The sequence below is a fragment of the Panulirus ornatus genome, chromosome 24 (assembly GCF_036320965.1).
Source record: "Panulirus ornatus isolate Po-2019 chromosome 24, ASM3632096v1, whole genome shotgun sequence".
NCBI lineage: Eukaryota > Metazoa > Arthropoda > Malacostraca > Decapoda > Palinuridae > Panulirus > Panulirus ornatus.
Window position 1 is genome coordinate 6,382,815 of NC_092247.1, and position 72,089 is coordinate 6,454,903.

At 48.6% G+C, this 72,089-nt stretch overlaps 1 protein-coding gene across 2 annotated transcripts; it reads right to left on the reverse strand.

Moving 5' to 3' along the window:
- Window positions 1-24,176: 24,176 nt before the first annotated feature.
- Window positions 24,177-59,828, reverse strand: LOC139757047 (uncharacterized). Of its 2 annotated transcripts, none has more exons than XM_071677071.1 (6): window positions 58,895-59,828; window positions 28,698-29,704; window positions 28,340-28,492; window positions 27,931-28,060; window positions 27,263-27,448; window positions 24,177-27,082 (listed from the first exon to the last, which is right to left on the reverse strand). In XM_071677071.1, the coding sequence occupies exons 1-6, from the start codon at window positions 59,454-59,456 to the stop codon at window positions 26,787-26,789; spliced, it is 2,334 nt and encodes a 777-aa protein (XP_071533172.1). In that variant the 5' UTR covers window positions 59,457-59,828; the 3' UTR covers window positions 24,177-26,786. The 2 variants fall into 2 exon arrangements, with proteins under 2 accessions (XP_071533172.1, XP_071533171.1); XM_071677070.1 differs by having other exon boundaries at window positions 27,931-28,099.
- Between the last annotated feature and the right edge of the window lie 12,261 nt (window positions 59,829-72,089).

The following is a 72,089-nucleotide window of genomic DNA, read 5'->3' on the forward strand; positions in this document are numbered from 1 at the left end:
GAAGGCTACGGTCACGGCAAGACGGAAGGCCTTCAAATGATTAGAGGGTAAAAAATGCTATACGAAATGTGAGACAGAAGATTGTACGCATTGTGAAACAAAAGACTTCATGGACAGGAAGACAGGAAGATTAGACGTACGGTAGGATAGTGGACTACCGAGGGATGAGAAGGAAGGCTATATGAACAGTAGAACAGAAGTCTTCTAAACGACGAGAAAGAAAGATAAGCGAAAGATGGAGAAGGGACGGCTGCATTAATGGTGAGACGTAAATCTACATGAATGAGAAAGGTGTCAGCACGAAGATTTTTTTTTTTTCTGACCCAGAAAGTAACCGTGGGATTGTTACCTCCACAGCCTCAGCTGGACGGGTACCTCCACAGCCTCAGCTGGACGGGTACCTCCACAGCCTCAGCTGGACGTGTACCTCTACATCCCCAGCTGTATTGGTACCTCCACAGCCTCAGCTGGACGGGTACCTCCACACCCTCAGCTGGACTTTAGACCCCCACTCCTCCATATGGCGTGTTAGGCAAGGAAAGCTTCTAGGGCAAGTCCATTACGAAGACGAGGCGAGACTTCAAAACACTAGCGTTACTGCAGAAGAGTTGCGTCTCTTGACCAATATACAATTACAACCATCCATGAACATAGATAGATAAGTAGATAAGGTATTATCTCTACCTGCATCGAATGTCTCGCCACCAACACTCACAGCAAAATTTACAGCTATAAAAATTTTTTCCTCCCTAAACCGCTCGCGTCCCTCTGATCGATTCGCCTGTTCGAAGACCCACCAGCAACGCTCGAAACGCTCAGTCATCTGTGCTTACTGGTGTTGTGGCTGGGTCTGACGCCAGTGAAGTGGACAGAAACATGTTGGGGAATGGCAGACAACAGCACCTCGAAGATGGTTTAGAGGAACTGACAGTCATAGCTCGCCCGGGCTGGCTCTCGACTTGAGAGGCGACATTTGTAAAAAAAGAAAAAAAAAGGAATGTATTTACGGATGCCACATCCCAGACTCTGACTTCCATAGTAAGGATCCGGTCTGTTTACGGAAGAGAATGAGTATGATGGGGAGAGGCTGGTGGAGTGATGTAATTACTGGAAGGGTGGCGTTCCTCCCACTTGGAGTGTACGGTATCTTCCTTCCACCTCAGAGTCAGACGCGACCATCCACAATGATTTTAGGAATCTTTCCAGCACGACGGTACGACCCGCGAGCACCGTCATGCTCTAGGGTCGTACCTTCGTGCTCAAGGGTCGTATCATCATGCTCTAGGGTCGTACCGTCGTGCTCAAGGGTCGTATCATCGTGCTCAAGGGTCGAATCGTTGTGTACACAGGTCGTACCGTCGTGCTCAAGGGTCGTATCATCTTGCTCAAGGGTCGAACTGTTGTGTACACAGGTCGTACCGTCGTGCTCAACGGTCGCATCCATCGTGTCGTGTGCACAGGTTGTACCGTCGTGCTCAAAGGTCGTACCGTCGTGCTCAGGGGTCGCATCCATCATGTGCACAGGTCGTACCGTCGTGCTTGAGAAACTAAAAAAAAAACAACGAGAAAACACGTCCGGTTGTCTGAGCAAGGTCAGTGACCACCCACCAACCTCCGGCTGAAGATGAATAATTCACATCAGTCCTTCATTAATTGCAGATTATTCGTTTCCTTCACATATAAGGAGAAACAATGTCCCTGAATAGAATGCACCTCGCAGAGTATAATCTTTTTATTGAGCCAGTTGCAGTCATTCATAAGAACTACATGTAATTCTTTCGTAACACAAATGTCGTAATTCAAGAATATGATTTGCACATATCCACTCTGTTTACCCCCTCCCATAATCCCCTTTTCGTTCTGTCGAAAAAGCATTTCTCTCTCTCTCTCTGGACATAAGCAAGACGCATGGACCAGATGGACTTCATCTCTGTGTTTTTCAAGGAGTGTGTCACCTAAGTTGATATTGTGTATACTCGTTTATTTCTCTTCTGTTTAGAGAGTCACAATTATTCCTCCTTCATGTAAGTATTCAGTGGTACGTAGTCTTTGAATCCCGTCTTCAGCTCCCATTTTCCTATACGTCTTGAATCTCACAGTCTTCTGACCGATCATCAGCACGGCTTTCACCAGGCGATATCTGCCGATGATATCCCCACGTATCCTGCTAATGTTCGGCCATCATCTCTGATGGGCTTGAGAGCATCCTGTCTTGCAGTCCATGATGGGAAGGATGGTTCGAAAACGGTTTGGCAGCAGAGTCCCATCTCCAACCTCATCTCTTTTTAGCATTTCTTCTTTCCTTTGTTTTCCATAGATCTGATTTCTTCTCGGACCGATACGTCGCTCCGTAAGTCACGAGGGTTATCAGCCTCAGATCAACCTCTGCCACATTCCATATCAGTTGTGGGGTTCCTCAGGGTTCTCTCCTGTCTCCTACACTCTTCCTGCCTCTTTTTTTTTCAACATTCTTCTTTCTTCGACGGAGAAGGTGATGCACTCGTACGCTTATGATTACAGCTCAGCATTTCTTCATCTGTTTTAAGTCCTTTCCAACTTCTCTTGCTCACTCTGCATCTTGTCTCGTCATAACTTCCTCTTTAGACTCAGACCTGGACGGCATTTTCAAGTTGGACAGACGGAGCTTGGTTAGGTTGACTTCCTTCAAAATCTAGTTTCTTCTAATCTATCTTTCTAAAACCTCTCACAACTACAACATTATCTTGAAAACCCAGCATGACACAAATGACCGAGTCTGTCTCTAGGAAACTGGGAATTCTGTTCACATGCCGTAAATACTTTCTTTCTGAACATTTGCTGCAATCGATTATACAGTGAACAGATCCGTCCTTGTACGGAATACTGCTCTCACCTCTGGGGAAGTTCAAGCACCGCATACTTCCTAGATTTGTGCGAGTCAAAGGCAGTCCTATTTATCGCCTCATTCCTGGCTTACTTTCCCTCTTCAGTAGATATCATACTTTGGTTTCTGCTGCCGGGAGCTGGCTGCTTGTCTGCCTCCGCCCCTAGCTAGACTACGTAGTACTCGGCCAGCGGCTGCGTCACATGGTTGCTGTGTGACCGCTGGTATCCCAAGGATGGGTTGTTTTGACACACACACAGAGACACAGGGAAGCTTCGGAACCCTACCCGTTCATGTCTTTCGCTACGTCTGCGACCCAAACCCTAATTGAAAGGAAGATTTCGCACTTCCTCCGAAACTCTTTAAAGTATTTTCTTCTTTTATTCTTATATCTCTGTACCTTTAACCCTCTTTCATGTAGCAATCAAGGCCTTGATGGTGAACTATCGAACGTGACTTGAGCCTCCAACATGAAAAAAAAGAAGACTTATGGTTCAAGTGCCCTATAGTTTCGTACCCTTTTGCCGTTCCCTGTTGTCTGCCGCACCACCTTGATTTTCTGAGGTCCTCTCCAAATATGCATGAGCCAAGGCGGAAGACCAAATGTAGTCCCACACCAGCTGGCTGCCCTTCTACGAGACATACAATGATACACCGTCAGGCCGCTCGCCTGCCTCTTCCATCAGACCTGGGTAGCCGGGTTTCTCCTTCGACCAGACTACTTGGTAGGATCAAGAATTATGGAAATGTCGTGACTATCACTGTACTGGCGTACCGCACGACAGAAACCTTTGCAACGCAGAGCTTGTCGGCCATAGTGACGGGCGAGTTCTCTGACGTATTTACACTGGTATTCAGAGTAAACAGGGGCGGCAAGGCTCAGGGTTATGCCACCTGCGAAGTGCACGCGGGTCAGGCGAATGCTGAGGGACGTGTGTGTGTGTGTGTGTGTGTGTGTGTGTGTGTGTGTGTGTGTGTGTGTGTGTGTGTGTGTACATGGTAGGAAGTCCCCACGCTTGAGGGCCTCTTACACCGTGTTTCTAAGCTGGCGTCCCTTATGAAGGCTATCCTGGTCGAGTATGGCTGAGGTCTGATCCAGCATGGCAGAAACCCGGTCCAGCTTGGCTTAAGTCACCCTCGCATGTATCATCTCTGGGTCCATTAAAGAATAGGTTTGCGTTCGACGGTCTGGTCCCCCACCTCCTCTGGCATCGTATCTGGAGGTCAGTGGAAGGAGATGCCCTCCTCTCCCTCGTAGTACGACAGGGTCCGAGTCTCGCCTTCAGTGTGGGAGTCACGTAAGCAAAGGCTTAAGGTCTCCTATAACAGATACACCCCAGTCTTTCATCACAGGGAGTGTATCTCTGGTGAAGGACAGTGAGGTCATCAGGAAGTGGGTTAATCTGCCTAAGGTTAAACATTCCTGTATTACACATCAGACAGAAATGCTTACAAAACTAGAATAACTGGGATTACCCTGACCTACTCCTGTTAACCCAGTTAGTTTTTTTTATAGGACACCAGCAGAAATGAATTGTAATCCTGTGATGATAGTGATGTATATCTTGCCTCGAGCCTTTACACGAAATTGTATATCATATTGAGTACTATGTAAAGAGATGAATGTATATATATATATATATATATATATATATATATATATATATATATATATATATATATATATATATATATATATCCAAAGGTCATTATAACAGGAATGGACTGACCCCAGTGACCAGACTGTCTTGTCTGTGGTTTCCTAATGGCCAGTAAGCTGTTACTTCTTTATCTTCCTCTCTTTCTTTTTTCCTTCATCATCTTCTGTCGAGTCCCGAGTGAGGAATGCATCAGGATGGGCGTGGCTGAGCCATGGATTAGAGGATGATATACATAAGGAGTAGGACGGGATATGATGTTCCTCCTTCACCGCAACGATAACTTTCGTCGGGTACCCCGCGCGGCTTAAGACAAGAGCGCATCGCTCATGGAGGAGGAGTGATCGTCCAAACGATAATCATCATTTAAGTCCGTCTCGTCAGTGTTATTTGAGGGACGTACCTGTCGTTTAGTGGGGGAGGAATCGGTTGAGGGTCGTGCAGTGAGTAAGCGTGTCGTTATATGAAGCGGTCGGGGTGAAATTACGTAGCTCCTGCGCCACGCATCGGGAATGAGGACACCTCCAGAATGTGTTTGGTGAGTGGTGGTGATGGCCTGGCGCGCGGACAGGGCGGCTGATTATGTGCTCCAGAGCGTGAACAGTTAATGATCGTGAGCGCTTCAGTCACCCACCCACCTCCCCACCACCACACCATCTGTGTAGAAGGGTTTCAAACGCTTGAGTCTAACAAGGAGAGGAAGGACCTCAGCCTGGAGATGTCGAAGTCTTGTGGACGGAGTATTAGGAGTCGAAGGTTAGTAAAGGTCGTAAGAGTCACGAGGGGCAGTAGGTGAAACGGACGAAAACAGAGGCAGCAGTGGAAGCTCGGAGTCTCAGGGTCCATTAGGTGTGCACCAGGCGGGCTGGTGCGGTGGTATAAACACAGTCTCCTCCCCTGAAGCGGAATCACCACGACAGGATAGACCTACGGATGGGTGTTGATGAACACGTCATTATACCGTTGCATCTCCCGAGAACAGTACGGCATTAGAGGAGGTGCTCTGAAATGGCTTTTCACTTAAGGAAGAGTTTGTATTAAGGCCGTGAATAAAGGTGAAATGGGTGGAAGAAGCCAGGTGCGACTCGATGGTCAAGGGTTAGCAATGCTACTGCCCCGAGTCCACCCTCGCTCTCACTGGCGGCAGAACGAAAAATATCGTGACCTCTCTCTCTCTCTCTCTCTCTCTCTCTCTCTCTCTCTCTCTCTCTCTCTCTCTCTCTCTCTCTTCTCTTCTCTTCTCTTCTCTTCTCTTCTCTTCTCTTCTCTTCTCTTCTCTCTCTCTCTCTCTCTCTCTCTCTCTCTCTCTCTCTCTCTCTCTCTCTCTCTCTCTCTCTCTCTCTCTCTCATGTAGTTAACCATCTTTAAAGGATTAAAGGAGTCCATTTTTGTCCCTGTTGTGGGAGTGTAGCGCAGCCTCGAAGCTGCAGGAGCGCCTGAGTAAAGGTGGGGGTCCGTGGGATATGTAGCCCAAGGACCCCTTCGTGACCTCTTCGTGAGAGGGATCCTGGGGTTGTGTTAGCGATGATGAGAATAGTTCTAATGATCATGTAAAGAACATGTTCTTGACCAGAGATGAAGGGGGGGGGGGGGGGGTAATGGCAGGCGTCGACCCTGCCTTGTGAGAGGAAAGGTCAGGGGTTCATCCTGAGCATCACGTCCATCTTCCCCCGGAGAGCCAGTGCTCCGATCGCGTCGGCGGAGGGGAGGTGAGCTGGGCGGGGAGGAAACCGGGTAGGCCAGACCAGCCGACATTAATATGGCATAAATTCGAACGCTGATGGAACTGTGGATCGGTTTTTGCAGCGGGGGCAAGAGAGGCAGGCGGTCGAGCGGTGAGCATGACGGTACCGACCCTTTGAGTATTTGTGGCTCGGTCTCTGACCTAATCCTCAAGGGTCAGGACGAAGACCCCAGGTCATGCATGCTCAGGTGGTTCAAGACTTGACTTGGACGGTATAACGAAAGACGTCATTCTCGCGGGATTTCAACCCGGCCAGAGCCCGTACTGGCGAGAGGTGGGAAGAGTACAAGGCCATACTACCTTCACTTTCAGAAGCCTGCCTGTCACACTGGCCCTGCCTGAAGCAGTAGCTATAAACCTGCAGCAGGCACACGAGCACACGAGAACAGGCCACTCTGGCCGGCTACGCTGATGGGGTTGTGAGGGGCTGAGGGAAGAGTGGGTGGGTGAGCTGTGCAGAGCGTCCCGTCTGGAGCTACAACCACCACCTCTCACATCTCTCTCTCTCTCTCTCTCTCTCTCTCTCTCTCTCTCTCTCTCTCTCTCTCTCTCTCTCTCTCTCTCTCTCTCTCTCTATCTATCTATCTATCTATCTATCTATCTCTCTGCCACTTCCAAAGGCTTTACCTCACTTGTCTTCTAAATCCCTTTGTGTATCATTTCGTCCTCTGCCACGACGATAAGTGTCAGTGCTTGTTTATGTGGACAGCATCCGCTGTCCTGAGATGATTTGTATGAGCTCCCTGTTCACTGGAGCTTGTAACCATGTCTGACTCTGTTTCCCAGAATGCATGACAGTGACGAACAAGAGGCATGTAACAGTCCAAGACTTAAGGAGCGTCTCAGACACAGTGCGACGCTTACACGAGATGGCAAAAACTTTGCTACTTCGTGCAGGGATGAAGATGTGTGACGTACTGAAAACTAGATGTGATACAAATATCAATGAGGAGGGTGTGGTATACAGAATGCATTCTGAAATCAAAAGTATATAGATAGAAGAGACTCGACTTGTCCTTCAGCGGATCCTTGGTGAACAATTCTATTACATACGTGTATACGTTCCTTTCCTCACGGCAAATTCTCAGTAGACCAATACGGTGAGATATGATTCGGGCAGCAAATCTTATTACTGGGATTCAGTTTTAGGGAAGGATTAGAGCCTCGGGCCTAGACGTATACGATTCCTTGTCATTCTATTCCAAGGCAGGATGTTAGCGAGACACCAGTCCTCAAGTGGGTTTAATCTATACCCAGACGTGCTAGAGTGGGGGGTGGTTACGTCAGGTGGGTCTTCCCCAGCACCTCACATGATACCCCAGGGATCCTCACTATGGGGTGCGACGCTACAAGGCTAATGAATTCACCAGGAGCTATTGGTTATCCCACAGTGGGGACATCCTGATGGCAAGCCGATGCTTCCGCTCATGACTTGGTTCGTGCCGCTATCCTTGACGGGTGTGCTGGGCGTGGAGGACGTGATGTGACTGGAAGCTGTGTCATTAGTGTACAGTTAATGTCATGATTTGCTTATCGTCCTGTGAGGAAGGCGACACCGCATGAATGACGGACGGACCTCCTGGCTCCCGCTGGTGTGGTTCTGGGTCGTCCACTGATAGGTCGTTTACTGTTGGGGGGGGGGGTCTTCCACCGTTGGGTCATCCACCGTTGGGTCATCCACTGTGGGGTCTTCCACCGTTGGGTCATCCACTGTTGGGTCATCCACCGTTGGGTCATCCACTGTCGGGTCATCCACCGTTGGGTCATCCACTGTCGGGTCATCCACTGGTGGGTCAACCACCGTTCATGTTGTTTTGGTTCGGTTCTCCTGGGTCCCGTTTTCTTAACATTTCTCTCATTTCTATCAGACTCGCTGTGTCTGTCAGTATTTCCCGTATTGATTTATGTTCGAGAGGCCTTATGAATTTCTTACTACTTGGTTAATCAGCCCTTGACGTCCTTGACAAACAAACCTTTCTAATAATGCTTGAGCAAGTGATCACAGTTACATTTGGTGCTGATGGTACATTATAGAGACATCCTTATTGAAAACAAATGCTTTGTACTAGAATCTTGGGCATCTTTCTTTGTATATATGTTGGCATTTCTTGTTTGTTGTCGTAAGCAAGAGACACAGTGTACTAGTTCATCCTATACTGTCTGCTCACAACAGATGTCTCACAACATTTCATCAGACCACAAGTGTCTCAGAGACACTTCATCAATCATCAGTGAGAAAAGATAATGTTAGCTTATTATTTCGTCTCCAGTTATACACATGTCTTGAACTCCAGTCATACAGCTCTTCAGGACTTCACTTTTTTTTTTTTTCTTTTGCTTTCCACTCTGTGTACCTCACCTGGTCACCCCTGCTACCATCCTGCTGCTGTGACTCGAACCAGCAGAGCTCCGGCGGGAGTCGGTTTTTGTCGTGATCTCCTCCTGCAAGGCTGCTGGTGGAGGAGGCGCATGACGCACAACACCTTTCTGACGTCTTTTTGTTGTTGTTGTTGTTGTTGTTGTGCGTATTCTGCATCAAGAACTGGAAATCATCGTAAGAAATACTTCGGATTCCTTTTTTTTTGTTTTATTTGTGTGAAATAGTTCTTGAGGACGGCTGTTTAAGGTATGATGATGATGGGGAGGAGGAGGAGGAGGAGGAGAAGAGAGAGAGAGAGAGAGAGAGAGAGAGAGAGAGAGAGAGAGAGAGAGAGAGAGAGAGAGAGAGAGAGAGAGAGAGAGAGGATCCGGGGACATTTGGACCCTGGTGGTTGTGGACCCGGGGAACTTTGGACCCAGCGAACTCTGGATTCCAGTATCTCCGAACCGAAGAATCTACGGTTGCGGAAGGCCTTACACCCAAGGGGGCTTTAGAATTACCGAGATCTCGCTCCAGTGAGCTCCAGGCCGAAGCGTAGGGCTTCCAAACCCAGGGAGGCCTAAAGGAACCTGATGCGGTCTCAATGGCCCGAGTTCCGATGCTCCGTTGGTTCGGTGTCTGGTAGAACGAATGATACAGTTAGGGAAAAACCTGCCAACACCTTACTTCTCTTTTTTCCATACGAGACCTATACATATTCCTCAGCACCCAAAGGCTTCTGGGTCGACCTTATCCTTTGCCCACCTTCGTCCTCTCGCACGTAGCTACCCTTAGGGGTCAACTGCGTCGGACATTTCTCTTCCATGTTTTGATTACTCGAGTACTCCATACCGCAGAGCGTTGTCAGCAGTCATCTTACACACGGGAGGATATCCTCGTCACTCGCCATGTTAAACTTGAGCACGAAGGTACAAACCCCTGTACACGAAGGTACGACTTTGGTGCACGAAGGTACGACTCTTGGGTATGATGGCCTGGCTTTGAGAGCTGATCCTTTAAGGGGTCGTCATACCGCCGTGCTCGCGGGTTTGATTAAGAAGATTCATCACGCGTCTGTCTACTAACTAAACCTTGGCGGTGATATTGCTGTCCTGATGTGTGTTTTCTTGAAGGTTCTGGATAGCGGCCATACCAGAAGAGGAAACCAAAGACTGAAATGAAATTCACAAAGTGACAAAGACCAATTATAAGAACTGTGAACTTTATACTGTATACAACGCAACGAAATTTGATGGCATTTCGATGGTTTAAGGATGTAATCAGACTCTGAATATAGATGAAACCATTGTACTTCAGCTGGTAGGGGTATGTAACGTACGTATTCTCAGGAGAAATATGAGAAGTTCCGGATACCATTTGCGAAAGATTTGGAAAATGAGCTTGTTTCCCTTTTTTTTTCTTCTTCATGCATACGTTTCTTACTCCTTTCCGAGTTACGACGCGTCGTCGCATCTTAACTATCGATGTTAACTTTTCTCCATTCGGTACACTGTCGTTGTAGTAACGTGGATGCGTCAAGGTTACCTCAGCTGACATTATGGAACAGGATGCGAGCCGAGTTCCTGGAGAGGGAGAAACGGACATTGGAATGGAGTTTCTTCGTGACGCTGGAGTTATGGTGCGCACTGTAATTTCCCAGTAAGGGTTTGGGCAACTCTTCCACCTGTTCAACTCGCTCTTCACTTCCCCGTTCGTGTCAGAACCGGAGGAAGTCTCCCCAGCGAGAGTTACGGGCCGACTGTCTGTCTGCCTTGAACCTCAACCTTTTCCTCCGTCGCAATGAAAGTCGTCAGAGAAAACGGGGTGAAAACGCGACCCAGAGAAGGCGGGATGTTGAGGGGGAACACCGTTGTAAATTTTCCAAGGAGACCTTTTTTTTTCAGGTACTTAATGACATGAGTTTTTTCTTTTCTTTTTTGCTCTGGTTCGAATCTTTCGAGAGATGCACTGAGTGTGCAGTTACCGTCAACTGCAAGTGTTGCATTAAGGAACATTAACTAACGCATATCCCTTTTTGTGTTATCGAAAGACAAAATATAGGAGAAAAATGTGGGAGTACACCATCGAAAATTTCAAAGTCGCCATAAAGTTAGTAGAAGTAAACGTAAAGTTTACTCATTTTTTTTTTAAATTCTTCACAAATAATGGGTACCGTGAATGTAGTCACTTTGAGGGATGAGTTAGCGAGGACATTAGAGACATGGCAAAGCTGCTTCCCCTCTCGTGCAATGTTTACGTCGACTCGTAAGTGACGCTGCGTCGGGAGGACCAAACAAAAACAAACAGGTTGTCGTAAACCCGTCCAACTGTGTACTTTCTGAGCCAGACAGTTGCGAGTTATGCATGATCCAGCGATACAAAGCTTACCACACTACTTACAGTTCACCAGTATGCCTACTTATGTGTGTGTGTGAATAAAAAAAGATGTGTTGCTATAGCAGTTGAATATGGAGATTTGGAGCAAGGTCGTGGCCGGTCTTGGCGTGCCCTTGGCTGGGTTTCTTTCGTCTGACATTATTATATTTTTTTTCTTCTCCCACAGCCCAGTCGTGACCTGCCATATACGATGTATTGTCTGATCTGCCAAGGCTCAGCTGACTCGATGAATTCAGATTTCAGCCTACCATCCCACGGAGTGAGACTTCAGGTGAGTGATTATTGTGAAGTTGGTATTTAGTCCACTTCCTCTCCCATACCCGGTGTGTTTAGCTAACCGACTCGATCAAGAAACTGTGCACAAACTCGGAACTTAGAATGGAAGGTACTATGATAATATCAGTCAGATGCCACGTGAGTAGGAGACTTTGGCGCTAACATTATTTACCTTCCACGTCTATCATGAACTAAGTTGATGTGCGTTAATCGTTAATACGGTAATATCATCGCAGAAAAGTAGCTTACAAACTCAATTCATCAGCGAATGGGGTCCACGACAGGTGTGCAGGACTCTGTCCCGGGGTTGCGTTGGAAAGCCCATCGTATTCCAGTAAGAGGGCGCGTTGCATCCCTCCCGTACCCAGGGTGAGGGACAGCTGCCGGACACACATGGCACAGGCCCTACACAGGAAGGAGGGCAGAATGTATGAAAGTTTTCTCGATTCGGTGGGCAGCGGTGCTTGGCTGTTCTTTAGTTGGTAGAGCGATATATATATATATATATATATATATATATATATATATATATATATATATATATATATATATATATATATTTGGGAGGCGTGGGGGGTACTCCGATAACGAACGAGAGATTATAAGCATATTCCTTGGTGTCCATTCTCGTCCTCTTCTTCTTCAGGAGAGATAAGCGGCAACATTAGCGGCAATATTAGCGGTAAGATGTTGAGAAATAACAGGTCTGGGTTGCCCTTGAGTTCTGGGCCGCCGCACGCGCTGCACAGAAACGATTGACTTGTTCTCACTCCCGCCGAGAGAGCCAGGGAACCCGTTCAAACCCCTTCATGATAGGGATTGTGGGCTTGCGATTGTTTCTTGCGAGCGACGAATCGCTAGTTATCGCAAGTCATCATCATCGCACGTCGATGACGTCCCTGCCCTTTTTGTATACACTGCCCGTCGGTATTACCGCTTTGAGTGAGGCCTTTGGACCGACCGACTCACTCAGGTACTCCTGCAAGGGTTCTGGGGAGTTTCCTCCTCCAGCTGACGGTGTCTAGCCAAGTTTAGACTCGCTGTTGTGTCTGGTACAACCGGGAAGTTATTTCCCGTCAATTTTTGGCTAAATCCTGGCTACCGAACATAGCCAAACTCCCTCGAAGCTTCGCTACTCTTAATCTCTCGCGCTCGTAACCTGGGCATTAAGGGCCGAGTTTTATGTGGTTACCATGTTGTGTAGGGGTTAGGGAGAGAGAATTCTTACCTCTATACCGTACGTGTCATAGAAGGCGACTGAAAGGGGGCGGGAGCCGGAGGCTGCAACTCCCCACATTGTGTTTCAGTGCCTCAAGGAACAGAAGAAGGAGATCATCTTCCTCGAAAGGCTCAGGTTTGGGTGTCTTAAGTGTGTGTGTGTGTGTGGGTGTCACCGAAATGTAAAGAGAGCATCGCTACACTGTACTGTAGTGTACTGTATGTATCCTGGGTAGGGAGGAACAGCTTCTAACCAGCTGGTTGACCATCGGGTTGTAAGTTTTTTTCTGGGTCGTTGTGAAGAAAGAAACACTTAGCATCTTTAGCGTCTACTGTTTTGTGATTATTGTAATATCAAAACTGACTTTAAGAAGTTGATCATACTTTGCTGTACTTATTTTTCATTACCATAGCTAGGTCAGGGTTATATGTAGTGCCTATAGCTGGGGTCCTGGTATATACATATATATGTATATAAAGCACTAGTATCTAGAGCCTCTACTGACGTAAACATTATTGAACCACTGGCCGTGTCAACAATCGTTGTCCTGAGGTGAGGTATATGTTCTATGAACGAACACGCTCAGACGAAATCCTTCAGTGGGTCACTAAATATTCAAACCTTAAGGTGGATGTCGGTCAACCTCAGCCACATCATCTGGACGCGTGATGCAGGACGGCTTTCAAATTTCTCCCTTCATTTACCAGAGTTCCATTTCTCAGAATTCCTATCGAAGTTTTTACGTCGCTATTGTCCGTTAAGCACAATAAGCCAAACGCGCTACAGTTTCCAATGCCACTCGGCCAAACTTACACCTAATCGAGATTGCGGTAACCATAGCTCGACTGGATTCTAATACGTGATTCTTTTTAGCGTGTAGACAACGCTTTATGTCCCTACGAATTCCGCTGGTGAAGGAAGTTGACCAGGGTGTTGGATCTTAACGGTTAGATACACGCACAAAATATAGGCTACGGAAGGGATCCACATATCAGAGATAATTGTAAGATATTGGTCAAAATAATACATGCTATAGTAGGATTATAGGGTCTGTACGTAGGAACCACAAGAAGCTAAAAGGACTGAGGGCTGTGAATTATATGGTAGCAAAAGAATACTGGACATGAAAGGGGAAGGTAGGGTATTGGATTGCAAGGCTTATATCGTACTATACATATAAATATCATGTATAGTCCAGAATAAAGACATTCGATTATTGTAGGGTATATGGTAATAGAAGCATTGGATATTAATTGAGTTGTACATTGTGAAATGATAACTGACATTAAGGAGAATGACTTAGGGAAGAATGTAGACTTTGGAAGAATATACAGCGTGTGTGAATGTTGTAGTTATCATCATTATCATTTGTTGTTATGGTAGAAGTTATGTAACCAGCGAACTATACGTACGTCAAAGCTAAGACACCCTTGATGCAATAAACAGAAAGATGCTGCTGTTTTGTTTCGCTTGGAGAAAGAAAACTACCAAGAGTTGAATAGGCTACAATATGATACGGGGGAAGACCTCTCTTGGAATATGAGGCTAGAATACCAAGATGCAAAAGGTGAACATGTTTTTTTTTGTGTGTGTGCACCAAGTTGGCTGCACGATGATGCTATTTTCAGGCATCATCTGACACTTTCATGTCTGAAAATAGATTTCCTAACATTAAGGTTACCAGAGAGTTGATAGTTGTAGCAACAAGACGTGATGATAGATACTCATGAGGACGCCCTCATCCCATCTCGGTTGGTGGGTAACCCTGGCTCCAAAACAAATGCTTCGTCAAAAGATGCCGGGAGGGTTTTAGGGACGAAGACGAAATTAAGAAGCCACTCCCTAAGACGACCTGATAATGCAGCTCAGGGGAATCATGGTGATTAAAGTTATGATCGCCCTTGGGGAAGGTGACATAGTTGCAGAGTGTGGCTGCCATCAGAGGCGCCGTCACACCAGATGTAAATAAATAAAAAAGATAAGATTCTGGGTGTGTTGATAGCACTTCGACGGCTGAGGAAAATTCGGCGAGGGAAACATGCAATTTACACCTCCGCTCAACCATTGGCTAATCCAGGAATGTATAGGTGCCATCTGGTACCGATCCCTTTGCCAGCATACATCAAGATGGAGAATTCCCCAGTATGTTGAATAGATTTGATCCCAGAGGGTGTGTGTGTGTGTGTGTGTGTGTGTGTGTGTGTGTGTGTGTGTGTGTGTTTACACATGTTTCGTTGGCTGCTGAAGGGTGTCATTTGTGATCTAGGAGTCTTAGAACAGACGAAGGCGTTCCTAGATATACTAGAAAATAAAAACTGCTTAGGCGGAGTCACAGTTAAGTCAAAATGCGATACGCATTTTAAGAAGTGTGTGCAAGACTGACTGACACACGTCTCAGACGAAGGGACACTGCAGGAGACGCTGTCTTACAACCCCCAGTAGCTATCATAAGATAAGCATGTTACCATGTAGGTAAATCTACATTTGTGTCGGGGTCACCCCGGGAGAAGGTTACAGCATGACTGGACCTTTGCCATAACACACACACACACACACACACACACACACACACACACACACCTTCGTTGGTCTGTACTAGAAAGTCAGTGCAGGGAAGAGGCCGCCTGGGGCACGTACGCATTTCGTGCTTATAGCCCGCACCTTTCTGTCGCTGACGTAGTCAAAAAGAATAATATTCCTTTTCACTGGTGCGTCCACACGTTCACAAACCACCGGGAAGAATGAGGGCAAAGGAATATACACGATGTTCATCATGGATCATCTGGACGCCCCCTCAGTTCCTCAGTGGCACACCTCACCACACCAGCTTGATGCGATCCTTCTCTTAACAAACATCTCCCGCCACATGTGCCGCCCGGGCTGGGCTGGGGCAACACGCCAGCCACGGCTTCATCGGTACTTTGGAACGTTTCAGGTCGAGGTCACACTGAAGAAAGTTCGTAATAATGATAATGAAAAAGAGATTTGCACAATAGCTCATAGGTGAAGTTGTGGCATGACTTGCAGACGACTAGTAGTCTTGTGGTGGTGTTGACGGAGCTAACAAGGTCAGCTGGACTAAAGTAGAGGTCAGGGCTTAAGGCCAGGTTCACCGTGCGGAAGTCTAGGTTCAGGGTGAAGTTCACGACGAGAAAAGTCCAGGTTCGTCATGGGATTTGCATAACTCCCTTATGTGATTTATCGGTTATGGTTGTATGAGCCGGACATAGCAAGACTCATAACGCAAAGCCTTCATCTTCCGTATTATTAAGGTTAAGAAACAAGTACAAGGACGGCGTCTGACGTCCTTATATCCGTATTGAGTTGGGGCGAAATTGTAGAAAAAAGAAAAAAAAAGATAGTTGTGTCTTTTTACCCTGGCTAATGGTGCACACTGCTCCCCCGCAAGGTTAAAATCACTGTTTAAAGATTTGAGACCACACAAACAAACCCATTGCATAAGTGCTTCCCTACGTGTGTGTGTGTGTGTGTGTGTGTGTGTGTGTCTGTGACGTAAGGTGCGGAAGCCTCGCCTCTTTTGTTTCGAGGCGATGATGTGCATAAAGCTTCGAAAGTCTCCTGTGAGGGAATATTTGTAGAGGTCAGTGGTCAAGGACGCGTACGTATAAACCCCCTCCCCCCCTCGTGTGTGTTACGTGGCCCCACACACATGTGTGACATTGTGCTGTAAGATTGAAGAAGCGCGTCATCCGCGGGTGCTTCATTGTCAGAGAACACGAGAGTTTCCAAGGCCGCTAGAAACGTGAGCGGCCAAGTCCACTGTTGAACCTGGGGTTGTATGGCTACGTCCGTCCGTCTCCGTCCGTCCGTGGTGTGTTTGTGTGTGTGTGTGTGTGTGTGTGTGTGTGTGTGTGGTGCTCCCGCCTGGGGTTCGGGGGGGTCAGCATTTTACTCATTCGCTCTGGTCTTCCGGTAACCTACGCTTTCTCTACGACTCCTGTTAAGAACTGAGTGGCTTCGTCAAGTGCAACCTTTTTTTTTTTTATCATGTTCGGAGCCTATTGATGTGGCGGTGAATATGGAGCCCAGTCGTTTTTTAATTGTATGAATGATTAAAAGAAGATTAATTAAGGATTCAACAAGGTATCAGTTCAAAGACAAGAGTCAGCTGTAAAAAGACAGAAAAGTTTGCTCATAACTGGCAAAACATGGCTGAGGTCCACACGCATTGGTATACGATCCTGAAATGGAATGAAAATCTTGACGTGATATAGTCACATCCCACTGAGCAGGCCTATGGGAAATCACCAGTGTAGGGCTGTACACCAGTGTCGAAATGGCTTTACACCGAGACGGGAATTACCCCCCACCACCAGTACAGGAATAGTTCCACACATTCAGTCTTTGTAGAGTTAAAGAACAAGGGGTTCAAGGTATTCCCGGGTCCTCTATATAAACATTTATGCCATGATTGATACACAGGAGAGAGTTGGACGCACCCTGGACGTTGATGATCCGTTGATGTGAACCAGATATGACAGGATCCGTCGATGATCGGTGTAGAGGAAGTGATCAGTACAGTGATTCAAGATCGTGTCTTTTGATAAGGCAGCGTCGAAGGCTGTTTCCAAAACGCCGACCAGGAATCCTTGAGGTTGTTGAGACGCGGTGTTTGAGGGTGGATGGGGGTGGGTGGATCAACCGTTGGTATGTGGCGGATCTCGTGATTAAGAGGATCTTTGATGTGTGGTACGAACAGTGTCCTTGTCAGCTCCGGCAAACATGACTGTGCCACCGACTCCATCGTTAGGTTCGGGTAGCCTCGCTCGGCTTTTTATCGTCGCGAACATAATGGAGAATAAAAATACTTGCATATTTGATTCACGGTGAACAAATTGCTCTCTCTCTCTGAATATGGTCTGTTTGAGGGAGGAAGAAACCCTCGGTGATATTCTAATTGTTTATCCGTGGGCCATAGCAACAGCATGTTACAGTGAAGTCTCGTGGGCACCGCCCCCCAGATGGTAATGCAATAAATCTGGTGCACATAGACTATCAGGTGATATATTGAGTGTCTCGCCCTCATCATCAGATTACGAATGCAAGACACTATCCCAGACATTTCTGCTGGAAAGGCTGGGAATGTGAGTCACCCTTGAGTGGCTTGTTCGTCTGTGTGAAGGCAAGAATTTGGTGTTAGAAGTGCGTGCTAGTGTGTGTGTGTGTGTCCAGGTAGACGATGGCAGGTATGGGATCTGGTTCTTTAAGGCATAATGAAATAAACGTGTGAGAAATCCACAGAAAGCTGGTCTGGTATAGATCCAGGGTGGAGTGGATGGCATCTACGTGTTGACACAGGGTGGAGTGGAAGGCATCTACGTGTTGACACAAGGTGGAGTGGAAGGCATCTACGTGTTGACACAGGGTGGAGTGGATGGCATCTACGTGTAGACACAGGGTGGAGTGGATGGCATCTACGTGTTGACACAGGGTGGAGTGGATGGCATCTACGTGTTGACACAGGGTGGAGTGGATGGCATCTACGTGGTGATACGAGACGATGGAGACTTGGGGGAGGATCACAGAGAGTCGTGTCGTCATCAGAGAGCCCGACCTTGCTTTAGTGATGAGAATTCACGTCATTGGGAAAGCACTAGTGCGTCTTGGAGCCCTGAGGACCCTCCGTAAACCATGTCCTTGACTCTGTCTGTCTGTGTTACATAGAGACGATACGCTTCTTATATTCAAGGTGGTTGTCAGGGCACTGTATCGGTTCCCTGCTAATAATAGCGAAACCAAGTATACATGCAAGGATGTTATTGATGACATCAGATGCTTATGAGACGTATGGTAATACGTCAAAAGAACGTAATTTCTGTTGATGCTTTGCCGATGGCGTCAAGGATCATATACGCCGTGAACCCACGGTGGGTCTTGTTTCTTTTTTTGGTCACTAAAACTGTAGCAGCTTTTGCGAGTGACATTAAGCACACGTACATATTTGGGCTACAGTGCATTTCGTTAACTGTGGTTATCACGCGTCGTCTATGTTACAGGTATGATTCATGCGTATCTCTGAAAATTAGAGTAAATCTCGGCTTCGAGGGGGGGTGAAGATAGGTGAGGTGTTCGTAGGTTTGGTTGATGTATGGTTGTCTGGGGGTGTCTTGTACTTCGTCGATCTACGCCATCTTATCTATGATCGCTTCCCCTCGTCACTATCGACCTGTTATTATCGACTTGATATAATGTATCGCAGGACAGAAAAGGGAAAGAAATATATCCCAGTCCCGTTCCCCGGCCGTGATATCTTCTCCGCTATAGATCCTACCATTATCTCAAAAACAGCTCTGTCAGATCCCACGGTTAATAAGGTCGCGTCAATAGAGTATGATTTACACAGTGTTTTGTTCGAGTCTCTTTACTTCACAAGTATCAAGCATAAGAACTTTATTGCTTGAATTCCGGTTTATGATTGACAGATATTCTCGGAATCGTCACTTGCTGCAATAATATTTGCATAATTAGATTGTCTCCCCTTTTTTCATGACTGTTTTGTTTCTGTAACGGAATAATGTACGATGCATAACGTAAAAAACTTAATTGCGAAAGGAGGAGTTGGCGCTTTAGTTTGAGGAGCGGCTCGGTAGATACAAGAGAGCAGAATATTAGATTCGACAAGGTAGGTTAGGTTAGGTTAGATTCGACAACGTACGTTAGGTTAGGTTACGTTAGGTTACGGTACGTTAGGTTAGATTCGACAACGTAGGTTAGGTTAGGTAGGTTAGGCTAAGTTAGGCTAAGTTAGGTTAGGTTAGGTTAGGTTCGACCAAGTAGGTTGTATAAGACGACACGTTCTTTATATTGTATATATTTACCCATCTGGATATGAGTAGATGTGTTGTAGACGTGTTAAGTTGTAGCCTCCATCATTATATGTGTTGTCCCGAAGTTCATTTTTTTCCTTACGCATGCCAGTAGTTGTTGCCAGTAGTTGTGAGAAGTTTTACTGATGCATCCCCTTTGGCCCCACGAGATCCTAACACCACTGTGCACTTGAGTATATATCATTTCCCAGGTGTAATGTGCCACAGTGGCAGTTGATGGAAAAAGCTATAGAGTAAATAAAGCTTGGGGCTCGGTAAGATCTGCCGGTCCTGTCATAATACTGTATCTTGTTGGTATTTCTCTTGTCGATGCGAGTATGGTGACACTTATATAACAGTCGTGGCCACCAGGGAGCATCAGTAGATCTCATGAATATGTAGTAGCATTCTTTTGTTCGTGTTTTAGATGTTTTGTCGAACGAAGGATCCCTTTGATAGATGCTGTGTTGTTACTTATTACTTACAGGAAGTAACTGTTTATAGTCGTATGTAAGAATGGTTGTTAAAGTCAGCATAAATATGCTGACCAGATTATTACTTGTCACCAGGGGCCGTATGCAGAAAACTTCTTGGAATGCTTAAGTATGCTTAACCCCAAAAATTTTTACTTAAGTTTAAGAATTTTGCTAAGTATGTTTCTGAAAGCTGCCCTACGCTTCAGTATTTGCTTAGCAGACGACAGATATTTTTGACCCAAACTGCATTTCATACTTCTTAAATCTTATGCTTAAATTTTGCTAAGCATCGTGCTTAGTCCTTTTCTGTGTGACACTCAAGTCACTTGGTCAGCTGAGCATAATAATAAGCAGAAATCTAAGAATTTTTCTGCGTATGGCCCCAGAAGTCTATACAGGTAAGTGATCATGCTTCAAGCGACCTTCAAGGAAGATCAATAAGGAGCAGGCGGGGCAGGATGCTCAAGGTTTGTATTTCCAGAAAGTCAAAGTACCTGTACGAAATGGTGTGTTTTCCCTGACATTAGTATAGCAGGACTATACCATTGAACAGGTCTTTGGAAACCTGTATGGCAGTTGTCACTGAGGTTTTTTGGTGACATCTGCGGCGAGACTGACTTTTGTCGTCAGTAAAGGGAACCCAGAGAGAGGAGGATTCATTCCAGGAATTCCAAAGCGCCAGTAGTAGTTTCATTCTTTATAGGGATATTAAGGACTTGTATTGAGTGTGGATTCTCAGATTACGACGGAAAAGAAGAAGTGAAACCATTTAGAAACGTTTTCAGAGTTACTCCGGGATGTGAGCACTCATACGACGTACAGATTGACCAACTCGGAACTCGGAATACTGACATGAAATTGGAGCTGTAGTGGTGTTCAGCGGGGAAACCTGGGGTCTTGTTGCCAGACGACCTCTCCGACACGGTACTTTTGGGGACCCGCAGTAACCTTCCAGTGGATGAAGAGTTAGCGTTGTTGCTAGAGGTTAATGGATGGGTGAGGTGTGACCGACGAGCATATAAGACATTTGTGAGGTTCCAAGCGTCTCGCTAAGGTATCTGGGAACCAGTTAGGCAAACCAGAGACACTTTTGAAGCAGGGTAGACTAAAGTCAAGCAGCGAGATAAGGAGAGATAGTAGTGATAGAAGAAAAAGCAGCTCACATGAACCTCATGTGTCGCTGTCTTATTAATAGAAGATTAATGGAAATATGGTAAACAGTGAGACACTAACAAGGGATTTGTTATAAGAGTTAACTCGTAACTTTTTCTATAGTCCCAGAACGAAAGCAAATATGGTTACGGGTGAGGTCGACTCCTCTGGACTTAGTTTAATTCTCTAATTAATTCTAAGAATCCCATTTTTAGATCACCAGAATAGATACAGGGTTCTTGATAACTGGAACGATCTTTTCTTCGCTAGGAAAGGCAAGGAAATCCAGCATTAAAGTAGTTCCAGGGAATTATATGATAACGTTTTCTGTTATTACACGTGGGAGACTATGGCACCTATGTTTTGATGCTATTTCGATGGAGTTTTTATATTTATTTTTTTCTTAAAACGTTCCGTGGGCTGAAGTGATCACCAGTAGGGAACTCGGGTCCGTTGGCAATGTGTGGAAAACGTCTTTGGTGAACGTGTCTGATCTACATTAAGTGGACGTCCCTAGAGCTACGTAGATTAACACGATATGATGAACGTTCTTGGGGGTGACCACGTAGACGACCAGGGGTGTTATGGTGGGTGTTCTTGGTCTTCTTTACCTGTAGGGGGTTGTCGCAGTGGACGTTCCTTGGATGCCTCACTTTTACAGGGGGTCGCAGCGAACGTTTGGCAAGCTCCCTTTTCACATATAAGGCTTGTTCGCTGTGAACGTTCCTAAACAACTACTTCACTTGTGAGGAATGTCGTAGCGGGCGTCCTTGGACACTCTCTATATCATAAGCAGTAAGGCAGGCCACCCGAATCATGGGTTATGGGAGCTGACGGGAACTACCATGAAAGGTTCTGGTAATGGTTACACCATAGCGAATGTCGCGCAGGACGAGTTTCGCGTCTGAGTTGGGCCTGGGGAACGTCATACGTGCGTTGAAGTCAAAAAAGCAGTGTTGTGTGATGCTGAGGACTTGATTAAAGTCTTTGGAAACACCAGTCCTGTTCCAAGGTCTTCTTGTGACACAGGGAACGTCCTTTCTCGGTTGCCAATTGAGTGAAAGAGGACTTTGATAATATATTTCAGTCGGTTAGTTAACTTCTGCACACAAGTGGAGGTTGAATTCGTCAACTTGTGGCATCGTTTCTGCCCGCAGCTTGGTTTTGTTAACGAAGGACACCCGAGCGATTAGGGAGCTGCATGTTTTGGCGGGCTCCACCATGAGTCAACACGGGCAGGGTCGCTCAAAAGGACGCACGCCCAGTTCCCCTCCCTCAGTACTTCGGGCAGCATTCTTAATCGTTGTTATGTTCGCAGTGGACAAGACAAATTATGCTGCTCAGTCGATCCGTCCGGTAATTGCGGTGAGCGGGAACGTGGTTCAAGACTATGATGTCTTGCCAAAGATTTAAAATGAATGATTTTCGTCTATTTTTTTTTTCTTTTTTCTTTTTTTTTTTTTACGTTGGAAGCTCCAGTCACGGACGAAAGAACACAACGAAGCCGGAGCTTAATTGAAATATAGAGAGGTTAATGAAAAAGGAAAAAAAGAAGAGACAAGGGAAAGCAATCACGAATTTTGGAGAAAGTGGAAAATACATGCCAGGTCATAGTTTTTGGGAAAGACATGAGAGGTAAGAGAATTCCTCTCCAAGACACAGCTCCTGTTTCTGACAACAGGCTATCAGAGGGGGACCTGTTGCAGACCCGGTGGTCTGTTGATGTTTGCAGTCATCTGTATGGTACGTTTAGATGTACTCCTTTATTCAGAGATAACGTCTGCGTCTCGAGGTGCTTCTTGAATTAGTGGGGATGTTTCAACTTCATTTGAAGGTCTACTGTAGTGTTGAGGAATTCTCTAGCTACACCCCGCGGACCAGTGTCTGTGTGAGAGACGCATTGTTATTTCTCTTTGGTGAGGATTGTTTACTCTTTGATGTGGGGTTAGGTATCACATAAGGAATGTGTTTATGACGTTTGAGGGTTTACTCGAGCCAAGATGATAAGAGCTTTCGTTGGAGGTGGTCATCGGAATGGCACAGGATATGCCGTATTCTGGGTATAAGGTTAAGGACGAGAAATGTCAGGGTTACGTTCAAGGGCTGCGTGAGTCGTGAGTGATGTCACAGGTGTGTTTGCGGGCTAACTTGTTACGTGCTTGTTGTCAGATTTCCATACAAAGGACTCCTTGAATTACCTACCGTGTTAAGCTTCCGGGGGAGACCAGGTATGACGGACTTTTCATTGTTGCCTTTGTGAGGGCAGCTTGCATCGCAAAGAATGTCTTCGTTTCGTTCGGAGTCATAAGGGAGTGAGATCGCTACATTCAAGTGGATAATTCGTGTACAGGGAATGTCTTTCGTTACGTTACATGAGGCATAAGAGTTAACGTAACTGAGAGAGTTCTCAAGTCAGAGGGATGTGACAGTTACGATGGATGGGGGTGATAGAGTGACAAGGGGAAGAAAGTCTTAAGTTACTCTCGAATGTGTACGCAGAGGTTACAGTTACGTTGTCTGCGCTGCCCATGGTGATGAACCAACACTAGACTGTGAGGATCGTAGGGGGGATGGTGCTCTTCCCGATGCCCTCCCTGGGGAGCGAGGGTCGTGCGTGGGTCCAGTCTGTGGTGGTTGAGTGACGCCGCTTCAACACATCCATGACGCCCTGCCCAAGCATGTGGGGGATGTGTGAACTATACAGTAGCTCTGTGGCCTCAGGGACCCTGTTTGTTGTTGTTATTATCAGCTTTACCGTTATGCAGATTGTAATTATGTTGTAAGTTTGGGTCTCTTCGTAAAACGTACCAGGTTTTCCGCTGAATCGTCCGGCGTCTGTGAAATACAAGAGGTGTCACCAGTATTCCTCACTTCCTCCATGACGCGCGTTCCTCCTTCACACTGGCGGCTTCTGCAAGGGGCCAAGTGACATGGTGCCCCAGTTGTAGGTTCTTGACTGCTTCAGGAGATTATGTTCAGGATATATATATATATATATATATATATATATATATATATATATATATATATATATATATATATATATATATATATATATATTTAACGAAGGCAGTGGATTTTCCTTTTGTTTATACGTATTGTAAAAGGGTAGTTCATTATATATATATATATATATATATATATATATATATATATATATATATATATATAGTGTTGTTAGCTAGGCTTATTCAAACGAGAAAAGGTTTTTCCAAAAAAAGTCTTTATTTTATCTTAATTATTAACTATATACATAACATAAAGAGAAAATACACGTGAAAAAAAGACACAAAGGGACAAAATATCTAAAAAATATATTATATGTGACTGAAAACTCATCAACAAGAGACAAGGCAGCGGGAGGTCAAAGGCTGCCAGCCATAAATAAGGTCAAAGTAATAATTTCTAATAACATTAACTGCAACCCGTAAAGAGAGGCGGAGATGATATGAAAAGCTCACCTTGAGGAATGACTGAGAGTTACTAAGTGCCATAATATATATATATATATATATATATATATATGTAAATGAAAAAAAAAATATTGACCCCTAACACACAACACTTGCGTTCGTTAGCGCCAACCCTTCGCCACAGGTGGAATGTTTGTTGACATTCTCCTTCTTATGAAACAACTACGTCACTTAATTAATAACTACAATTGCACTCTCTGTTGATTAGATCTATGCAGCAGCAGCAGCGACTGCTACTGCCCCACATCCGAATCACAACAAGTTCAGAATGTCGCATTAAATAAACCCACCTCCCCTCTCCCCCGGTGTGTTGTTGTCGCTGCAACGTATGATGGTGATGGTTCGTAGCATGAGGCACTCGGGGCCTCTCGCTCACCTCAGCGGTCACCGAGGAAGGCACCAGTCTGTTTGCTGCGCCACTCCTCCGTCGGCGTGGCTCCCGCACAACGATTGCACTCGTATGCACCATAGGTTCCCTGAAACTTACTCCCTCGTACTGCGATGGCGTACTTCTGCGGCGTCTGCGACACCACATCCACGGCATATATTTGTGTCCCGCTACATCAGAAGTCGCAGATTTATCTCTCATGGTCGCCATGTCCACCTTACGGACAACACCATCCAGCAGACTCCGGCAACATCTGGGTCATGTGCGAAGTAACAAGAACAACCTAGGACTGCTTGGGTGGTGTGGGGTGGGTGTAGGGTCGTGGTGACGTCTTGGATTCACTGTACAACAGACTGGTGACTGGTGGCAGAGCCGTGTGGATACTGGGCAGGCAAGCCTCGTCCAAAGCAGAGGTACGGAGGAGAGGTTTGTGAGGAAAAAAGAGAGAGAGGGAGAGAGAGAGAGAGAGAAGGAGAGAGAGGGAAGCTCGCAGAGGGTTTTACAAAAATACCAGACTAAGATAACGACCTTATGTACATCCTATATACACCTTTTCAGACACCTTGTACTTCACCGGCAGATACCACAAGAGCGGTGGCCACCTCCACCACCTACTGTCACCCGAACTGCTTGGCGGACGTGCTGGGGCATCACCAGATGATCGGGAATTTTTTTTTTTTTGTCGTAATTTGTTTCCCAGTGAAACCCTTCGTCCACCAACAACCAGGGGACCAGGTCCGGGTCCTTGGCCTTTCATCTAGATTTTCAAAACTCAGGTCCAGGACTCGGATATGCCCTAAAACCCTAGATATGCTCTAGGTTCTAGGGCCACAGGCTCTAGGTCTTGGACCCGTCCCAGGCCCTAGATAATAAATCCAGATCTTTGATATCATATCTATGTCATTCGATCTGTTTAGGTCCAAGATAGCAGTTCTAGGTCCTAGATATCAGGTTCAAACATTTAAATATCAGTCCTAGGTTCTAAAGCTTAGCTGTAGGCCGTGGGGTTTCAGCAGCTCTGAGGTAAATATCATTGGTTGGTGGTTAATGTAAATATATAATATATGTATATATATGTATATATCACTTACGGCTTTGGAGCACCATTCATATCTAATGCCCACAGGTTACACTGGAGATCACAACACTCGAACATAGTGGCTTGTTTTTTGTTTTTATGATATACGTAAATAATGACAATAAAAGATGTGTGATATATATATGATAGACAATATAAAGAGACAGCAGAGAAGAAGCAAGTGCGTCACGTAATCATTTTGGTTCAGCAATATCTTATTAAACCTATATTGCAACGAATCCTCAAATATTCCATGCACTTCTAGCGCCATATATATGTATATAATAATAATAACTACGTGTCATATAATCATTTCTATCGCCAGTATATTCTGCTTCATACAGCCTGCACGTGTCCTACCACTGGTGATAGATGGCTTCATACACACTCACACACACACACGAATGTTGTATTTAGAAAAAGAAAAAAACCCCATAAAGTTGTCTGTTATGGTCGCATATGTATATATATATATTTCAGTATACTTATAATATAATGCCTTTAATGTTCATTTAGCAAGAGAGGAAGAGAATAATAGGTATTTCCCACGCATGAGGTCGCGAGGTAATATCTTTAGATTGTCTTGATCCTGTAGAGCAGCGAGGGTGGATCAATGGAGCCACACCTCGCCAGTGTATAACGGTACGCACAGCGGCCTTCAGCAGCGCCAGGTCTAGCCTGTCACCCCATTACCAGCGATAGGTACATGTAGACGACACTGTGGACTGGTTAGCAAGGCAGTGATGCGTGTCGTGCTCGGCCTCAAGTGCTACCCACAGCGCCCACACACCACAAAACGGAAAAGTCATGACGACTTGATCATTAGCTTGACACCCAGCAAGGACACCCTCGCCCTCTTGTTAGCGCGTCCCCTCTCTACGTTTGGCTCATGAGGAGAACGTTTGTGAAGTTGGAGTTGTTGAACTTGAAATGCCTCTTGTCGTAGAACTTGAGCAGCGCGGGGCTGTACGGATGGTTATCTTTGAGGTGCAGGTAGTGGACCTCTGGTTCGCCCGTGGTATGGCCACACTCCTCGCACACGTATACCTTAGAGCGGCGTTCTTTGTACGCGTAACTGTGTTGGACGCCGTGCACCTTCAGGCAGTGGGATTCGAGGGAGCACCGCTGGGTGAAGGATTTCTCGCAGAGGCTGCACTTGTATGGACGTACTCCTGCAAACGACAAACCACTGGATTAGCCTCGTGTATATGTATCTCATCACATCTGAAGAGCAGTAGTAAGATAGTATTAATTAATGATGCTATTGAATGCCATGGAAGTTAAAAATTGATTCGCATACGACATCTCGCAGCGTGGGATTACCAGAAGTAACCGTGCAGCGCATTGCTAACCTGTATGTGTACGTGTGTGACGTTTGAGGTCGAAAGTATCGTTAAAGCCTTTCCCACAGAAGGTGCACAGGTAGCGCTTGACGTCCGAGTGACACTTCATGTGGCGGTTAAGGAGTCTCTGGAGAGTGAATGACTTCGAGCAGATGCGACACATGAATTTGCTGCTGTCATCTTCCATGACTGCCACTGGGAAAAGAAAAAGAACAAAACATTAATGATCCTGTATGCACTGCTGGTGGTGCTTACATCTAAGACAGCTGTAAGAAATGTGTTCCCTAACGCAGCACAGTAATTACTCGAAGACACACACAGTGTGAGCTTAAAACATGTCCTGTCTGTTTATACATTTTTTTTTTGTTTTGTTTTCATTGATAGTTACCACAGGACCCCTGTTCAGAAAGGGGTCTTGATGTTTCACAGGACGTGTGTTTTTTGCAGTGGCTTCTGCAGTTCCGAGTCTGCGCTACGTTCAGCAGCAGAGGACTCCTTTGAAGCGAGAAGTTCTCTTACGATACTGTACCGTTTCATCACTGACGCTGATACAGTCTCGCCAAAGGTGACTTTTCACTTGGGTGCACCCTCGAGCAGTCGGAGTCCGGTAACACCAGTGCCATAACCTGTACAGTTATGTGTGGATAACAAAAGCTCAGGATTACGAAGTTAAATACCTGGAGGCTGTTGCAGCTTCTCGGTGACCTCGGAGCGCGACTGGTCAGGGCTGGGGGCCAGGGGGTTCTTAATGCCGTGGCCGCCGTTGACGAACTCTAGGGGCGTGTCCTCAGGGAGACCCAGACGTTGCTGTAAGATGGACACGCGCACTTGTAGCGGCACCTCGCGCTGGAGAACAGGAATCCTCACTTATTTCTATACTCAACCAAATATATGAACATGAGAGGCAGGAAGCAGTATTCAAAAAGAATCAAAAGCAGGTCACCGAATTCATTTCCTGTCATCAATATATATATATATATATATATATATATATATATATATATATATATATATATATATATTGTAAGCAGAAAATGAGTTGGACTGAGGGTGTGGTGTTCAGGTGACTTGTGAGGGGAAGGGTACCTGGAGGTCGTGCAGCGGCGGGGAGGAGGCGTCCACCATGGAGTTCCCCCCGGGTGAGGGCCGGCTCGGGTAGCTGGTCTGCATGTACTGAGGCGACATGGGCGATCGCTCACACCACCCGCTTTGTAGATCCGTCGACGATACCAGGGGAACCTGCCGAACACATAGCCTTCGTCAGGAGCTGCACTTAATAGGATTGTGACATGTAAGGAATACGGCATGAATCTTGTTAATGGTAAAGAGAGAGAGAGAGAGAGAGAGAGAGAGAGAGAGAGAGAGAGAGAGAGAGAGAGAGAGAGAGAGAGAGAGAATATGTTCATCTATTAATTTGCTTGGAGGATATCTAGATCAAACCAACCTGTGTCTGCGTGGTGTGGGGCTCGAAGGTCTGTGCCTCTGGCGGGGACCTGAGGATGGTGGTGCCGCTGGTGAGAGGCGAGGTAGCGCAGCTTAAAGGCGGCGAAACAGGTAACGGTGAGGGCGATGGTGGTGCTATTGTATACTGTGACTGTGTCTGGTGCGTCTGCATCTGCTGCTGTTGGAAGTTTGTTTGGTGTGTCTGCTGTTGATGCTGCTGTGGCGGGATGTGTTGAAGATGTTTTTCCCTGAAGTGTGCTGGCGCTGGGAAGTCCTGAGAGGTGTCGCTCACACTTGGGGGGATGCTGCGACAGTGTTCGGGGAGAGAATACACGTGCGGCTCGATGGGCATCGGGATGGGTGGCGGCACTGACGTGTTTTCCACACTGGACAGTCCGCCAGAGGGAACCTGGCCCCCACCTCCGCCTCCGTCGGCGCCACCGACCCCGCCTTTGTCACCACCCAGGCTCAGGGAACCGAAGAAGGAAAGAGTTGTGGGCGACGAGTCCACGTACCCGCCGTTTGAGCCACCACTCTGCTGGCTCGGGGGCGGACCGCCACCGTTGCCCTGGCCGCCGCCATCCTCGGCGCGGGTGACTTGCGTCAGGCGCATGGAGGCGAGCACCGGCGGGAGGGATTGCGGCGACACGCTGCGTGGGGAACGCGTGCGGCGGGTCGTCAGGTCGTATGGCACGATGGAGTCGTCGTGGTAGCGAGATGACCGGTGGTCGTACTCCATCGGCGATGGCGCACGGTTGTGTCGCCTCACGTCGCAGAACGGCGGCAGGCGTGGGGAGGCCGCGCGACGGGGCACGTGGCAGTTCAGCGGCGTGTCTTGTGGCGGGAAAAGCATGTCGGAAAGCGGCAGGGCTGGGGAGCGGGAGCGGACGATAGCTGGCCTGGGCAGCATTCGGCTGATAGGCGGGAGGCTACGTCGTGGACGATCCGTATCCAGGTGACCTGGGCTGTGTCCGCCGCCATCCTCGCGCCAGTATCCACAGTCGTCGTCTGCAACACACACACACACACACAAACATAAGTAGGAGGTATACATTGTGTGAACAAGCGTTCTCTAATGACAGACGGGTTGTAGCAGAAACCAATAATTGTCTAGCCATTGTAGGTTCAAGACTGTATTTATATACTCAGGAAATTGTCGAAAGATGTGACTGCGGAAGACAGTGTGCAACTAGATGTCAGCAAAAATGTACTACAACCAGTTTCATCAGACGGGAGGGAAAGGAAGGGACATTTTGGGTTTCTGGGTCAAAGTAAGGTCACGGGTTGCTCGTCTGCCTGGGTCATTTGAGGTCAACTGAGGTTCGGAAGTCAGCAGGGGGAACGGGTGGAGAGTGTTGCCATATTCGTTATAAATGCTACGTAATGACGGCGGGTGTGCGACATTCATTAGAATAATGTGGACATCTGAGACCTGTGGTCGCTGACATAGACGTATGCTGTAGGAGAACAACGAGGATCGGGTGACTGTAGAGATTTACTTACAGTGGTCAGGACAAGGAGGAGTGATGCCATAGATTTTCACATGATATTCCGTTGACCACCTCCCCCCGCTTCTGACCTGACCTAATGGTTGTTCCTCACCCCGTGAGCCATCATGGGGACCAGTCCTCACTATCTCCAGCCTTCTCATCTTTAACTCGCTCACTTTCACTCGTATATTTCGGCGACCGCCGCAGAGTGACACACCTTCTTTTGTCATCCTCAAGAATTTTGCTTCCTGTAGCAATAGCACATTCTCTCCCAGGACAGAAATAGACGGACGGTTTACCCCTGTGGGGTTTGGGGACATGGATTAAGAGGCCGGGGCCCCAAGGGGCCCCCCATCTGCCGCCACCAGACAACAATCAGTCGGGTTCCTCCAGAGTGATCAGTGAGAGCTCGTGAGGCGAAGCCCCTGGGACATCACCGTCCCCCGGGACACAGACTGCGGTGCAGGGGATCACAGCTGCCCGTCGCCGGTGTGTTTGAAGATTAACCTGGCGGCTTTACCGTCGGTGTCCCTCATTTATCCGAGTTTTGCACACAGACCAGTGTGGCGCGTAGCGTAAAGAAAACCCGCGAGTGGTGAGTGAGGATGAATCAAATGCCGTTCTTTGTAATGCCTCTGTTTCGATAAAGTCCGCTTGAAGACAGGAAAGTAGTATATAGAAGAGACACGGTAAGAGGGAAGACTGCCTCATATCGCCTACGTTAATGTTATGAGAGAGAGAGAGAGAGAGAGAGAGAGAGAGAGAGAGAGAGAGAGAGAGAGAGAGAGAGAGAGAGAGAGAGAGAGAGAGAGAGTGTCAGCGAATTGTGAGAACACTGAAATGGGATTCATGATCATGTCGCGAGGATGGATCCGATGTGAAACATCAACAGTAGTGCTAAGTTTTGGAGGGAGAAGTCGTGGTCACAGCATCCCAGGACTACTACACACACACACACACACACACACACACACACACACACACACACACATACACACCGCTCATCATCCCATTTGTCTGAAACAAGTAGATGTGGAAGACCATCATTATATCATAAGGATCTTATCTTAGTAGTATTACTTCCGGTTGGCCCAGTGCTAAGAAATTTATCCCGAACTTTTATGTGTAATGTTATGCTATTTAATGTACAGAGGCTTATCAGTTGGGTAGGCCACAGGGACGTGGGGACCTCGGGAGAGAGGAGGGTGTGTGTGGAGAGCAGGTGTGAGAGCTGGCTGAGGTGGATGATATACGGGTATCAGGTGTTGCTAGAATACAGTGTTCTTGCCGGGGATAGTACAAGTCTGGCTTTACCAACGAGCGTGGCCCTGATATTATTGCACAGGGTAAGGAGAGGCAGGTCACTCCACATGCAGGATGCTCGTGTGGCGGATTGTGTACATGTAGTAAGAAGTAGATGTAGTGGATGCTTTCGCTAAGGTCATGTACGTTTACTCTCAGGCGATGCAGGTGCTGGTCGTGCGCATGTGGACTACTCAGGTAATTCATGTGTACGTGTTGCATATAATGGTAATTGATGTGCACATGTTGGGTGTTTGGGTGACGGATGTGCTCAAGGTGTGTGTGTGTGTGTGTGTGTGTGTGTGTGTGTGTGTGTGTGTACACATCCGGCGTCATGACTTCCGTGTCCAGGGGAGGAAGTGTCACAAGGGGACGGAACAATGATTTAGCGGGTTTTTCATGAAATTTTATTGACCTTTTCCCTGTATAAAGTAGTGAAGGAAATGGATCTCCAGTACAGCGAGCGAAACTTTGTGACTTTGGGAGCCGCGGGTTATGTGTAACGGAACACTGGAACCGCAGTGGAAGGGTTGGGATGGGGGGCGGGAGGGAGAGAGTGAGAGAGAGAGAGAGAGAGAGAGAGAGTCGGAGGAAAGTGGAGGTGAGGTGAGGAGAGAGAGAGAGAGAGAGAGAGAGAGAGAGAGAGAGAGAGAGAGAGAGAGAGAGAGAGAGAGAGATGAAGGAAGAAGAGAAAAAGAGGCTATGATGAGAGAAAGATGTGAGGGGCAAGGGACGAAGGCGTGCACGTCGCTGGCCAGACTTGCTCCGCGTCCCACACTGCTCTCAAATTCCTGCAAGCAACATTGCCCTCCACGTGTAACTTCATATGAGTGCTTCATTTTCCTAACAGTTCAGTTTTACCGTTGCCTGGTCTTAGACACCGCACCAAGAAAGGTTTGACCGACGCCGGTCATCACAACAACCAAGATTAATGGGAAAAAGTACGAGGTGGAGGATGGACCTGCAGGGCGAACGAACATCGGGTTCCTCGGCCGAAGCACTACCCACACGACGGCTGTGTCTACCGACCAGCTGCCCGTGCCAGGTCCCGCGCGAGGCCGGCCTGCTGTACCTCCCCGGCTCAGGGCCACAACCTATTGAAGGTCTCGTGGTTTTACATAATAAAAGACGATCCGGATAAAGGATATGGCTGAATGGGCGCATGCTACATATTTATGGCCTTCGGAACAATAGTGGCGTCATGACGTTGTTAATGTAGATCTGACTTGCTGCTGGTGTTGTTTGAGAGCTGGACCCCAGCAACACTGTTGCTGCCTCGCTACAGCAACACAATTACCACGTCCACAGTCTTGATATGTGGCTGGCCTGTTCGCAGCTCCCTCTCGTAGTCGCTTCAGTTATATCTGCAAGGGACAACTGCCAGCATCTTTGTCATGTGCTGTTGCCATTGATGCTATCACCGCTGTATGGACTAGGTTGTAGACAGCCGCCCAGGGAAGGACCACCTTCCTGACTTAAGAATGTTAAAGTGATGCGCGGAACCAACTTACACCTTCCTTGTCAGGATCGCTGGTCTTTCTGTTCATTAGAGCTAAGCTGCCGGCTTCTACGTCATTGCCTCAGACAACACATCTAACTCTCTTCTGTATGTTTACCTCTTTCGTTTTTCGTGACTGGGCCTCGACCAGAACTACTGTCTTTGACTAAAACCTTTTGTTATAAGACTGTAAACAAGCACGGGTGGGAGCAGCAGTGAGCAGACCCTGCAGCAGAACAGGCAACGTCAGGAGGCATTTCTTGCAGCAGCATCCACGGCATCATCCCGCCTAGGTTATGGTGTTTGGCCTTGAACTCGGTTGTGGCTGCAGTGGTGGAGGTGCTGGAGACGGATGGGGCGTCCGTCCGCCACACCTGAAAAAGCCTTTTAGTCTCTGGTACCAGAACCTAAGTCACCGCTCAGACGCCGGGTGAGGGTGCAGCCTCTCTCTCTCTCTCTCTCTCTCTCTCTCTCTCTCTCTCTCTCCCTCCTCTTGTTCCACCCCTTCCTCCTCCTCCCCTTCTTCTTCTTCCTCCTCCACCTCCTCGTTCCCCTCCTCCTGTATACCTCCTCCCAGCCAGTGTTTCCTCAGAACAATACACACTGTCGTCATCGTCCAGAGCCTCGCATGGAAGAACCACATCCCTCCTCTTTCCTCTTGTTCCAGGTAGTCTTGACGGACATATGGCGTCAGTCACGGGACACACCCGCATGACATCAACCCGGTATGACAGCCATGGTTGTAGTCTAGTACAACACACCAGCCTTTTGAACCCACGCATACGCTAACGTAACACACCCCCACCCCTAAGTAACGTCCCCTCGTAGCGTATAAAACGCAATATACGTCTGCTTTAGTCCGGTACGAAGGGCAGGTGAAGATCAGGTCAGCAGCGGTTGAGGGTCAGGTCAAGACCAAGTGAATCAGGTCACAAGACAGTCGGGCCAGAAGTGGCAGAGGATCACTCCATTTGCGATTTAAGAGTCAGGTCAACGGTAGGCGACCGCGGGTTGAGTGGCCAGGTCGTCAGTTAATGAAGGTCAAGTCACTACGTATCATAGACCCGGGTAAAGAAAATCTGAACACGGTTGAGGGCATGCCAAACACTCGCGCTCCCACTTGCACCCACAGAGACAATAACAGCTCTTGTGTCAGTTGTTGGTGCTGGCCTCTGGCGGCCAGCACCGGAACCCTGCACGCTCGCCTTACTCTCCATTTGCATTGTTTCGCCTCCTGCCTACCATCTTGGTGATTATCCTCTCGTGCGCTGATTAAAACAGACTGACAGACATGAGTCGTGTATAATGATTGGATCATGCATAAGGTAGATTAATAATGATGTTGAAATAAGTTTTTCGAGTAAAATTAAACCAGAGTTTTGCCAGACTTTACAGAGAAAAAGTACGGTTGACTTGAGTAATAATAGTAATGATATATATATATATATATATATATATATATATATATATATATATATATATATATATATATATATATATATATATATATATATATATCCGTTTGAAGCATCTGGGTCAGGTTTAATTACTGATATGGAAGGGACGACAATGTGGTTGTTTGATGTGATGGTATGCGATGAAGAGGGAGGTGCACGCCAGCAGTAGTGGTTGGTGGTGTGGGAGAGTCCGGTGCACGTCAGCAGGGAGTGAGTTAGGAGGTGGTGGTGGCGGTGGGGGAGGGCGGTGCACGTCAGCAGTGAAGTGGCCCGCCCGCCCGCCCGCCCTCCCGCCGCACTGTTTACAGTTCAAGGTTGGATGTCGGTCGAACCATCGACCATTTGCTATGCGTGACACAAGGAGGGGAAAGTGGCCTTGTCGATTGATTACTGTATTAGGCCTCTCCTCCTCGCTCTTTCCTGGTAGCCGCTTAAGACCTGAGTGCCGGCCTGGCTGGAGGGAGGGGAGGATACAAACCGCGCTACCCAGGGGAGAGGCAATCCTACGATTGAAACAAGGAACCATCGCCATCTGTTGCCCCGAAGGAGTAGCTAACTTTCATAGCGTTGCTGACGGTCTGTGTGTGTGTGTGTGTGTGTGTGTGTGTGTGTGTGTGTGTGTGTGGTGAAAAAAGAAAAAGAGATAACTACTCACGGACCAATAGGCCGAACATTCACTCCGCAGGAGGCCTTTGTAACATGGCAACAGCGATCGTTTCGGCTCCACTGAATTCAACGTGACGCCTTTTTTTCATTTATATATATATTTCCCACCTCTCTTGCACCGGGAGTAAAGCTGAATGTGAAGCTGCTCTCCCTCCTTTCCCCTCCTCACGTAGCGCGTCCCGCACGTAAATCAGTAGGCGTGAAGAGTGTGTCGGTGTAGCGGGCGATGTTCTTTTGTCTGTGGAGCCTCTCTCGATGGTCTCGACCACCATCTTGTAGCTGATCCCCAGTGAGGCAGATCCTAGGAGGGAAGCACCTCTGTCCACACACACACACACACACTCACACACACACACACACACACACACACACACACACACACACACACATATATGTATATGTGTGTGTGTGTGTGTGTGTGTGTGTGTGTGTGTGTGTGTGAGTGGATAGTTATTCGTGTTCCTTATTCATTAGCCTTGCTAATCTTCCTCTTAATTACAAGAGGTTTATTTGAGACACTTCTTGAAGAGTGTGTCATCAGAACAGGGTCGGTGGTGGTGGGGGGGTTAGAAGAGAGGGCGAGGCGGGGAGGCGGAGGCGAGGAGGGGGGAGTGGAGTGTTGATGGATAGGCGGTTGGGCTAGTGACGATCAAACCAGTGTTGTGTTCAAACCGTCAAGGCGATTTTCGAAGTCCCCCTCCCCTCCCGAGTACATGTCTGGATTGGCTGGAGTCCTTCTGGCACGGAGGATTAGCAGTGCATGAACAGCGATCCTCAAGATTATGATAAGAAAAGAAGAAGAAAAGAAATGGTTTTAAACGTGTTCTAAATGATGCGAGACTAACCTAACCTAGCGGATGAAGTATGGACTGCAGTGTGGTGTCGTGCCCCGCTTGGCAGATGTACAGAGCAGGTGCCCTGGTAACCGAGATTGCTACTTGTCCTGCCGTTGAAATCTCCAGTGAGCGACATCGTTTTTTTTTTTTTTTTTTTTTTAACGCTACATTCTCGTTAAAACAGGAAGATGCACCACCTGATCTGATGAGAAAGAGAGTCGGTGGCATGTACTTTTCAAAGTGTTGCCATTCATAAAAACACCTGAGGTACACGATGGAGCGGCCATCGAGAGGGGTTCGCCCTTTTTTTTTCTCTCTCTCTGGCGCAGGTGGAGCAACTGGAGCAGTGATGGCCGACGCTGCCGCCGCCGCCACCACCACCATCGCCGCCGCCACCACCACCACCATCGCCGCCACCGCCGCCATCGCCGCAGCCGCAGCCGTCCTCGTATCTCGCTGATAGCCCGCGTCTTCTTGAGTCCTTACGTCAGAGTACTCCTCATCGTGCTTTCCACTCACTTCTTTCGCTATTATATTCTCTTAAGACACGAGGGGGAGGAAGTGGACGAGTAGTTCGCGGTAAGAGAGGTCAAGGCGGCCGCGACCCTCGTCAAGACTAGGGTTGCCCCCGCCACAAACCACGAGGAGGACATGAGAGGCGCTTCGCCCATGGCCTTAGCGTCCGTCTCCTCCTCCTTCCTCCCTCCCTCCCGCCCCTTTAGCCAACCCAAACAAACCAGTGGGGCGGCCGCTGGAAACACTGTTACTGCTGCAAACTGCCGGGAATCACAAGAACACTGACTTCGTCCAAAAGTGCCCGAGGCGGTCCCTGAAGGTCACCTTGGGGACACCCGAGCGAAACATTGTGCAGCCGCCTGCAGAAGCGGTGTGTGTGTCCGACGCTCTCCCGCCCGCCAAGTCTCACTTGTTTCTCCCAGAAATTCCTTTATTCTGTCTCAAGATATATAGGCTAATATAACCTCTATTATAGCCTTTGAGAAATATGCTTACGTGTTCTTCGATGTATTTTTCCAAGGGGTCGCGTCTGTGTGAGCTCTGGGGAATATAAGAATTTATTGCCAACACGAACGCACCGCATGAGGAGGGCGAAGCACCGATGGGAAAAGCAAAAGTATTCAGTCTCAGTCCGAACATTTTAGAAAGAGCATAGAAATCCAGCGGTTGTATCTGTTTCCTTCGCTCACCGTCTAGTTGCAGAGGTAATCATGATCCAAGTACAAGGAATAGGTGGGAATGACCGAGGAATTCGTTCAGTGCATGAATCATTTTGAATCTCTCCCTCTCCACCAACCTAGAGTTTCATTTTCTGTGCTCATCGTCCCGTTTTACTGCGCAGTCATGCATTTATTTTTCCGTAGCTGCACCTGTTGTTCACCGAAGCTACCGGTATCCCAGGAGGAAGTTGTGCAGTCTTACGGTCTCTCACTCTAAATGTTCAGCAGAGTTATTGCATCACCCTGTACCAAAGGCTGGTGGTTATGGTGCAGTTGGCGTGCATAAGGCAAAGTTTAAGGCGTCGTTGATTTGCAGTGTGCGGCGCCATCACGAGGTGGGGTTGGTTGGCAGTGTGGTGGTAGTGGGTCAGGTTGGTTGGTTTGGCTGGTTGGTTGGCAGCGTGGTGGTAGTGGGTCAGGTTGGTTGGTTTGGCTGGTTGGTTGGCAGCGTGGTGGTAGTGGGTCAGGTTGGTTGGGTTGGTTGGTTGGTTGGCAGCGTGGTGGTAGTGGGTCAGGTTGGTTGGTTTGGCTGGTTGGTTGGCAGCGTGGTGGTAGTGGGTCAGGTTGGTTGGTTGGGTTGGTTGGTTGGCAGCGTGGTGGTAGTGGGTCAGGTTGGTTGGTTTGGCTGGTTGGTTGGCAGCGTGGTGGTAGTGGGTCAGGTTGGTTGGTTTGGCTGGTTGGTTGGCAGCGTGGTGGTAGTGGGTCAGGTTGGTTTGGTCGGTTGGCTGTGGTGGTGGTGGTAGGTTAGGTTAGCTGGGTGGATGTTGGTAGTTGATGCGTTTGGTTGGTTGGCTGGCCGTTGATGGTGGTAGTTCAGGTTGGTTGGCTGGTTGGTTGGTTGATGGTGGGTTAAGTTGGCAGGATGGGAACACTGCATCAAATGTTGTTGGTGTTATTGGTCAGTATCACACGGCAGTAGACACCAGAGGAGTGGCCAGGGTGATGTTAAGGTGGACAGGGATAGTGGTAGAGTGGGCCAGGGTGATGGTGGAATGGGCCAGGATGATCGTGGAGTGAGAGCGTCGGTGATGTGGGAATGGGATAGGGTGATGGAGTATTGAGCATCAGGGAAAGGGAAATGGGTGATGTCGGAGAGGAATGAGTAAAGTTGGGGAAGGGGCAGGATTTTGAGAGGTACGGCGGTGGTGAAGGAGAAGGAGGAACCCTCGAGGAAGCTGGGCTTGGGCAGAGACACTGTAGATAGGTAAGAGTCCGTATACGAATAGCATGAAGGAAGGAACATGACCAGAGAACATTAGGCTGAGAAGAGAATAATGAATTGAAGAAGAAGAGAATAGAGTGAAGGACGGGAGCAGAGGTAGAAGGCTGAGCGAAGGGGAAGCTGTAAACGTTCTCCCCCTCGTGGACCAAACAGGAAGTATACCCTAACGGAGGCTTGTGGAATGATGCTGTCATCAGCCAGCGGACCGGAAGCACAGAGGACGCTACCAGTGGTGGCTGGGGTGCGGCCCCTTCCCCCGGCACCCGCACATCACCGCCCTGACACATCACCCAGGGACGCGGTGCCCGCACCACACTGTGGCACTCTCGTAGACAACACACCCGTAACTAATCGACTCTTATCTTTGTGCATTATGCATAAAGACATCCTGCTGCGTCCCAACCCCTTACGTAGGAATAGATTTGTGAACTACTCTGGCTCTATCTCTCTCTCTCTTCCTCTAAAGGCTTCTCATCGACGCGATCTTGAACGGCAGCTGCAAATATGACGTTTTACCCTGACCAACTCATGACTGTGACCCACAGACCACGTTGGAAGTCGGCTTCACATCCAGCAGCTGCAGCAGCAGCAGCAGCAGCCACCCGCACCCCCGGGCACGGTGTCCTCCCTCGCTGCCGACTTAACGGTGGAGATGGAAACAAACCTTCCAGTGGGTCAGGATGTGTTAGCCTTGGCGCTCTACCTCTGAGGAAGACCTGGGTGAGAGCTGGCAGTATGACAAGGGGTTCGCCTGTGCACAGTAGAGGTAAAGGATTGACTGTGGCTGGCAAGGGTGAGGGGTTGGTTGTGTGGCAGAGGTGGACTATGGCCTGGTTCAGTCCACCGGCAAGGCGGCTACAGGGTGGGGGGATAAGCGCGCACACACACACACACACACACACACACACACACACACACACACACACAAAGAGGGGAGGTCTTCCTTCACCCCTGCCACACCTAGGCTTGGAGGAGGAGCTAATTGACTTCCCCAGGAGGGACATGAATCTTCTACCAGCTTCACTTCGATTCCGTATCCTTCGTTTTCCAGTAAGACATCAAGTGCGGACGTCCGCCTGCATTATGGAACATCCCTCGAGGCGTTTATTGTAGTTTAAGCTACGCACCTGAGTACGCGCCGCTACGGCTCAAACCGCACGTGATCCATGTAGCACTTGTTCAGTATGTGAGATAATGGGCTTTTGTGGCGGCCCTGCCTTGATCCACGTACCAAAGAGGTGGTGAGGGTGGGTCCGCAGGCGGGCTCCCCTGGCCATATGCAGCACACTGGGACCTCCCTCCCTCCCTCACACAACCCCCCGCAGGCCACACCTCTCTCATTCACAAATATTCATTCTCCATTTATAAGTCTGACAGGTTTCAGGGTGTGGCGTCCGTAGTACAGCACACATTGCTTGATTAATTCACTGTCACCCGATTCTTTGTGTTCGGCAAGAGGCAAACCGTATGGTATGCAATTACATATTTTCCTCCGTGTGGGGAGGGAGTTTTAGACTCGTGGGAGGTGTGGGGGCCCATTTCTTGAACCTGTGTGGATGAAGGTTTCAGCGTCTCTTTCGTGTTGTGTGAAGATGGTGTCAAACCGAACAGGGGGTCATCTGTGCCATCATCAGTACCAGACCCGCCGTCATCATCATCATCATCATCATCATCATCATCATCAGTATCGTTGACGTGAGAGTTACACCATCATCCCTAGTCATCAGCATGTGAGCCACCACCATCACCAGACCCATCTTCACCACAACATAACGTGAGGGTTGTGAAGAATGGTTACGTCCATAACACACACGCGCACACACACACACACACACACACATATATATATATATATATATATATATATATATATATATATATATATATATATATATATATATATATATATATATATATTAGTCCCTTTACTATTACCTGGAATATGTCTGTGCTACACCTACCTCTGTCGTTTTGTTAGCTTTCATTCACCATATTGAAAAAAAGACAGTGCACTCTATAGTGACAACGGGTTGGCATTGTTTATTTTTTTTTATGTTCACGTATGTTGTACGTGCTGGCGAGTCAAGGGCACAGCGGACAAACTTCCGCTGGTTCAAACAGTAGACCGTTGACTAGTTCCGCCCTGGGAGCCAGATGATCATGTGTGTGTGTGTGTGTGTGTGTGGGCGGCATGTTGTCAGGCAGGCCGGGGGGAGACGCAGCTATGCACACGTCGCCCCTCCTCCTCCTCCTCCTCCTCCTCCTGCCGCAGCAGAGGTAAACTGGCCTTTATGGACGGGAGGCGGACGCCTCCAGTCCGTTGGAGAGGAACCGGGTCACCCCGAGGCTCGTCAGCAGACTCTGGCGGGGTCAAGATGATACGTCCACAGTTGCGCTAGAGTCTGTTTCCTAGTGCTGGTGACGGAGGCACTGGAAGAAGGGCCTTAAGTAGGAGGAACGCTACCGGAGGAGGAAGAAGAGGGAATACTGATGGAGGAGTGGAGTTTTACTGGACGTAGGTGAGGGACGTTCTATTGCGGTGAGGTGCGATCCGTGTGATTCATGCCAGGGAGGGAGGAATGAAGAGGTTGGCGCCACATAGTAGCCTCTGACATCGAGATGGGTGTAGTGTGTGTGGAGGGGTCACTGGTGGCAAGGAGGGAGCGTGGGTGAGGCGGCTCCCTCCCCCCCTCTCTCTCTCCTCACCACCACCCCCCTGTATGGCCACACGCCTCACGGCCCACACTGCCGCCCCACAAACCTGTTACCTGTGGCATGTTGCCCAATCCGAGTCCGTTCTCTTGGTGCAGATTCTTACATGTAGTCTTATGGCTTGTTCTCGTTGGGTTGGGAGTTACTGCCAGGCAGAGGGGAGGGCCTGTGCTAGCCAGCCAGCACCACCGACCACCGTGTTACAGGTAGAGTGACGTTAGCTGGGCGGATCTGCCGCTAACCGGCCGGGTTTGCTGCTGCTGCCGCCGCCGCTGCCGCTGCTCCGCCAGCCTGCATGTGCTGGCCGGCCTTGGCATTGAAAATGACGCAGTAGTGTACCGGGCTTCCCCCTAGCATACAGGTTCTGTACCCCGCGCTGCCCCCCTCCCCCTCCACACACACACACACACACACACACACACACACACACACACACCACCACCACCACCACCACCTCTTTACCCTCTTCCCTGCCCCTCTCGCAGTTGTTAGAGCAGCACCTACCCACGTACTCAAAGGTCATGTGAACAACACCCTCACTCATAACCCATCACTCATAACACCAGTGGCGTCACAACCACAAGCCTCACAACGCCCACTCCGTCCTGCAGCACCCATCCTCACAATATCACTGGGTTGTAATGAGGAGGTCATATGATGAGGGGTGTTGTTGATGTTTGTCAATGGTTTTGTTGTTTGGGGTTGGATCCCCTGTAAGGTGTTACAAGAGGAGTATCACGAGATGGTAGTGGTGAGGCGGGTCCTCCTGTGCTTGTGACGGATGTGTTTGCATAGTGTTTGGTGATGATGAAGGGTGCCTGGTGTGTCGTGGTGAGCGGTGAGGGCTTCTTCTGTCGTGGCGACGTGCTTGGTGTGACGTACGGTTGAGAGCTGTGGCAGAGACGTAATGTGAGGGTGGCATGCTTAGTGTGACGGATTGGTGGGCTTTGACAGTGACGTGTGCGACGGTGGGGCAGCTGGTGATGGTTATGATGATAAAGACTGTACCAAGATATAACCCCCCCCCCCCAGAATGGATCGAACATGCCGCGATGAGACTAAGAGATCGCGAGAACAAACCTGTTTAACAGTGCGACCTCACACATATCCTTTGTATCTTCTGGTATCATATGATACGAATGATAAGCAAGATGCGATTTGTAGTCTAGTGGTGGTATAGTGTGTGTGTGTGTGTGTGTGTGTGTGTGTGTGTGTGTGTGTGTGTGACGACGTACACCATGATGAGAGTATCTGATGATGAGGCACTAGTTTGGGACTCAAGACACCTCCCCGCTGGACTTGAGTGGGCACAGCAGGAGCTGTGGGCCGCGCCGCTGTAATTGTACAGGAGGCGCTGCTGTGGGCTGTACCGCTGTGATGACTGCGCTACGGGGTCATAGGAAAGGGGGTCGAGCGAGACGATGATGGTTCCTCTTAAGTGGTGATGACGTGTGAGGGCTGTGATGTGAGGCACACGAAACGTACAGAAGAACTTTTGAAGCGTGAGGCGCTGTTGGACAGTGCCACATGGGTCTACACAACAAGGCGAGCTGCAATACAGGACAGTGCCACTTGGACCGTACAACGGGAGGAACTGCATCACAAGACACCGCAACACCGGACCCAGTTGTGAGTGGCCCCCGTAGCAGCGGCAGCGGACGCAGCATACGGACCTGCCCCCGACTCCGGGGCGCTGAAACAAGAGGGCTGCGCACCTTGGAACTTCTCCAACATGGGAGTCTTGAACACAAAGCCTGGCAACATAGGGCGATGTCATGCTAAGGTCTGGGCGGGGGGAGGAGGGAGGGGGCGGGAATACGGGGCGCTGCAAAATGGGGGGTGGGGGATGACCTTCTCCAGAGGGGCGGTGCACGAACTGATGGTCATCACGGAGCGTCGACGGCACCTTCAGCTCCCCTTTCCTCGACACTCCCTCAACCAGGACCTTCGATTTGCACTCGACGTCGTTTCCCTGACTCCCTGCAAGCCACGCCTCACTCCGCCCGGCTTCCTCATCCCTCCTCCCCTGCTGGGGTTTGAGGGGGGGGTTTACACGGACATGTTACCTCTGGCCATTCATGCTTGTGATGTTATAGGTACAACCCCATACGATAAGGACATTAATATGTGCGTATATGTATACTGTCGATATATAACAAAACACACACACACACACACACACACACACACACACACACACACACACACACACATACACACATAGGCTCACCCACCCTCCCACACATATGTTGATACATAGACAGATAGATAGATAGATAGATAGATAGATATATGGAGCAGCAGACACAACGCGTCTGGCATCAGCAGCCGGTCTTCCCTATACGCCAGCCTCCTCTTGGGAGGATATCTTCTACGGTCCATAATCGCTTCAATATGAGCCCGGCTCAGCCCTCCAGGGGGGGTAAAATGACTCTTACGGTGCTGTGCCTGAGGGGCGACAGATGGGGTGAAGAAGGCGTTGAGGCGTTGGAGTGTTCCAGTTGGTTCCACATGACGAGTCCTGGAAGTCTGGAAGGTCTCTACCCTCCAGCACAGGCAGGAGGTTGCCTCTTCGTGAGTTACCTCCAGTGTATTTCAGGCTAGTGTTTATTGATGGGGGAACACGTGTGACGGGTACTGTACTCTGGCTGTGAGGGGAACACGTGTGTGACGGGTGCTGTCATCTGGCTGTGAGGGGAACACGTGTGTGACGGATGCTATCACCGGGCCGTGAGGGGAACACGTGTGTGACGGGTGCTATCACCGGGCCGTGAGGGGAACACGTGTGTGTTTGGTACTGTCAATTAGCTGTGAGGGAAACACTTGTGTGACGGGTACTGTCTTCTTATGAGGGGGAGGGGAACAGTACACCCACACCACGCACAGCTGACGGCGCTCCTCATGTATACTCACTCAACACGACCTTATGTGTAATGACGTGGTGGGTGGATGGTACACGCGGACCGTGGAGGAAGAGGAGGACGACGAGGACGATGGCAATGACGAAGACGACGAGGACGATGGCAATGACGAAGACGACGAGGACGATGGCAATGACGAAGGCGACGAGGACGATGGCAATGACGAAGACGACGAGGACGATGGCAATGACGAAGGCGACGAGGACGATGGCGCACGTACTGCCCCACCAACCAGGCATACATAGTGGCAGTAACGCTGCCCCCCCACGCAAGTCACAACGTTTACACCCTCTTCTGCAACATTTACACATACAACATTGAGCACTTATGCAGCATTTACACCCTCCTATATACAACATTTATCCACCGATGCAGCATTTACACCCACTTTTAAAACGTTTATGCACGTGCAAAATTTACACCCTCTTGTACAACGTGTATCCACTTATACAACATTTATGTCCATTGATACAACATTCTCAACCTCTTATAAAACATTTACTGCCTCTTAAACTGTATTTACAGTCACAATATTTACACCCTATTATACAACATTTATATACTTATGCAACATTTACACCCTCCTGTTCACCATTTACCCACTTAAACAACATTTGCGCCCTCTGATACAACATTTACTCTCATACAATAATCACACCCTCCCTCATACAATTTTCACATCTTATACATCATTTACATCCTCCTCTACAGACCCTACACCCTTTTACACAACACGTACGATTATTCCTTCCACAACCACCACAACCCCTCACCATAGCAGCTGCCCACACCACAGCAAGAACACGTTCCCTTTAAGAAAGAAGTCAAGAGAGAGAAAAGAAATACGTGATGACATCATCAGCAGAAACTACCACCAGAGCATAGAAGCTCCAGTAGGCACTGCTTCTGCCATCACAGCGGCAATACCAGCAGTGAAATAGCCGATGATGGGAACACGGTGTACACGAGGAAATCTGAAGCCAGGTGCCCAGTCCAGCGCCGGGAACAGATCACAACACCCCAGCGCCGGGTAGCGATCACACCGTAGCACCAAGAGCCGAGATCACACACACCACACCACCACGAAGGACCGACTCCCCAACCCCTCACCCACACCACAACACCAGGAACCTACTCCCGCGCACCACAGCACCGGGAACCACCGTTCCCTCCCTCCCTCCCACCACCACATCACAGCTGCAGGAACCTCTCCCCCTCCCCCCACCTAACACACCACACCACACCACACAATGACTCGCCCACATGACAAATGGAAGTAAGACCCGGACCAGAGGCTGCACCAAGATATACCAACACAACACTCAGAAGTGCTAACACAACTATAACATATGAATTTGAACTATAACTATAACATATATATATGAACAATGCCAGAGGGTCTCATCCCCTGCCACCACCACTACCAACCAACGTCTACAACCAGCGGAGCTTAGACAAGAAAAAAAAAAACTACCCACAATTACCACACAACAGCTACAAGTATGGGAGCCGTTTAAACAACCGCTCCATTCAGGTTTGCCCACTTCAAGACTACAACGAGAGTTGTCTACATATTTACAACCACAGTGGCCTCCTAAGCCAAAAACAACGTGAGCAGCCAACACAACTACTACAACCAACCACACAACTACAACCAACCAACACAACCACTACAACCCAACCACACAACAGCAGTAGCAGCTGGCAACGCAACAGTTGCCATATGTTGCCAACATGTGACATTGAGAGTGTTCATTGCACTTTGGGGAGACGGCAGTTGATAGTCAAGGCTACGGCAACCAGTCGCCAGGGGTCGTGCGGCCGTTAACAGAGACGTCCAACAGGCTGATGTTAACGGAAATTCGTGCGTTTTTTTTGGCTTAACTATACCATAGAGGTGCTAGTTTTCATGGGGGGTAGAGGAAAGGGGGTGCAGCTGGAGGTCATGTTGCAACCATTCATTAAGGAAGACGTCTTCTGCCTGTCAAGTATATGTGGTATGGCTCACAAGGTGGGCGGTAAGGTGTATGTAGACGGCCCAGCTATCATGTAATCACCCGAGCCCCGCGAGCACGACGGCACGACCCTTGGGTATTGAAGGACCTCGCCATCGTACACACTCAAGAGGCGTGCCGTCGTGCTCAAGAGGCTGGGTTAAGATGACCCCAGCGTCGAGCATTTGGGGTGAAGGTACTGATTAACGAGCGTGCCATGGGTGGCTGGGCGATGGAGGTGGTTAGTGGGAGGGAAAGTGATGTTAATGTTAACGTGAGGGACGGTAACGCTAACGGGGGAGGCCTGTAATGTTAGCAAGAGGGCCGGTAATGTGAACGTGGGGACCGATAATGATAGCGAGGGGAGCCGGTAAGGTGGACGTGGGAGCCGATAATCTTGGCGAGAGGGACCGGCAGTGTTAACGTGGAGGAGGATAATGAGAGCGGGGAGCGATGGACGGCGGTGGGTAAAGGGCTGGTGGTGATGGTTTGCGGACTGAGACCGTTAAGCAGTAGCAGAGAAGGACATGGAGGACGTCCCCAGACAGCCACACTCACCACACACCCCAACCATCAGGACCACTCCGCTCCAGGAACACACGTACCTCAAGGAACCTCTTTTACCCAGACGTGAAGCGTCAGCGGAGGACTCTGAACTGAGAGTATGTAGGGAGAGAATATGTACATTGTTGTGGGTGGTGGTTACATCAGGTGGCGACGACGCATGCTTTGGTGAGGCGGAGGTGGAGACGCCAGCAGAGGAAGCAGGGCTACACCTCGCCGAGGAACCGAGCACACTCGCCAAATCATAAGTAGGAAAAAAAGTGTTACAACCAGATGCTCTTTTCTGTACGTTGTATACCTGCTTTCTGTACGTTCATTGTCCGCAGCAGTCGCCTTGTTGGCAGCGTAAGGGTGGAGGTAGCTAGTGGAAGAGATACTGGGGGGTCATTGCAGGTCTGGTGGTTGCCTTGTCCTGTCTTGAAGCAGCCTGCAATAACCAGCAAAGCAGAGCTGGGCCGCTTCTGCTGCTGCTGCTGCTGCTGCTGCAAGCGGCCCACGTGAGGTGCCGTGTGAGGTCATACAGTGTCACCGCGACGGAGGGTCGAATGACCACCACGGATATACACTATTCTCGCCCCTAACGATGACAGAGCGGGGGCCACTTGCCCTTGGCCTTGCCTAGAATGTTGAAATAGTCAAGCCGGGGACAGGGGGGTGGTGGCGGCGGCCAACCCGTGTTGTGCTGTTGGTGAGGCTGGCACACCGCTGAAACTGGCAATCCACCGGGATAGCCAGGGTGCTGCTGCATTGTGCTGAACGAAACAATAAACGCGTATCCCCCAAAAAAAGAAATTAATGAAAAGGCTTTTATGTGTATTATCATAATGGGTGATACGTTTTGTATTGCTTACACCGATATATATATATATATATATATATATATATATATATATATATATATATATATATATATATATATATATATATATATATATATATATATGATAAAGATGATAGAGTCGATAAGAACCCTCCTGATTTCAAAGAAGCCCACCTTACTTTCCACTGGGCGTGGAGCAGAGTCTCGAAGGTGCAGGAGCCCCCTCAAAAGGGGGTTCTCGAATGAAAATCCCTCAGTGCTTCTCCAGCCGTAGCGAGGTAGCGAACGAACAAAATAACGGCTTCATTTTCTCGCATCTATTCTCTTGGTGTATTGTATATTGTACTGCAACCACGGCTCACTATCAACAGCCAAGCCCCACGAGCATATCCAAGATCTACCTCGACTGTTTGATACATCCTGTTTCATTCCACCGAGGGCACGTCCCTCTCGTATACCTTGACGATTAGATTCATTCCATTTCATGCATATACTTTTCACACCTGAATGTTCTGGCCCCGGTACCTCAAAGCACCCTTTATTCTACCATTCTCGTATCTTCTCGATCTCCCGCTTCCTCCCTGTCCCTCTGACACTTAGGCCCTCTTGGTCAAGTCTCCTTTCGCTCATTCTTTTCCCCATGTCCGAAACCATTTCAGCGAACCTGAGAATCTGCTCTTTTATGGGAAAGCTGCGCGTCTGCTTGCTTTTCACAACTCTCTCTTTCTTTCAGTGTCATTCCGCAACACGGTAAAACCCGCCCCACACCACTTACTGTCCTTAGGGATTTCATTTCCAACACGTTGGCCCTCTCTCGCTTTCCTTTTTTTTTTTTTTTTTTCGCATTGAAGGCACTCCCCACGATGTGCCCAGAGGCATAGCGCTCCCCTTAGAAGCGGGGAAATGAGGAAACTCCTTTCGAGGGCGAGGGTCCCTTGACAAGACTGTACTCATTTCCGTCCATTGACAGTAATACAGGTTTGCCGAAGGTGACCTCTTGGGTGGTGTAATCGCCAGTAGGCTAGAGTTCAGTAACACCTTATGTATATATATATATATATATATATATATAAAGATTTTATGGTGGCAGACCACGTACGTTTGAACTGGTGCAGGGATATACGTAAGCCTGGATATAAAAGTCAGCGAGGGAGGCGTGCAGAACACCACGACGACGGCAGACAACGTTTCCAGTCGGCCTGGGTGATCAGGTCTGCCCAGACTGGCATCTGCAACAACACGTCATAACGACGGGTTCATGTTGCAGCCTGCTGCAGTAGTTTTGTCCTGCTCACCCCGCCACCCCCTTCTGGAAGGAGGGTTTCCTGTGGACCTACACGTGCAGGAGGAAGGGTTCCCGCCAGGCTCTAGGTGTTGCTAGGTGGCGTGTGTGTTCCTCCACAATTACTGGCATTAGAGCCCACATTGTATTCCACCTGCTAGTATCCTTTACCCCGCTCTCCTCCTCTCCCCCCCCCTAGCCCCTGCCCCGCCACCCCTGCCCCCCCGCCTAGCGTTCATTCACCGTTACTCGCAGCCTTGAAGACCAGTGCTGCCAAGTCTGAACTGCTTCGGTTTCATTATTCGTCCCTCAGTGCCATCCTGTAGAGCATTTCTGCCTTGAGTTCCCTCTCATGATATCAGCTGTATGTATGTACCCGTGTACCACGTATGAGGAGGCGTTAGGGTCTGTGTTTATGGTGTATTTGTGGGAGTATGTGGCCCGGTCCGGTAGGATTGTACCTGCTCACCGGGTGGCGCGCCAAGGACAACTCTCGCCCGCGGTCATGGCGCCCTTACGGTTCTGTCACGTTTTCGGAGTCAGACGAATCCCAATCTAAGCCCAAACTGGCCTATTATTCCCCCCTCCCGTGCTTGTCTTGATGCGGAGGCACCATCAGGACGCCGGGTGAATCAGATGGTGGTGTTGTGCTGGGATGTTTTTAAGGCAGGTTGTAGCGCGAGGCGACATCAGGCAACTCATCAGTATTCTGGCCACGGAGAAGCCACCAGGCCACCACGCTAACCTTTATGGGGGTCGGCCCTCTTATACATAATACAACTCTCTTTATTTACCATCAGATAGCAGCTAATAACAGTACTGTGCATGATGATGCAAACATGTCAATGCTCTCAGCGAAAGATGGCAATGAATGGGTAGGCAGCGGACAGGAAAGATGGAGGCCAGGACAGAAAGGGTTGTAGGTTAGTGAGGAGGGACAGTAAGCGAACCGTTTCTTGGCGGAGACGCCTGGAGCATACGTAATGAACGAGTTTCACAATGATTGGTGAAGTTCCAGAAGATTAGAGCCTTGCCTGCAGAGGATACATAATTGGAGCAGAGGTGTGGTGTAAGCCTTTTGACCGTGCATGCCCATTAGGTTATCCACAAGCCAGGCTGGGGGTGAAGGAACGTTGTGTGCTGCAGCCCACGAACACTTCTCCGCTGGCTTCCACCTCCTCCCCCCCGAGCCCACCGGATTCATAGGAGTCAGATATATAAAAAAAAGAAAGAAAGAACCGCCGAAGATAATTAGCCCGTTGACCTGTCGCCAGAATATTCCCTTACTGCTATAGCTCTTGCCGGAATTTTGCAAGTTCTCCGTACGTGATCTGTTTTGTGTGTGTATGTGTATGTGTAAGTACGTGTGGTGGAGGTGTCCCTACACAACCAGGAGGGTGGGTGTGGGTGGGGACGATGCTGGGCGCAGCACGGAGGGCGTCGGGGGAGAGGTTGTTGGAGAGATGTACTCCTCATCAGGCTAAGGTTGCGTTGGTTGAGACTCCCCAGCAAGCTAAGGGACGACGCCCTTAAGGTTAGGGCGTATATGGGGCAAGAGACGTACTTCTCATTAAGCAAAGGTGCGCCCTAATGGCTAAGAGGAGAGAAAGGAGAAGCTAGGGGTTGGGGGGAAATGGCGGAGGAGAGGAAAAGGGGGGATGACTTAGCCATGATGACACCGGCGCGTGTACATGGCCGCCGGTCGACAGCTGTCTGGACATTATATTTTACGCCCTCGCGCTCAACACACACATACACATCATGTATACATATGTGTTAGGTATACTGATTTGTCCTGATGTATACTCGTATGCTGAGATACAGTGTGGTGATGACATTGCAGGGAAGGGGTGAGGGAGGCGGCGAGGACGGCGGTGAGGGAATCGGAGAAGACGGGAGTGAGGGAGGTGGCGAGGACGGGGGTGAGGGCGTCGAAGAGGACGGAGTGAGGGAGGTGGTGAGGACGGGGGTGAGGGTGGCGGCGAGGACGGAGTGAGGGAGGTGGCTAGGACGGGGGTGAGGGAGGCGGCGAGGACGGGGGTGAGGGAGGCGGCGAGGACGGGGGTAAGGGAAGCTGCAATGACCTTATCTGTTCCCTTTTACCATCCTTCTTCCATCATTTTCCCTCATCCTCTGTCCTGAAGTCTTCCTCCTTTTCTTTCTTTGTACATCAGCCGTGAACGTAACCATGCAGGTGCTGCTGATGGCATTAAGGGCTCAGGAAGGACCCTGAACTAGCCATGTACTGTGAAGGGCTGGAGAACGGTCCAGAACACTCCCAGGTACTACGAAGGGCCGAGGTAGGGCCCAGCGGACGGCCTGGAGACTTCCAGAGGCTCATCGTGATACAACAACCCATGACCAGCTCCTCCCTGATGCCCCTCTTGTTACGCCTAGTCCTACATCAGTATATACTCCGATCATAAGTACATGACATTTGCTATGACCAGTCATCGGGAGAGTCCAGCTCGCTTTGCGCCGTGACTCAAAAGTCCAAACAACAGGTTATTGTTTCTGGAGATGAGAGGGAGAGAAATGGGGGGAAGATTCCCCGTGGGGCATAAAGGGAGAGCGAAAAACAGAATAAGCCGGACAAGGTGACCAAGGGACTCACAAGAGTTGTGAGGTGGTGGAGGGCATCATGCATGAAAGTAGGGCTCCTTCGGTAAGTCCATAAGGGCTGGAGGACTGTCTCGGGTGTTGTTGGCAAGAATTACACATGTTGATGTCTGTTCGCCCATCACGGCTGTAGACGATCACGAGAGGCAGACGTGTGTTGTGGATCTGCAACTAACGGAGACGAATGATTTCTTGAGGCCTCCGTTGTACGGGTAGGAGAGGTACATGCAAAGTTCGCCGTGCCCCTCGTGGAGAGCGGGCCTGACCTCCGGCATATACAGAACAGCAAGCGGGTGAGGCAAGGCGAGGTGGGTCCACGTGGCTGTAGGTGTGAAGGCCTCCTGCGTAGTGGGCCGTGGCCCGTGGCCGCTAGTCCAGCTGATGCACCGCTTGACCCTGGCAGTATGTGGGTGGAGGGGGGGTTGAAGTACGGTGCTAATCCCTGACAAGGATTAAGAGCTCACAGTCGAAACGTCTCGTTTTATAGCCATGAACTTTAAGGATCGCCCCGGTTAAAACAACAAACCTTTGAAGGAGAAAACTAGGAGCGAAAACAACGCTGTTAAATGAGACGCAGATGTCAGCGTTGGGCGTAAGGCTGGGGTCGTCCGAGGCTCTTGTTTACCCAGAGTGGAGGAAGTGTGTCAGGAAGCCACACCGTCGGCATCAGACTGTATTGTTTTTCTTTAGCGATCGTGGGATTTTACCCTGCTGTCGACCCAAGCTGCAGGCAGGAACTGGTGGGTGTAGATGTGAGGGAAGGTTATGATTAAATGGGAAAGGATGTAAAACCGTGGCTGAAGGGTGGAAAGGGTGTTGGCAGGGGTTGGTGTTGGAACGGTCAGGTTCTGGTGCTGGCAGGAGCTGGTGAGGGAGTCGAAGCGATCGGCTGATATGGACCAAGGAATACATGGAAGGGACAGATAACAGAAGACCCGATGCTCTACAAGGTGATTATATGTTTGGAGGACAGTGGTAAGAATCGTTCATTCTTAATCTGTATAGATGGAAACAAAACATCGAGGCTTGAGTGATCTCTTCACCTTACACCCCCTTATAAGCTGAGGATATGCAGACATGGGCATTTTGTAGGAAAGTACAAACGGGAAAACACATTATGATTTGATTTTATATCTTAAATACCGTGTGTAGGACGTATTTAGCATTATATCAGTATAGAAAGAAAATTGGGTTGAAAAACGCGCGTATATAACTCACTAACAGAGTTATTTACTGACATATGATTACCATAAAAGTATTTGTCAAGTATTGATTTCAACATATGCCGATAAACTTCCCCTTTGACAACATCTGGTGGGAACGTGTGGATGACTGGGTCATAGATGTGACCCAAGGTCGGACATGGGGAAGCTGGGGACGTGGGAAGGAGGAGGGTTGGAGTGGTTTGGGACGTAGAAAGAATAGGGTATGGGGCGTATTTGAGGCTGTGTCCACCAGAGTGGCGGTGTCCTCCTGAAGGACATATAACTGGTCATTCTGCACACAACACATGGCCTGCCGCCCCTTCCCCCACCATTGCCTACCGCCCCCTGTCCCTCCACCATCCTCACAAGGCTTGCAGCCCATTCCCCCAACACACGGCCTGCTGCCCCCATTCCACCTACCTCACACGGCCTGCCGCCCCCCATCACTCACCTGCAACCCCACCTCCTTTGCCCTCCACCCACCACGCACCGCCTGCCGCCCCTTCCCCTCCACCCACCACACGAGACAGTCTGCTGCCCTCCTCTCATCACGCACGAAACACGGCCTGCACCACCTTCTCGACCCAACCAAGCGGGTGCCCACCCTCCCCTTGCCCGCCTCATAAGGCACGTGGCCTGCCGCCCCCTTCCTCCTTCACTGCCGCGGAATGCCTCCTCATTCCCTGTAGCTGCCACACGGCCTGCCGCTCTCCCCCGACATTCGTCACACACTGCCCCTTTTCCCCTCCACCCGCTATACAAGGCCTGCCTCTTCACCTCCACCCGCCATACACGCCCTGCCGTACCATTCCCCCTCCTTCCGTTACACGCGGCCTGCCCACTCCACCCGCCACTCTGCTTTCTGTCCCCTCCACCCACTACTTGCCACACGCGGCTTGCCGCTCCTTTCCCCTCCAAACATCACAAACACAGTCACTACTCGTGGCCATTCATCTCCATGTAGTTCCACTTTGGTTAGTTTTTTTCCTGCTCTTCGGCCAGGATTAATATCAGTGAGAATGAGAGGAAAAAAAAATGTAAGAGAATGTCACAGTTAAAAGGAAGTGGAGCAAGGACGGAACGGAGAACCAGGCAGCCAGTCCTCCTCCCTCACTTGGACTGATCGTTTGTTTCAGGTGTCAGAGTGTTAAGTGTGGGGTCCAGTTTGGGGCACTGGCGTGTGCTGTTCTGAGGGTACGGGTGAGGTGGGGGTGTGGTGGGCCGTGAGGGATGGTGAGGCAGGGGGTGAGTGGGGTGAGGGAGGGGGTGTGGTGAGCTGTGCGGATGGTAGTGCAAGGGTGAGGGTGGATGGTGAGCCGTGAGGATGGTTGTGGCAGGATGTGGGTGGATGTTGGTCCGTGAGGATGGTAGGACGGGATGTGGGTGGATTGTGAGTCGTAAGGATAGGGCGGGTTGTGAGTGGATGGTGAGCTGTGAGAATGGTATGGCGCGTTGTGGTTGGATGGTGAGCCGTGAGGATGGTAGGGCGGGATGTGGGTGGATGGTGAGCTGTGAAGATCAAGGAACAGGCTGGGGCAACAGGAGGCAAGGTAGGGCCCAGATGCTGGAGGTTGTACTTAAAAAAAAAAAACCTTACAGTAAAAACACCACTGGGTATTCCATGGCTCCCTCAGTGCCGTTGTTGAATAGGCTAGGAGTCACCCAGTGTCGGTGCCTAGTTAAAACTTAGTTACCGTCCATCATGTAACCATAGAACTGGTTAATTACCCAGATTGATAACCGGGAAATTGACCAGTGCCAGAAATTGGCGAACGACTCAGAGTGTGTGTGTGTGTGTGTGTGTGTGTGTGTGTGTGTGTGTGTGTGAGTGTGTGTTTTTTAGATAGAGTGTATGTCAAGGGCAAAAAAGTCAGACAAAAAGTAGCACGGGCAGGCAGCCTGCGTCTAGAAAGTTAGAAACGACCCTGTGTGAAGGCCGTATAACTGTCGCGCCTCCTGCTGCTGCTGCCGTCGCTGCCGCTGCCACCGCCGCTGCTGCTGCTTGGTGTTGTTGTTTCTGCTTCTGTCGATCCGGTCATGTGGAGCGTCACGCCTCTCACAAAGCAGCTCTTCCTTATGGCTTTTGGTGATTGATCAGCCGTGTGGTGAACGCCTCCGCCCGAGAGTGTGACGAGACGTAGCGCGAGCTTGGCGTGCCCCCTCCCGCCTTGTACGAGAAGACAACGGGACGGTGCCAGCATGCTGGTCCCGGCTGTAGGCCCACGTTTACCCTCACTTTTTAATAGATATTTTAGGCCAAGGTGTCAGAGTTGTCGGTCAATGCTGAACGGACGAAGATAGATAAGTATATGTATTCATGTAGGAACACACACACACACACACACACACACACACACACACACACACACACACACACACACACACACACACATAAAATGGATATGACTTTCATTTGTGGTAATACCCATTCACTTTCTTCAGTGAGCACCAGAGCAAGCTTGTTGTAAGCGCTGCCAAGACATTAATGGGTGAAAATATACCAAGGGTCAGGAAGAGTAGGTGATGGAATGCCAGGGTGTAGGAGTGCCAAGTGTAAAGTGGGCCAGGAGCAAGAGTGCCATGTGCAAGAAAGAATACTTACCGTACGTGGGGGAGAGTGGTAGGTTCCGGAGCGGCATAACTGTCCACTGTCAAGACAGCCAGTGTAAAAGTAACGAGAGTGAGCGTCACATGTAAGAGTTTGGGAGTCTCAAGAGTGCCAGGTGTGTGGTGGGGATGTAGGAGTGGTGGTGGAGGGAGGTGATGAACGGTGTGCTGGGCTACAGCTCCAGATATTGCTGTAGTTTCTTCTCTTAACCTTGTGGCGCCGGCATGGTCACAAGCCACACTCTCGCTCACCTTCCGTTTCTCTTCCTTCGTCTGTTCCGTTATCCCCAGGTTTACTGAAGGGATGAAATTCTCCCTCGTATCCATCCGGCTTGTCCTTGGAGTGTTTCAAGTTCTAGACCAAGAAAAAAGACTGAATCTATTTAAGAGCGTTAGGACGGGGTAGATAGATATTCATGATGCTGTCGCCCGCCTAAGTAGAACAGCAGCGAAGGGAGGTTGAGGCGTATGACAAGGTGTAACCTCGCTCTGGTCTTTCCGGGGCAGAGAAACAATATCTCATAGTCCAGGAGCTGGTGACCAAGGTTGCCCTAAACCACCCCCCGATATCCGATACGCCCAACTGTTTCCTTGTCACTGTTAATGGACGATGGGATCTCTGAGGCTGGGTGAGTTCTTCGCTGTGATGCCTTTAATACAGCGGCCTAGGGCGATGTACAGTGTTGTCACGAGTGCTGTTCTCGCGGGTATTGCCTTGTGCTCTTGTGACATGACGTATGGCAGGCTATGGTCAAGTTGAGGGTCGTCGAAACCACGAGCCAACTGATATTGAAACCTGAGCCAACTGATGTAGCGATTCAACCATGGAACCTTCGTTACGACATCTGTAAAGCCTTGTATCATCTCTCCCACTTGATGTAACCCGGATGACTTTACTGAATCATTATTAAAAGAATTGATGATACCCAAAGACAGGACGACTCCTCACGGGTACCGTAAAACTTCAGTCTAATGATATTTACAAGTATTTGTGATAACAGGGGTTGATGGCAGCCGAAGAACAGCCATGGGAGTTGACGCAGACGATGTCCTACGAGCAAAAGTGGCGAGGGAAATAACGGGGGCGGAGGTGGAGGTGCAGGGAGATGTCGGACGTTAGATGCCATGTTCCTGGACCTTCTGGAGTTTGTGGGTCTCACATACTCGCACTCTTGTTGCCCGGGAGTAAACACACTCGCACCCTCAGAGCCTGAGAGCAGGTGCTCTCTTGGAGCCTGAGAGGAGACGCATTCGTATTTTTTGGAGCCTCCGAGCATCGACTGAATTGTCTTTTTTTTTTTTTCTCCTTTCTCGAATCTTATAGACATTATTAGTGGGAGAAAATGGAGAATATGGATGATGTTGTTTTACATGTTTTGTAAAGGTATCAAGTTGAACGCATCATCATAGTGTTTTACTCTGGAGACGAAGTAAATGCTGTGCCATTTATGGTTTTAGGGCATTGGTCTGATTCAGATACATCAAGCTGATTAAGCTTAGTACGATTACAGTCTGTTGAATTAATGAAAATAACAGTACCGTGAGTTATGTTAATTTTATTCAAGAGAAAATCCTGGAGTTTGTTTAAACTCAGGAGAGTGTGAGACTGTCCTTAATCTTTTACGTGAGTTCGACTCGACTGAAGCTAAAGCTTGGTGATGTGGAGTGTGAGTGACGTGACTATTGAGGACGGCTGCTTGCCTCCACGGAGATGTTTTTGACACGTTCATGCGTGGCATCACCACAGCCTCTGTGTGTATATATATATATAACAATTACCGCGGCAATGGGACAGGGTTTTTGAAGTTATATAGATCGATGCAGCAATGTTATGGGATTCTTCGTATGGTCGGACCTCGATCCGAAACTTGTTGCATCAGTAGAAAAAAATGGATTGCCAAAACTGACTAAAAAAGAAAAAAACGTGGCAAGGAAGGGACGAAGTTCCCCCGGAGATCCAACAGCCTGACAAAAACGTAGTCCTGTCCTGCCTCCAACAGGGCCATCCCTTAGGCTCCCTCTCCGCCGTGTCCGGGGACGTTCTCAGGCACCTGTTGAACATCCACAGTGGTCCAAGAAGTGGTCTTGGGCTAGTGGTCCGGGGCAGGTGGTCCGGGGAAACCTGTTTGTAAGGTGGCGCGAGAATGGCACTCATCAGGTCCTTTCCAAAGACTTTTCTAAAGTCCCGTTGGGCGTCCCTGCGCCGCCAGGGTCAACAAGTTGTGTGTGTGTGTGTATGTGTGTGTGTGTGTGTGTGTTGCGGCATCACTTCCTCCTCCACACACAACCCTTGCCACCTCCTGTAGCAGACGTGGATCTGTCTCTCCCGCTCTTACCACTGTTCGAAACAGATGGAGGAGGAGGAGGAGGAGGAAGGGGGGGAGGGGGAATTGAGTGGGATGCGACCATCTCTAGTTCCTTCGTGATCTATGGCTAAAAAGGTGGCAAAAGGGAATGAGTGGGATATGAATTCGCCCGTCCGAAAAGAGGTAAATTTAATGCGACTCGGTTGGCGCCGGACGCCGCAAGAATGAACAAAAAGAAACATTTATGTTCACCAGTATGTTACATAAGCCGCCGTCAGTGCTACATGTACTGGCGTCAGTACTACATATAATGGCGCCAATGTTACATATACCGTCGTCAGTGCTACATACGCTGGCGTCAGTACTATATGTGCTGCCACCAGTAATGCATGCGCTCAGTGCTGCTGGTACATACGATGGCGTTAGCACTACATACGTTACCTCCAGTGTTACGTACGCTGGCGTCAGTACTACGTACACTTGTGCCAGTACTACATATGCTGGCGCCAGTACTGCATACGCCGGGGTCAGTACTACATACACTGGTGCCAGTACTACGTACGCTGGCGCCAGGACTACACACGCTGGGGTCAGTCCAACATACACTGGTGACAGTACTACATACGCTGGCTCCAGTACTACATATACTGCCATCAGTAGTACAAAAGCCGGTGTCATAACTACATACGCTGCCGCCAGTTTCTTTTTTATATATTCCACATATTTGGAAGCGGAAATAAAGATCATGAATCATCAGGAACACTAGGGTCGTTCCTAGATACCTGGTAACATATAATTTCTTTGACATCTTCATCTGAAATATCTTCAGTCGAAGCGAGTTATCTTACTGCACCTATAATCTCTACAGCCTACTTTGTCTACCAGTCTCTACAGCCTACTTTGTCTACCAGTCTACAGTCTACTTTGTCTACCAGTCTACAGTCTACTTTGTCTACCAGTCTACAGTCTACTTTGTCTACCAGTCTACAGTCTACTTTGTCTACCAGTCTACAGTCTACTTTGTCTACCAGTCTACCTCTTCTTTTCTACCGTCTTCTTTGTGATTGTTTAAGGTACAGGATCATTCGAGAGATCACACAGACTTTGACTTCCATCTAGGCATATAGAACCCTCGCTTCGGTAGCTGCTATGAGTCTTGTGGGGGAAGCTGTCAGCTCCCAGTCCTCCATTCGTCAGGTGGGAAGAACAAAGACTCACGCTACCTCAGATGAACAGATAACAACATGCAGAGGTTCCCTGGTTCTAGCTACATGATAACAGTGAAGGGGTAGCAGAAATACAAAAGAGAATAAGGCAGACGTGTAAAATCTATCAGAACAGGGCCGTAATACACCCCACAAAAAAAAAAAAACCTCAGGTGTTTGTTACCGTCGCAATATTTGGACAATAATCTAGTGACAATACTGGATAAGCGTAGTTTAGCGTAGCATCATTGCCTTACCTCTGTCCCTGATGGTGAGAGAGAGCGGCTGGTCGTCTGGCTGGTCGTCCAAAGGGCGTGAGGGAGAATATCGCGAGGAGCGACTGCACGGGCTACCGCAACGCTCCCCACCTTTCTCACCCATTCGTAAATCCAGGGAACTCTCTCTGTCCAGGTCGAGGCGGGCATCCCGTGACACCTCCAGTCGAGAGTCCCGTGACAAGTCAAGGCGGCTTTCCCTCAACAGGTTAAGACGGCTGTCTCTCGATATGTCAAGGCGGGCTTCTCGTATCAAGTCCAGCCGACTGTCTCGGGACAGGTCTAGACGATCATCTCGTCCCCTGTGGGCTATACTGTCTTCCCTGAGGTGGAGTGTGGACGGCGTGGTGTCCATGTGGGACACCCGTGGAGGGGACCTCTCCCTCCGCAAGTCGAGGGTGGAGGGACAGCTTGCGAAGGGGGAGCTGTGGACGTCCACATGACGGCCGCGATCATCGTCGTGGGGCGTTCCTGCTTTCTGGGCTTCCAGGAGCTTAGCCTGCTGCTGCTGCAGGCGGTCCTTGATAAGAAAGATCTTCGGCATCTCGACAGCACTGTGTACACCGTAAAATTATAAAACAGAAATATATATCCGATAACTTTTGTTATTTAAAAAAAAATAACTTCGTTTGAAGCTTCTCTCTCTCTCTCTCTCCCTCTCTCGTTCACACCATTTCAGCGCTTCAGTCAACACTACTATCGGTCTTGTGCACAAGTCCACACCCGGGCACGAACTAACTGGCTTGTGGGAGCTACGGCAGCTTAAGTTCTTTGGAGCACCTGTACATGTGGGTGGGTGGGGTGGAGCACCACACAGCACCAGCGGCCGAGAGTGTGTGGCCCAGGCAGTGTTGACGAGCCTGCTGCGTCCGGCTCTGGAGACTTGTACGCTACGCAAGTAGTGAGCCGCAAGTGTAATATAGTGAAAGTGGGTGCTAGGTGCTAGCGCCTCCCGCTTAACTCCGCGCATGCGCACGCCTCCTACCTGGTCTGTCGCCATTGTGTGTTTATTATCTTATTTTCGCTCTTTGTCGTATCGTTCTTTCCTTAAACTTTTGATTTTGATGATTGGCATTCTGATTAGATATGTCTTTTGTTTGTCATGTTTAGAAATCGGGAGCAGAAAGGCGAGCAAATATGGTTAGTAGATGACGCTTGAGAACTCAACACACATAACTGTCCTCTAGGAAGGCAGATAAATGAATCATATTCCTTATTTTGCTTCTCCCTTAGTGTAGAAACGTCACGTATCCAACGGGAATGATATATTAAGGCTAAGAAGAGGTCTCATAAGGTGAGGACTGGTATACCCTGCTTTAGGAAAGGTGATGTGGCAATGGATAGCGGTACCTGGCACCTCTCCTGAGGACCCGTTCCTTCTCTCCCCTCCCCGCCCACCGGTACCCCTCCACCCCCCCCTGCCTGCGTCCCCCCTCCTCCCCCCTACTCACACACACACACACACACACACACACTCGCCTCAGTTCCTGTATTTAATGATCAAGCCGTGAGACATTTCCTCTGCGCTGAGCATGATGGCTCGTTCGCAGTTTGAGAGCGGGGCGGGTGAGTGTCATGTCAGTTCCAGGGAATATGATGCACGGCGCCGTGGAGTCATGTGGGTCTCGGGGGAAACCTGGAGGCTTCTGTAGTATTTCCTCGACATCTTGCGCGCGCCGCCTCATGCCCGAATGACTTCCATCGGGAGGGAGGGAGGGAGAAGTCTTGTGATCACAGGGTTACTCCTAGACCCGATGACGAGGGCCTCCTCCTCCTCCTCCTCTTTGGCTGGGGGTCTGGCGGTGTAGTACGGGCGGCCGCCTCCCGAGAGCACTGACGGTCTCGCTAGCCCGAGACTTTACTGGGGAACGGACGGGCTATTAAACCGCGATTACGGTGGACAACGGACTGTCAAGAAGTGCTACTACGCTGTACGAACGACCCATTAAACCGTGAGTGACTCCTGAGGACGACAGCCTGTTTGGATGAAGGGTCATAGTTATGTTGGATGACATCGTGTCCACCACTTGGTCCTTAAATGGTCAACCGGACTCCGGAAGGATATATATATATATATATATATATATATATATATATATATATATATATACATATATGTGTAGTCCACTGGGAAATGAAACACGATAAGTTCCCAAGTGCACTTTCGTGTGATAATCACATCATCAGGGGAGACACAAGAGAGAAATATAAGTAAGTTGATATACATTGAAGAGACGAAGCTAGGACGCCATTTGGTAAACATGCGATTGTCCAAGACATTTTCCCCGTGGACTCATAAGAATATCTTGATCACGCGCAAAATTGTGATCTTTTCCAACATATATATATATATATATATATATATATATATATATATATATATATATATATATATATATATATATATATATACACACACACACACACACACACACACACACACACACACACACACACACACACGCCACACACACACGATATTCTTATCATTTGCGACAGACGGGAATGTTTCTCGCATTACGCACCGATCTTGCGTTATCTTAGAACTTCCTTCATCCTGTGGAAGACGTTACGCATCGTATTACACGTCATCTAAATTAAGATGTGAAGAGCAATCGGAAGGGGGACATGCCATACGTAGGACGTTTTCCTGCTTTGCGACACACCAGGTGGAGTAACATTTCAACCCTTGCGACACACCAGAATATTAACATTTCAACCCTTGCGACACACCAGAATATTAACACTTCTACACTTTACGTCACCATGATATGAACATTTCATCACTGCGACACCGTAATATCAACATTTCAGTACTTTGCGACACATTGATCTGAACGGAGACCTTGAACTTGGGAGCGCCAGCTTCCAGGAATGCTCGTAGTCCTGTTCGTTGCGTCACACGGAGCCCTAGTATGCCACTTCGCCGTTACTATATTTCTCGAACGACTTGGTTGCCACCATCTGGTAGCGAGTCTTTTCCCTGACGCTCTTGCAGATGCTGTGTTATGCTTGGCGCATCTCTGGATCGTCTCCCAGTTTCCTGGTGTGCCTCTCTCTCTCTCTCTGGGAAAAAATTTCGTAGTAGGTATTTGTAAAAAGGTACCCTATTTTTTCCCCTCTCTATCCCTGACGTATGTTACTGTTTTGCCAAAGGTGTACGTAGGTAAGGTAAACTGACTCTTATGCTTTTCTTTTTTTTTTTTTGTAAATTGAGGTTTATTGCTTCTCTCGTCCGCCCATCTCAGAATCATGGGTTACTTATAACTGTATATTCATTCTATCTCTTTCACCTTTGTTTGGTACGTCCTATATATGATACTCCGTCTTATGTCTTTCACACTCTGTGTGTTTTCTGTACCCTCGGTGTCTTCCTAACCTGTGTTTTCCACACCCTGTTTCTTCCGTACTTTCTATGTATCACATAGTACTTATGTCACACTTGTCTCTTTTCCCTTACACACTCCGTGGACTGCATTGCATGTGGTATACCGTGGTCGACGTGCTGTCAATGGACTGAACCAGGGCATGTGAATCCCTTTGCATTTTTGAACCCTGTGCCCTGTTTCTCCAACGTTCTGAGCCCCAAGTCAAGCTTGATTTCCTGCTTGAGCGAGGTAGCTCCAAGAACGGATGACTTGGACTTAAAGAAAAATTCCTCCTGTTGTTCCTTCTCTTCCTTATCAAGGAAACTGATAAAACTGGTGGAGACTGTCTTCATGCCTCTGTTCCCGTTCCTCTTAGTCGCCTTCTGGGAGTTTAGGCCTGAATGAGAGAGAGAGAGAGAGAGAGTAGAATTGACGATGTGTAGTGGCAAGATTTAGAACAAAGTGGCCACTGTTGATGGATGAACTCTCTTCCCAGACGTCGTCATGGCTTCTGTCGTGTACTCAGTACTATTCCTCTGCCCTTGTAAGACGTTTTCGACTCTGGCTGCTAGTACACTGCTGCTGCTGCAAGTGCTTCTGCTGCTGCCAGCCTCACTGCGCCTTCACTGATCGCTGCACTAAGCCTTTTGTTATCACTACAGTTGCTGATGCTGGGTCTGCTTTTGCCATTACTACTACTCCTACTACTACTACTACTACTACTACTACTACTACTACTACTACTACTACTATTACCTTACTACTACTACTACTACTACTATTACCGCTACTACTACTGCTACTATTGTTCATTTCTTTTACTATCATTACAGCCACTGATTCTTGGACAGAATTATTCTCCTACATTCCCCAGTATTGATATTTTACCTGGTACTGTTGCTTCTCCTGCTGCTGTTGTTGTACTTGCACATGACCACGAAGAGCTGATAGAGAAGGTCTACAGAAGGGGTAACAAAAGGCGGTACCAGAACCATGAGCGCCGAGTTACTGTGAGGGGGGTCAGAGGCTATAATTCTCTCCGCTGTGGAAGAGTAAGGGGTGACTTGATCACAGCCTTCAAGTTTCTAAAACCAGTTTGATGGAGTCGACAATGAACAGTTCTTCGAAGGATGCGAAGGTAGAACGAACAGAGGCCATAACAAGAAGTACAGCAAAATCATGTTAGAAAAGATGTTAAATAGATCTGTGGATCTGTGGATAAAAAAAGATATATATATATATATATATATATATATATATATATATATATATATATATATATATATATATATATATATATATATATATATATATATTTATTATTGGATATCCTCGTGCATTAAGTGAATAATTCTAATTTTGATCTGGAGGTCAACAACTTTCTGTAAACCGTTTAGAGAGAAGGAAAAAAAAAAAAGATATATGATGAAACTGGTTTGGTCTTGTGGAGACCGTCTATATGTGCTTGCAGTTATATGACTGCAACAGTTAAAGTGACCATAAGTAGATCCTGTCGCTCGCCCCAGTGTACGGGGTATACCCATATTCATTACCACAGTAGGTTCGTGAAGGAGACGCTTGTGGTAATGTCTTACCTCGGATGGACGTGTGACAGATGAGTGGATTTAATCCGTGTATGACGTCAGCGAAGGTACGCGCGACTGTTGTGTAAGATGTTAGAGGAGGAGGGGGTGAAAAAAATATGAAGTTTTCTTGGAATTTGCGGCAGAGATGAATTAACGGGTTGACAATGAGTCGTGCCATCTCTGAGCACGACGGTACGGTCTTTGGCCACGACGGTACGGCTCTTGGATGTTGATGGTGTGGTCTTTGACCGGACCACGGGGCGTTCGGTCAAAGGCCCACGACTCCTCCATTCTCAAAAAAAGGATCGTAACGTTGCGTCCAAGGAGGTCGCAAGGGGTCCGACCGAACGCATCGTGCCTTGCTACCCCTGAGAGGGTCGCCAAAGCCCTCACACGTAGCGACAGACACCATGTGTTGGTGTGAGATGCCGCACTCGGTTGTGCTCGAACTACTGTTGTGCATTTTTCAGACATGTTATGTATTTTGAGATGATGATTTCCACATTCTGATATTTTCTGCCACGTTTCAAACGTCACATTTTCCCCGCTAAGTTTAGAAAGAAGATGGTTTTGAGAGGGACATGCCATACTCACCCTTCCTCCAGACATCCTAAGCGAAGATAAGTTTTTTTTCCTTTTCCTCCATGGCGTTGCTGCTGCTTCCTCAGTGAGAGACTGATTCATGCATACGTGCGACACTCGAAGACCAGAATGTAATTTGTCCACAGAATCACCGATGGGAATGCGAGATGTCGCCGTGATGTTTTAAAGAGGGTCGTCAGAGGTCAAACACCGTACGTTCGTTAGGATATACGCGATCTTATGAGTCCGGGGTACGCGACGTGTCATTTACACATGCGCAGATTTTTTAAATAATTTTTTTCTATTCTGTCATCGTAATTTTTACAAACCATTAGATTTAGTTGATTTCACTCGAAGTTCGGCTCTTTCTCGAGATATATCAAGTCACAATATGGCAACAGTTTATGGACTACAAATGGTTTCAGAAATAAGGGTCAGTAGACAGCAAGAATGGACGTAAAGATTAATTGGAATATCTCTTAAGAGAAGAGGGAGAATCAGGCGGTGTGGAACATTACCACAAGCGAACATGGAATGATTTCATCACGAAACATCACACTCACTCATTGTGTTCGATTTTCACAGTAATTGATATTTCCAACGTAGCCAGGAATTAACATTTTGAAAGGCAAAACAAGCGATTTATTGCTCCCCCATCCTCCCTCCCCACCTTTCACACACACACACACACACACACACACACACACACACACACACACACACACATACACACTTACACTGGGGCCCCACGAGTGTACGACTCCCTAACAGTACAAATAGGTAATAACACAAGGAAAGACTGTAGGTCTCAGCTTTGCCCACCATTTAGGAGAGAAGAGTAAGGGGAGGTCTGATCACTAGTTCTTCGAAAGATGCACTGATAGAAAGACCAGGTCATAACATTAAGTGAAATATTTGATAGGGAAATTGTATAGAAGTACTTTGGAAGCAGCAGATGAATGCAGTAAGCTATGTTGTGAGACTGTGGATGTGGACAGCATACAGAATTTAAAGATGTATGATGATATTGACGAGAAGGTGGCCCCCACCGAATGTGAACCTCCCTTCCCAGTACGCTACAAACAGGTAAATACAAATTGAAACAAGTTGGAATTTTGAATAAAAAAAATGGGGTCAAGGGTTGTGAGTTACTTCGACCATGAAACTGTTGATGAGTCTGCTAGGAGTGGTGAGGGTGAAGGGCATTGTAAAGGGTTAACACTAGATGGAGAGAAGTCAGACACGAATTAAAGGATGATTCTGTCTGGAAATATAAAGCTGGGGATGCTGCGGGCCATGATTAAGAAGGGAAGGGGGGTTCAAAAGGCGCGACAATGTGAGGCAGGAAAGTAGGAAATGGAAAAGGGCGTCAGAGACAGTGAGAAGCGTCTTCAGGTGGAAAAGGGGATTAAGGAGTTGAGACATTACGTCCATCACTTGTAAGGCTTCAGTTCGAAAGTAAGTGAAGTAAAAAAAAAAAGCACACTGAATGAAAAGCATCTGTATAAAAAAGAGGGTCATCAGAGTCTTTTGATTATTTCCTTCAGGTTAGAAAACAAAAGAGAGTGGCCTCAGCATCGAGACCAGGGAATGTTGATCGTAGAGGGCGCGGAGGAGGATCAAATTCTGCTCCTGATGAGCAGAGAGGGAAGGTGTTGACTGATGCCAAAAAAATCAAGAGATCTGAAGACACAATCAGTTATGTAGTGAAGCTGTAGAGAGAATGATATGCCTCGTTAGAGACAGAACAGTTCAGTTGGTATATATATATATATATATATATATATATATATATATATATATATATATATATATATATATATATATATATATATTTATATGTGTGCATATATTTTATTTTTTTTATTTTGCTTTGTCGCTGTCTCCCGCGTTTGCGAGGTAGCGCAAGAAAACAGACGAAAGAAATGGCCCAACCCACCCCCATACACATGTGTATACCTACACGTCCACACACGCAAATATACATACCCATACATCTCAATGTACACATATATATACACACACAGACACATGTATATATGAAAGGTTTATAAAAGTGCAGGGTCCTCAGGATTAGTCCGTGTTGGCAAAAATGGAGAGTTCAGATGATGCAGTCCAAGGCCTGGAGGCCAATGAATCAACACCGCAGGAACTAGTTGACAAGTAGGTTGTATCAGAATTATGCACATTAGTGAAGTGGAAGGGGTAAGATGACGCGTACCGTCGGATCCTCTTGTTGGGCCAGAAGAACGCCACGGGGGCCAGCTGAAGAGGAAAAGACAGAGAAGGGAAGACATGGTGACTGAACATTTACTACAGATCGTAGCCTCGGTAGATTGAATAGATGATAACAAAGAAATGAAGCGATTTTGGGTCAATAAGAGTCAAGACACGCGGGAACGTATCGGAAATGATTACGCTCAGTGTGGTGCGTGTAACGTAGCCAGGAGGAACCTTGCATACACGGAGGAGTTCATTTGGAGTATTTGATCGGAGGTGACGAACCGAGAGAGAGAGAGAGAGAGAGAGAGAGAGAGAGAGAGAGAGAGAGAGAGAGAGAGAGAGAGAGAGAGAGAGAATTCTCTGTCGGTTCGTTCTTGCTGGGGGAGAGGAAGAAGGGGAGAATATTTGAGGACAGGTGAGGGAGAGGCTTAAGGATTCTGGGATGTGGTTAGTCATGGATTGGGTTTAGATGAGAAGGATATGTATATCGCATATCAGTTATTTGATGGCGTTATTGAAAATATACTTTGTATGATAATGTTTGAAACATTCTTATTCAAATCCGACAAACCTTAGTTTACGATTCTTGTGCTTATATGCGTCCATTAGTCTTCCTGATAAAGAGAAAAGATGATAAGAATATTAGTAATAATGGCGATGATTAACAGTGATTATAAATGGATGAATCGAGGAAGATGATCCATGATTTATATCATAAGGTAGAAAGGTGCCGGTCGACCAGGTTGGATGCTAAGGCAGAGAAAATTACTTGTCTAAGTATGTCGACCATTTCACCAGGAAGCTGATGTTACTAAGACAGCCAGGGGTGGCCACGGATCCTCACAACATCCACGACCCCGAGACATGCGAGTGACATTAATTTTTTTGCCTCGATGATTAGCCCAGACTGCGTCCGTCTTCCCTTCAGTGCTTCATTCACTGATCCGAAGCCTGTGCTCCCGTCTTCCATTCAGTGCTTCACTGCTTCATTCACTGATCCGAAGCCTGTTCTGAACGACGGGGTTCCCTCAAGGTGTAGGAGGGTCAGGTTGTGAGGCCTTTTCAGTGCGTGTGTCGAACTTAAAGGCAGCATGGTTGAGAAGGCCTCTCTCACGTGCTGCAAGAAGGTACAATACAGTGTTAATAATGCTAGACTTGTGTGTGTGTGTGTGTGTGTGTGTGTGTGTGTGTGTGTGTGTGTGTGTGAAGCGCAACCCCTTACCGTAGCTTACCCCATTGTTTACTTTCGGGTGGTTACCAGTGAGGGAGCCAGTGTGCCACTGTTGACTCGCACCGCTTCACCGCTCGCCAACTGGAAGTTAAAAAAAAAAAAGAAATAGGCAGGTAATTAGTTGAAGGTCTTGAATAATACAAATAAGAGAATCTCTTATAGATACACAGATTGACGAGTCGAATCTTGTGTCGGTATCATACTGTGTAAGTACGCATTAACGCTTGTTGATTGTGGTTTTCATAAGGCTCAGTACTTATGGTTATCGTAGAGTTCAGCACAGTACCCCGTGGTTATCACAAGGCTCAGTACTTATGGTTATCGTAAAGTTCAGTACCTGTTGTGGTCATAAGCAAAGCTCAGGACCTGTGGTCATCATAAGGCACAGCACCTGTGGTCATCATAAGGCACAGCACCCGTGGTCATCATAAGGCACAGCACCTGTGGTCATCATAAGGCACAGCACCTGTGGTCATCATAAGGCACAGGACCTGTGGTCATCATAAGGCACAGGACCTGTGGTCATCATAAGGCACAGGACTTGTGGTCATCATAAGGCACAGGACCTGTGGTCATCATAAGGCACAGCACCTGTGGTCATCATAAGGCACAGCACCTGTGGTCATCATAAGACACAGGACCTGTGGTCATCATAAGGCACAGCACCTGTGGTCATCATAATGCACAGTACCTGTGGTCATCATAAGGCACAGGACCTGTGGTCATCATAAGGCACAGCACCTGTGGTCATCATAAGACACAGGACCTGTGGTCATCATAAGGCACAGTACCGAAGGTTATCATAAGGAAGAAGTTGTTGGTGCAGGAGCGAAGGAAGATGTGTTAGTGGCGTCATGTGGAGGAGGTGGAGATGGAGGAGGCAGTGGAGCGTGTTGCAGAGGGAGAGGGCCGCCGCTAGTGTTGGGTTCGTGCTTCATGACTCAGGCCTCTTTGCTCCAGCGCGTTCGTCCGTCCGGCCACCGCCGCCGCCGCTATTACACCCAACTGCCGCAATCCATCCCCCATCATCATCACCCACACCAGTAGGTCTCCAGGGGGAGGGGAGGAACAGAGAGAGAGGGAGACTGAGACTCACACACACACACACCCTCAGACTCTTCTAGTATCATACGGACGTCGGATTACCTCCCCGTATAAGAATGAGACACCAGGTTTTATACTCCCCAGGGTGGGGATCGACCGCCGGGGAACCCAGGAGGAAGAAGGAGTGTAGGGAATCGAACGTCGTGTTGGCAAGCGGAGGGCGGCAGGTGGGAGTGGACGCAAAGGTAAATAATCGTACAGTTTGCCAGCGGACGCGAGTCTGGGCTCAGAGCCAAACTTGGACGACGCTCGCCAACGGTCCCTGAGAAGCATAGCGGTCCGAGGTGTTCCCCCGCTGCCCGTTATGGCACCACCGGTCTCCTCCTCTATGGGTAAGGCTACGAACATGGTCCTGACTGGGCTTAGTGACGTGTCCTGGACTTTGTGGGCGAGAGAGAGAGAGAGAGAGAGAGAGAGAGAGAGAGAGAGAGAGAGAGAGAGAGAGAGAGAGAGAGAGAGAGAGGGGGGGGGGGGGTAAGTGGTGTTCAAGGAACTGAGAAAGAGGGAGGGAAAGACAAAGAGTAAGATCTGTAAGAAATGTCCAGTGGAAATGCTGAGCCGTCCAACAAGGCGTTGTATGCCTCCCTCCCAGATGTGTATATGAATAACACACACACACACACACACACACACACGTACGTTGGTTACCAGCTGTGAATATCTGGATCGATATGACGAAGATGCTTGTCGATGAGAGCTGAAATTTCCTGTGGCAGAACCTTCAGTACTTTGGTGGGTTTCAAACACTTCGTCCCGTTCCTGGTGACACCAGATTTTAAGTTTGACCGAAAGGAACGAACCTCTTTTCTTAGCTAATGTTGTTGAAACCTCAAGGTCAGTCTGGTCATATAAGCCTTTAGAAGAAAAAGTAAAATATTGAATTGTTTTTATACATGTTAGGACTTATGAACTGGCCTCTCGTGGACGTTTGTGTTCCACGGAAGCCTCGTCTGCTGTGTGTGTGGAACTTGGAGCCTTGTGGGTCAAGAACCCTCAGTAAAATACCGGGTGGAAGGGAAGAAGGTCGTAGAAGGTAATGGGGCATAACAACAGATTGATGGAATGTGGCGATAAAGGTTTGTAGGGTCGGTCGTCGGAGAGGTTGGCTAGGAGGGTGAGGTCAGGATCACTGTAGTTGGTCGGGCGTCGGGAAGGGTTGGCCAGGAGGGTGAGGTCAGGATTAATGTCGGGTTCGGGAGTTCTGGGAAGGATCTGGACGCGATGGTGAGGGCAGGATCAGTGTAGAGTTCGTGAGGCGGGGAAGGTCGGCCAGGGTGTTGAGGTCAAGTATATACTGCTGTGTAGAGTTCGGGCGTCCACGAAGGGTTGGGTACACTGGTGAGGTGTGTGGATCACACAGGGGGTGGGCCGCCACAGCTGCCCCCTCCGGAGAGGTTAACCGAAGGAGCCCCGATGACACTCGTCAGTGATCTCTGTGAAGCTCTCGTGAGTAGCGATGTGGCGTTGCAATTCACGAAGGCATCGCCTGGACAGTGTTGACCATTTTCCGTCCATGATATTATAGGCTTGGAGCAGAGGTCAGGGTTCTGGCCACTTGGTCAGCCACCCATGGAAGGAGAGAAACGCTCGTTAATCTTGAACCTTCGGGTTGGTCGAGGTCTTGACGACGATGTCACCTTGCAAGGGTAATCAGCTGGAACATTCGTGTGTGCCAAGGCCCCTTACGTCATTAATCTTATCTGCCTCATCTATCCAGAAGTTCTAGTTGGGGTAGAGAGGCGTCCATCGCACTCACTCTTGGCTGTAGAGTGGCGCTGCACCCTTCGCTACACAAGTACACCTCTCCTCCTTCCTACCGGACGCCTCTGCTTTATTACCAGTGCCTCTCTCCAGCAGTTGGTATACCCAGGTGGCTGGAGATATCGTTTGTTTCTCCAGCATCTGTCCGCAAGGTCTTGTTTAGTTCAGACCCACGAGCCTCACTCATCTCCTCCAGGAACAAAAAAAGAAAAAAATGTTAAATTTTCTTTCACAGACATCGCAAGTTTCTTAGGCTCCCGTCAGCTTCACAGACTTTCAGCATTAGGGAAACGCAAGGCCTCTGTGGCTCTCACCTTCGTTTGACTTTACCAGAAACACTGGACGCGGTTGACCGTAATCATCAGCAAAGCCGCCAGTCCTGGAATGCGGAGAAGTATTATTCCATGGCTTCCAGGCGTCCACAGTGAACGTCGCCAGGCTGCTAGTCTCCGGAGACCCTCTCCGTCTTGCACTCCCCCTCCACGTGTGGAGTCCTTCCCACAGAGCACAGAGATGGGATCTTTGTGTTTCTCCAGCCATTTTAATGATTCCCCGATGGATTCACGTGCCCGATAAGAAATATATGGATGACTTTGGCGTTGGTATCAACGCTGACGACAGCTCTCCTGTCTACACCACCATTCAGAGCACTGCTAACACCCTCCAGAACCGGACAACCGACGGTTACTTCATCAAACAAACCAAGACCGTAGTCATGCACTTCAGCGTTTCATACAACCATGTCTCGACCCTACTGTCTTACTGTGCTTCATCCCCCCCGAGCTGGCTCGGGTCCTCAACCATGGCTCGACCCTACTGTCTTACTGTTCTTCATCCCCCTCGAGCTGGCTCGGGTCCTCAACCATGGCTCGACCCTACTGTCTCACTGTGCTCCATCCCCCGTCGAGCTGCTGTGGGTCGTCAACCATGTCTCGACCCTACTGTCTCACTGTGCTCCATCCCCCGTCGAGCTGGTTCGGGTCCTCAACCATGGCTCGACCCTACCGTTTCAACTGTTTTTCATCCCCGCTCGAGCTGGTTCGGGTCCTCAACCACGGCTCGACTCTACTGTCTCACTGTACTTCATCCCCCCTCGAGCTGGTTTGGGCCCTCATCCATGGCTCGACCCTACTGCGGTTCAGTCCACCAAACTTCTCGGTGTCACTTTGCCGTGATGGCGGGGGCTGAGTATCATGCCCCAGCGCTTATTCTGGCAAGTATCATGTCGAGTTTTCTGTTGACGAATTCGTAAAGTGACCGAGCCATAAAAGAGCATAAATCCCATACGAGTGGAGTGGGATTATTTCCTATTGTGTGAAAGG

Excerpts from the sequence above, each read along its gene's own strand:
- LOC139757047 (XM_071677070.1), bottom strand. The coding sequence starts at position 59,456 with ATGCCGAAGATCTTTCTTATCAAGGACCGCCTGCAGCAGCAGCAGGCT. Across the intron at positions 28,100-28,339 it reads CGCCGCTGCACGACCTCCAG|CGCGAGGTGCCGCTACAAGT; the intron begins GTACCCTTCCCC and ends CCTGTTCTCCAG. Across the intron at positions 27,083-27,262 it reads TCACACACGTACACATACAG|GAGTACGTCCATACAAGTGC; the intron begins GTTAGCAATGCG and ends TGTCGTTTGCAG.